Source organism: Cephus cinctus, unplaced genomic scaffold, assembly GCF_000341935.2.
Source record: "Cephus cinctus unplaced genomic scaffold, Ccin1 Ccin1_scaffold0508, whole genome shotgun sequence".
Lineage (NCBI taxonomy): Eukaryota > Metazoa > Arthropoda > Insecta > Hymenoptera > Cephidae > Cephus > Cephus cinctus.
The window spans coordinates 502-72590 of NW_014333173.1; the positions used below are offsets into that span (position 1 = coordinate 502).

Sequence of the window (72089 nt, forward strand, 5' to 3'; positions counted from 1 at the left end):
TACGAGATTTTCATTTAGCCTCAATTTTATATTTTGAATAAATTTTGAAAGTATACCAAGATCCAATAATATTTAGTAAAAGTTGAGGTGCTATACTGGTGTCAAGTTGGCACTGCACTTTCTTAAAAATATTTTTAAAATGTTTCAACAATAGGCTTTTTCAATAGTTCTGGAGAAGTTCTATAGTTCCCAGTCTCCTTCTAAGGGTTGCTTTGGGAACCAGCTGTGAGTAGCGGAGAACTTCTGCCCGCCAAGCTACGCGTTCATGTTCACGTTTAGGTAGGATATGACGGGATTCGCATTGTCGACGGACACTTTTAAAATCCATAAAAAATTTTTAGCATTAAGTTAGGTTAGGTAATTCATAAATCGGTTTAACTGTGCTATTATTGAAGATAAACGGAGTTTATGTATTGAACCGCGTTGAAGAAAACAGGCCTAAGGCCTCGTCTACAACAGAACATGGTTCGAAGACGTTTATCGTACGTCTCTATACTAGAAGCCAATAAGAATTATTCTTTCCGAATTAGAAGTACTATACACGTCTATGGACATCATACAATGCTAGCAGCATTGAGAGTACGTTCCGAAATTCACCACAAGTACTGCAAGCATGAGTGTGTGTTATACTCTAACCTAGTTAATACCATTAATACCAAACTTATTATGGATCACCCCTCTCATTTTATTTCCATAAGACGCAGTCAAGCTAATTGATCTTAATACTTCCCATGTAAACAGAGATACAAGTCGACAGCTTTCAAGGTACGTTCCGAAATACAACATGCAAGGTTGTTGCTTATTCCGCTCAAATCTCGTTTTTAATTAGTTAACTCTATTTCAATCCTATACGGTAGAAACATATGCATACTTGTATATACATATCGGGTTATACCTCGTCCTATTGAATGCAGGTAAAAAAAGATATGATATTCGTAAATACTGAAGGTACGTTCCGAAATTCACTGTCAGTACTACAAGTATCGTGCGGTCACTATTTATCTATACGCAATAAGAGTGGGACAATACTGGCAGTGAATTTTGGAACGTACCTTGAAAGCTGTTGACTTGTATCTCTGTTTACATAGGAAGTATTAAAATCAATTAGCTTGACTGCGTCTTATGGAAATAAAATGAGAGGGGTGATCCATAATAAGTTTGGTATTAATGGTATTAACTAGGTTAGAGAATAACACACACTCATGCTCGCAGTACTTGTGGTGAATTTCGGAACGTACTCTCAATGCTGCTAGCATTGTATGATGTCCATAGACGTGTATAGTACTTCTAATTCGGAAAGAATAATTCTTATTGGCTTCTAGTATAGAGACGTACGACAAACGTCTTCGAACCATGTTCTGTTGTAGACGAGGCCTTAGGCCTGTTTTCTTCAACGCGGTTCAATGCATAAACTCCGTTTATCTTCAATAATAGCACAGTTAAACCGATTTATGAATTACCTAACCTAACTTAATGCTAACAATTTTTTATGGGTTTTAGAAGTAAACCAAAAACCACCAAACGTTCTGAACGGATACCAAATACCACCAAACGACCACCAATCGGTTGGTACAAAGAAAAATGTTAAAAGTCAAAGTTGGGGGTTAACTTTACGGAGATTGCATCTCCCTACTCATCTCTGCTCCAAGTGTAGAATTAATTGATGCTGATTATAACAGCGCCAGCGAAACTTTGACGAACTTAAGAGATGTATATCTACTTCGGTCGATAAAGCAGTTTGAAATACTCGGTAAGACGATATTCCCGTGGAGCATGGTAAAAAAAACATTCTATTAAAGTACTAAAGGAATTCTACGTTATCTACAGATCGTCAGGACTGCTTTATCGTGCTTCCGACTACCGTCGGGAAGTTAGCATCAAAAGATAAAAATTTATGTTTTTAATGCCTAAAAAGTTACTGGTCATTATAATTTCATAATTGCTCCGTTGCTATTACACAATGATTTAAAAAATTCATTAACCCTTAACTATACAGGTGTAACTCTAAAAACATACAAGGCAAGATCTGTGAAACCTCAAACTATGGAGCTCGATTGTAGGGCTATTAAAACGAATAGAATAGTTCAAAAGTAGAGCTTTACGTCGCTCTTCTCTTAGTTTGAACAAATTTAATGATCAATTATCAATTAATAATTGTCTAGTACGTTTTTTTAATTCGTCAAAAATTTACGTAGAAACAAATTCGACAGGAGGGGCTAAATATAAAATTGTTGAGGTCTTTGTAACCGCACGTGTATATTTAAGGGTTAAATCAGAAAAATATCTTTTTTTATTGCTATTCCAATTAACCAAGCAGATTTTAATATGATATTACTATTTTGATATTAATTGCTCTCGATTTGCACCACTTTCCTTCGTAATTTTTTTCATATTAAAGCATCTTTAAATAACAAGTAAAATTTGATTTTCTCTTGTTCCGATTGCAAACGTAAATAATATGGTTCATTTTCGAACACTCCTATGACAAGTGCGTTCGAAGATCGGCCGAGGATGCTCAGAACATTGTTTCTCTATTTATTGAATGCTAAATACTTATTCGGATGCAAGAAGATGCAAACATTCGTACAGAAGTCTGGTAGTGACAGTTTTATTTCTTACTGTGTACGTCTGAACTTTTTCATACTGACAAGCTCTGTCTGAATATACAATACTTATGTCTGTTGACACTGATTGTGAGTAAGTTTACATGCACAGGTTTTACACAGCGTTAACCAATCGTGTGTAAGGTTTAAAAAGAATAGCCCAACGTAATTGGTTGATCCTTTATAAAGAGTCTTTAACTAAGTAATTAAGTAACAGTAACTAAAAAATTCAATCGCTGGAAACAAAGACTTCGCCAAATTAGGCATTTATGCAGGCAGTTACTAAGTTTATACGCATGGATTTTAGAAAAGTTCAACCAATCACGTTGGGTTATGGGCACGTGCGGCACGTGGGCCCTCGCAGCCATGAGGTACCGGGTTCGCGGCCGATATTATTATTATTTTTATTCAGGCCACGCTGCAACCACAAAAATATTGAAAAAAAAATTATCCGAGAAATATATACGGGTCAGTAATACAGAAACGTCCACTCGACGATTGACGCGGCGACATCGAAATAAAATTTGGACCATGAAAATCAGCTCCTTGACAATCTCCCTACTCGTCTCTGCTGCTACTAATCGAACAAATATTCAAACCTTTGCGATACACGAATAGTTGGATAACCCGCAAGAAGGAGCAGGAAGTCACCTTTTGTCGGAGACATTCTGCGCGAAAATAAAATGCTGACGGGCTCCGTCGCCGGCGGCGCACGCGGTCACTTACGCTTGACCCGCTGAGCTTGCTCGGTGGAAAGCGGCGAAGAATCTAGCTTCAAATATCGTCTCTCGGGACGTCCGGCGACGCTCGCAAGGGCACCGTCGGGTGCTACCCCCCCGGTCTTTCGTTGCGGTGAATCTTGACTAGGGGTATCTTTGGCGTTCAGCTTACTACCATACCTTGTGCGTTTTCCTTGTCGCTCGACTCGACTTCTCTCCTTTCCTGAGGTTTTTCTCCTCTAGTTCTATCTGCGATAGCCGCCGGATTCGGGGGTTTTCGTCAATCAAAAACAAGAACAGTCCTCCGTTGGACCTCGGAGGGGTCGTGGCTCCCTGGTGGAGAGGTAGGACCTCACGAAAATGAGCCGGGCAGGGCCCATTTCACAATATCTTTTTCTATACTCTTCATTCGCTTTCCAAGTCTGAAATACCTTTTCTCTATTGTATTATCACTTCCTCGTTTTTCGATCATCATGATTTCTGGCTCTGTCATTGGTCACTTCAATTATCCATAAGCAGCTGTAAATACAATGCATCATAAGGCTGATGCTCTTGACTAGTATCCTTCCTAATGTAAGGATCGGCCAATCCTATTTTACTGACCAGTCCAAGTGTTGTCTGTAATTTGGAGAGTGGACGGATTGCGAACGTGGTACTTTTGGTACCTGAAGTCTTGGAGAACTAACGCTTTCTTAAGAAAGTGATTAAAATTAAAGGGGTGAACTTCAGAGAATTTTTAATTAGACTTACATTCAAATGTGTATGAGGTGTCAAAATACATTTTAAGAGCAATGGGCATATGTATTTCCCAATTTCTTTCTTTATTTCATTATTCTTAATTTTTATACTCCTATTCCTTACTAGCCTACTTTCAAATATTTAAACTTTCTTACTTCTTGACCGCTTTCTTTCTATATCTCTTTTTGCCTTTTTTTAGCTCTTTTTCCCCCTCACTCACTTTGCCGGTCTCATATACTGACCTCTTAGATGCTGTTCTTTCATTCATTTGTATCCTTCCTTTTTTAATATTTATTTCTTCTTCCTTATTTCTTTGTCTTTCTTTATTTTTATACTCCTAATCCTTATTGTCCTACTTCGACATTTCTTCAGTTTCTTATTTCTTGCTTTCTTTCTCAATTACTTTATTTATATCTTTTTGCCTTCTTCTATCGTTCTGTTCCTCCTCGCTCCCCGCTCTGCTTGTCTTACTTTTCCTGTTTCCTAGGACGGACGAGCATAATCACTCGAGTAGTTATATAAGGGTAATCTCCTTATCAGAGCACATATATTTCATGATATCCGGGCTTGACCTTCCGCCTTATACGCTAACGATTGTTAAGCAGGACAGGCCCAAGTTGTTGCTATACTAAATAGCTAGATATACCCCTAGATTTCCCAACGGGAGCCTTGAGCCCCCTCAGGTTAGGCTGTGGCCAAAAAATCCATTTGGGGGCGCGGAACGAGAATTCACCAAATTATCTCAAGAAATCGCATTTTCCTGAGAAACATTTTTGTTAAGTGCAAGAAATTCCGCCAGATGTCGGTGTTAAGCACCAACGATGTTTCCAGAAAGTTCCACTAGGGGACGTGAAAATAGAAATCGATAAATTATCTTCTAAAATTGCATTTTTCTGAGGAGCATTTTTATCCATTTCACAAAATTCCACCAAATTCACTATACAAGAGACCATGGCCCTATCTAACTCTAAGGGGTCGCAAGGCCATCCTCGGGAGACCCAGAAGGTTCCGTTACGGCCGCAACTTGGATTGGGCCCGACCCACTGAACAAGCTCAGTGCATGAGGTCTATACGTGTAGCTACTCTCTCTAACAGATTGACTACCCCTATATGACTATTCGAATAAATATACTCAACCCGACCAAAGAAATAAGAAAAGTGAGACAAGCACAATAGAAAGGGAAAGGAAACAAATTGAAACGAGAAGACAGAAAGGAAGATAGAAATAAAGAAGTCAAGAAGTAGAAAAGTAAGAAATAGAGGTATAAGAATAGAGAAGAAATAAGAAAAAGATAAATAAGAAAGTAAAGAATGAAAGATTAAGAAATAAGGAAGTTAGGAAGAAATACATATATATATATAAAGAAAAAGAAGATGGTTGGAAATGACTCAGAGGGGTGATTCCAAGAGACCCGCATAAGAGACCGGTTCGAGGAAGAATTCGGGCGCTGCCTTGAACGCTGCTCCGGCTCGCCGAGTCCCGCGCGACGAATTTGCGCGCACAAAGTTTTCGGCAACTTCCGGTACTTCTAAATATTCTTGAACAGGATTTCTGATTTCTAAGTGTTATTATCTAATTTTATTGATTTAATTATTTTTATATTTCAAACACTTAATTTATCAATATTTAAATTTGAGCATAATTTATTTTTCGACGGATTACAATTTCAATTCAATTTCTATCTACTCCGTATATTTTGCAATTATATATTTCGAATAAATTTCGAAAGTGAGTCAAGATATTAATATTTCGTAACATTTGAAAAGCTTTATCCAATATTTCGAATTTTCAATATTTTCGTGCAATTGATTTTTACCTTCTTCTTCTCGCGGGTTATTCAGCTCTTCGTGAATCGCAAAAGTTTGAATATTTGTTCGACTAGTAACGGCAGAGATGAGTAGGAAGATTTTCAGTGAGATTTTATTTCGGCGTCGACGCGCCACTTACCTGACCAGTGGACGATTCTGCATTATTGACGTATATATATTTCCCCAATAATTTTTATCAACATATCCACGGTCGCAGCGTAGCCTGATTAAAGAAAAAAAAAATTATACTCGGTGGCAAACCCGGTACCTTATAGCTCCACATGCCCCACGTGTCCACAACCCAACGTGATAAGTCAATCCCTTCTAAAATCCGTGTATATTAACACAGCAGCTGCCTGCATAAATGCCTAATATGGCAGAATCTTTATTTCCGCAAACGATCAATTCGATTATTCAGCTACATGAAACAATGAAGAGAATCAGACTGATTCTTTAGGATAAAAAATATCGAAGTGATTCCCCATAAAATTCCTAAGCGCATAACATTGGAGAATGTGATGAACAGTACACAGAAGATAAATATTTATTAATTCCATCAAATAAAGTGACTAATTTAATTCTTTAATTTGTTTCATTGATAATATTGAAAAAGATGGGTGGCCCATTAGAAGACATTCACGGATAAATATTTAAGCAGCAACGCAAAGAAATTTCTCGTCCAAGATCCCCAAGATCAAATACCCTGCCAAATGCAGAATCTCTCAGCAACGAAGAATTTGTCGACGGACATGTGATTAAACTAAAGAAGAACAGAAAATTATTGCTGAAAAGTAATTGTTAGTACAATTGATTTATTATTTAAATTTAAAACTTATAAAAATTTGTATATCAAATTTTTAGAGAGAGATTGGAAAATTAGGAAGTCAAATAACAGTAACTGACATGCGTTGGGCTTGTGCCGTGTCGAAACCTACATATATACATCGATGACACATGACTGCTGTTAGTCCTAATGCCTCTCGATGTTTTGCTTAGGAGCAACCTGAACGGAGGGGATAGAAAAGATATATGCATTTATGCAGCAGGTTACTAAGTTTACACGCACAGGTTATGGAAAGGATTAACCAATTACGTTGGGCTATTCTTTTAACCTTACACGCGATTGGTTAATTCTGTGTGAAACCTGTGCGTATAAACTTACTCAGTATCATAAGTATTATATATTCAGACAGAGCTTGTGAAATAATTCATTAAGAAAATCATATTTGCTTGGTTATTTGGAAGAGTAATAAAAAGATGTATTTTTCTGTTTTAATGCATATTAAACTTTTGACGTTAACTTCCCGACGGTGATGATGTCAACCAGCAAACCAATTTTACCTATTCAGCAATTTTTACAGCGAGGAACTGAAAAAAGCATGTAAAATTTATCAAAAAAAAGAGGATTTGTGTAAATTGCACATGTCGCAATGCTTAAGCTAATACGAAAATCATATAAGGATTTTATTTAGAATTATAATAATATAAAATACTAGAGCAAAGTTGATTAAAGTGGTCGGGTAATTTGAGACAATTTGGGTTAAAATTTTTTCTTAAAAAAAAGGCAATTTGACAATAAAACAAACGTATCCGCCCTTCATAATATCATTGTAGATGGCAGTGCCTTTTTTTATTATATAGGTAGCTCCATTTTTTTAAAATACAAATTGAAATTCCAAGTAGCACCTGTCACCCGAACAGCCCGCATTTCCTGAGTTTTTCCCCAAAAAAATATGTATATAATATACATATTCTAAATAGATATACCAGCTTACACACAAATTACTATATACATCACCAAAAATTTATAAAGCTATACAAAAAAATCGTAATTCGCAAGCCCAAAATATTGCAGTCATGAACAATCGATATACGAGATGATAATAATAACAATAAAAATAATAATAGCAATATTTCACGTTCTACCTATTTTCGACTTGAGAAAGTCATTATTATTGGCATCTGCTAGGGTGACAGCTGCCGCCATTTTTCCAATTTCAATTTAACGATAAGAATTTTAAGTCGTAAATTATACCGAATCCTCCTGGTCCTGCGACAGAACGTCAGAGATCCTTATAACACATAACAATATCCTGGGTGCGTCCTCAATCGACGAAAATTGAAGGAAAATATTTTTCGTCCCTAAAACTTTGTATTTTCTTCGCAATTCCCTCTATTTATATCTCTCTCCATCTCTCGCTTTTACAATCACCTTCAAAAATACGCGGTAACATTCAAAATCCACTTTTGTACTCATCTGTAACGTAAGAAAAACAAAATGACCAATATTAAATTTTATTTTTCCGTCTAATAATTAATATCACTTAACCTTTCAGTCTGGTGCATTTTTTCCGACGGTATCGTCACTTTTTGGAATTTGTGTTTAATATGTCGTAAGAGGATCGACTGCCCAAAACTATAGTTATACTCTCGAACTATGTAAACTTCAACAGTCTACGATTAGTTTAAAGATTTTTCATAAAATAAAATCATGGCTTTTGGATTCGACTTAATAATCTGTAATAAATGCTATAATTAATATTTTCAGAAATTCGATCTGTCATTTAATTTTGTAACGTTGACCTCAGATTCATAGTCAATCGAAAGCTCTATCATACACTGATTTTCTACACTATTTAGAATTTTGGATTTTTTACTTCACATCGGTAATTGTCGGCCCCAAAGATAATCAGAAGGTGATTTGACTTTTATAATATTGCTGGTAATTTTAAATAAAGTACTTAAGCCTGTGTGCAATATTCAAGCAGTCTGGAAGTTAATTACAGTCAAATATTACATTCAATAAATTATAATACATTTGAAACATCTTTACCAGTATATACTAAATCATCATATCACAAAAACGTAACACGCGTTATATTATCTTTCCTTATTGAGTCTTACATATCCACGAGTTTGGTGTAGTTTTTTTTAGCAGTTCGTAAGCAACGCAGTCCTAACCAAATAACACGTCATTTTCCATAAACTAATATAAATATATGGTAAAATAACAAAATGAGAATATTTTGCTAGAGTACTTCATTGTTTACAATCTGTCCAAAAAAAAAAAAACAAGATTTTACCATAATACTCAAATGGCGCGCTAGCTTGATATGGTGCATTTCTACTAAATAACTCTGTACATAAAAAATATGCCAACTAGCCTAATTCATAGGAATTTATACGACCCGTTGTCATTTGCCAAAGAATCAAGACTTAGAAAATATAAACTTTAACCATAAAATAGATTATTTTTATCTCTTATTCAGGCCAATAAATAAATAAAAATAGTGGATTTCCATAAATGTCGTTAAAAATCATAAAATTCTAACCATAAATCATAATTCATTTCTTTACTGTCATATCTGCCAATTTTTTACTAAAGATGGTAAAACAGTTTAAGAATTAACAGCTGTTTTAAAAAATCTCCGACCATATCTGTAAAGCATGATGCAATACCAAAACGACCTAGCGTTCCTATTTTCCATAGTAATCATAACCGTGCAAAATTTATATTCATAAACTACTCACCCTTTATTATATAGTATTTCGTAATTAGCATAATTAAACAAATTTCCCAAATGGTACGAATAAGAGACTGGAAAGAATTACGCAACCAGTCAATACGTGGTAAGTTGCGTAATAAAAATAACAATACGAATTGCACATAGATGAGAACCTATTATTCCGACTAAACGGGAAAATATGTACTCACAACGACGTATTCGGCTCTGGGTCGATCACAGGGAATGTACTCACCTGAAACAAAAAAAAACAAGTTATACAAAAGTATGTTATAAAATAATAACATATATGTTCGCTAGCGATGAATAACACACGTGCGCTTTGACTAAAGAATTTATGACACAATAAATTATATCATACTGCAAGACGACTTTGTCACATTTTTAAAACATTTCCTCAGATAAATGCAACATTGTAGAAATTGATTATTGAATAAAAAAAAAGAATTAGGACACTCCTAAGAGATCGAGTTAACGTTCTTTCTGATAATGTTTAAAAAAAGACGTGCTAAACGCTTCCTATTGACAGCCTGACCTGAAGCTATTGAAAGAAGCAACGAATCGTGTAGGATATTCTAGTCATCAAGATCATCTCTGAAAGATTCCTTAAGTGGATTTATTCACGTGACTCCACTTACTTCGTGAGCTTGCAGACAAATAATTGTAGGATATTGGACATTTATTAATATGATTATTTATCTTCAAATTGTACGTACATATGTTATTTATTGAAAATACGGACGTGCCGATTTTGCCATAGCAGTGTACATTAAATACAAGTAGTCTTTGAACGTCATTTTTTTCTTGTGAAATGAAGATAATCTGATCTATTTTTTCACATGCCCATTGTTACTGTATATTCAATGTATATCAAATTTAGGTACCCGTCTGATATTAATTCTCATGAAAAGACTGCCTTAAAAATTGGAAATGAAAGTGCAAAAAGAATTTGCAATATCGGTCACACGTGACTTCTTCGTTCATTGGGTTAAAAGAGGCCAATAATTTTACCTCATTCGTACCCTACCTGAGTATACACTAAATTTGAATGGTTTAAGTTCACCTCATAGGGGAATGAAAAAAAATTTATTTCACCTCAAATTTGTTTTTTATTTCCGCCGTACTGTGATAGTTCGGTTAAACACGCATATTTCTATTTCCCGTGTAAAAAATTAAGTGGAGTTCTAACTAGGCTGCATTTAGGTAGACAGATTTCGGACACAAAAAAATAAACTCGACTGCACCATCAATATAGCAGTTGCATAATGCTAACACACATTTATTAAAGTGTCCTATCTAAAAAGTATTATTTTGCCATATACACTAAAAGATTGCTACATTCATTTACTATAAATTTGAATAAGGGTGTAAATTTGAAAATTAATTTTGAATATTTTTTAGCCTCGAGCGATGGTATAAAAAATTCGTGAGCTCTCGGACAATCGATTTCTTGAATATAGAATCACTACGTGCTCGGATCGGTCTGTCTGGGCTAATATGGTTCAGGCTAATTCTGAACATGACGTATATCCTGATTATCGTACAGATCAAAGCTTTCAGTGGTTTGATCCCAATAGATCAGACCTTGCTATAAGCAGAAAATGCAATGGAAACTTGAGGCCATACGGAATTGGTTTACGATGATCGATGGTAATTTAGTAGAACGGATATTCTAATGTATTGATATTCCAATATATTCTAATATATTCTAATGTATTTAATATCGAGAGAAGCCTTTAATTCCCATTGGTATCACGGATTACCGGTGGCGGCGCTATCCTCGGACCGTCATGGCTGGTTTAAAGTTCAGGTTTGAATTTTATAGTTATGTTACCGTGAAATACCGAAATTGGAGATTGTCGACTTTCACTGGTGTAGGTCCGAAATAAGGGTATTTGGCTAATACTTCGAACATACACCAAGCGAGTATGTGAATGTTGACATTCACCGGTGAAAGTCGACATTCTCCAGATTTCGGTCTTTCACGGTAACAGCTACATTGCTCAAAGCTTTGTTACGTAGTAATAAATTTTTAGCCCATTGCGAATAACACAGAAAAATTTATGCCATCTCAGACACGTTTTTCGTAACCATATTATTTAGCAAATTGACAATATTCTCCAACTGCACAATTATTTCAGTCTAAAACGTATCAACGTCTTTCGCGGTTCGACCCCGTTCAGGGGCCATTTCGAATAGTTCAGTGTCGGCCACCAGGGTCGCATGCTTACCTAGTTTCCTGTACTAGGATCTGGTATGAGTGGACGAGGCGCGCCTTATGACGTTGGGACGCTGCGGGAGTTTACATGGTGCTAAGTGCATTTTTTTATCCTGTAACTGTTGTTCTTAATGATACGGGTGTATGAGTTTTGTGATTGCACATTCGAAGAATCTTGCGAAAGCCCACGTACGCACGATATTTCAAAGGAAAGATGTTTTTTCACTTTGTTAAAAATAACGAAAATACGTGGAAATAGTGTGGTTATAAATTTTCTACGAACGGAGATATTGCAATGAGAATTAATTAAATCATGTTTGAATTACAGTGCTATGCTGTTCATTATTTATTCGGATATAATAAAAAATATTGTTTTAAAATTTTTCACTTTGGCATAATGCATTTGGAAATGCTGATTATGATTTATTTTATGATCACTGACATGAGACTCGGTATGATAAATATCTAGACACGGTAGTGGACATTTTGCTTAGTTTTTTTTTCAAAAAATTTTTATTTAAACAGGTTTATCGACAAAAAATATTTTGTTGTCACACACGCGCATGTGTAATTATAGTATGAGCATTAGCAAGGTATTAATTATAAAAAATTATCTCATGAATAATAACCGGTCTGTTGGGTACGCGAATCATCTTCCTTACTGTGTTGCCGGTAATTCTTACTCTTAATGAACAATCAGATTGCGCAAATAAAAAATAAGATAATAGATACGATTTGCAATCTCAAAATGTATTATTATCATAACATTTAAAACGATTTGATTTAAGCCTTTGATATTCTTTTTTTATATCTGTCCTGATAATGTCCACATAAATATTAATCTAGTTGCTGCGCAAGATTCTGATAAATATATTTTTTTTTCGCAACAAGTTTACTCTTTAAAATTTAATATCATTTCTTCGAAAATATTATTTCTGCACCTGGTTCTCGTGATATTTTCAAAATTATTTTATTGGGTCGGCCGAAAAATTGAAGAGAAATATTCTAATACTTATTCTTATCTGCCGAATTAAGATAGTTTAAATAGCCAAGCCTGATTCGTGATATGTCATTAACTTTTTCACGAAAAAGCTATTAAAAAAAAACAAAAAAAAATTATAACTTTTTATAAAAAAAATAATTTCTGAAAAATATTTCATATTTTATGAACGAATAGCTGGATAAGTTTACTTTAAACAGAGACCTCCTTTTTGACTTTAGTATTGTTAACGGTCCTGGAAACGTATCAAATAATTTTGCCGATTTGAGGAAACTTCGCAGAATTTGGTACAGACCTGAACAAATACGGGGAATCCCATTAAAAATTCTAGTTACGAATAGGGTTTTTAGGATAAAGCTTAATTATGATGTAATTAGCATAATACATAATATTGCCCCTTTACATCAATCTAATATAAAAAATAATAAGAAATTGGAATCACCGATATCAAAATATAAATTTTTTTTCATTCATGAAAATTCCTCCGCTTTGTCTTTTACCATCGATTGAATATTTAAAGAGACTGTACAAGGAATATCGTGGACACCTACAAATGGACTTTACCCATTGAAATACTATACAGGGTGTCCCATCGAAAGTGCACACCTTGATTATTTTCCGTTACTATTGAAGACACCAAAAAAAGTTTCAGACAAAAGTTGTATGGTTTCAAAGGTATCTGTTTTTCATCCAAATGATTTTTCTTTATATTTATTTGATTTCGAGATACGGCATGTTACATCGTTTTTTTTAAGGGAACATCATTTTCTGTTGGTATATGAAAATGTAGCGCGTTTCTTTCTTAACATTTTAAGATCTTGCAGACAAAAATCCTTTCAGCCATTTCCAAACTATCGAGAAGTGAATTTATTGAACAATCTTCGGTTGCATCGCCGCCAGCGCATTCAAGGTTCGCGCGCTTTTAATTTCGCAGCCGAAAACTGTTCAATAAATTCACTTCTTGATAACTTGGAAATGGCTGGATGAATTTTAGTCTGCAAGGTCTTAAAATGTTAAGAAAAAAAAAGAGCTACATTTTCTTATACCAACGAAAAATGATATTGCATTTAAAAAAAAAAACATGTAACGTGCTCTATTTTGAAATCAAGTGAATATAAAAAAAAAATAATTTAGATAAAAAGTCGACCCTCTTGAAACCATACAATTTTTGTCTGAAATTTTTCCCCGTATCTTCATTAGTAACGGACATAATCGAGATGTGCACTTTCGATGAGAGACCCTGTATATAGATATATAGGATGGAACGAAAATCATGGTACAACCAAAAAGTAGATAATTCCTTATGGAAGAATAAATCGAAATTGCAGAATAAACGTTCTGAATGAGGCTTCATTTAAAAAAAATAGACTTTAAAAATTATCCGGGTACCGATGCACTTGACTGACGTCCGACTTACGGAGTTTGCTATGGACCACTATTTTCTTTCGTATAATTCTTTCGAATATTCTACACATAAAAATTCCAAGGCACAGAATAGACGGACATGTCTGATCTATTTACATTCAGTCAATAACTTTATATTCTGCATATCCTGCAAAGGATTTCATTCCCCTGTTAATAAAGTAGATTTCTTCATTCTACGTCACCCTAATGGGAACACCAGTGCTTTGTAAATTTTAACGCATCTGCGTGCGACTTCCAAGTTTTCCCAGGAAGCAAACAATTAAAACCTGAAATAAACAGCGTAATAAAAGAAAAAACTTCACAATGAAGATACAATATAAGAAGAGCTATAAAAAAATCGAACATATTTAATAAAGAATTCTAAGCATACTAATCCTAATGAAACATCTGCAACTCTAAGAAGAGTATTGTAACGTAACTAATCGCAGATTGCCCATAATTGACACAAGCAAACATTGATGCAATGCATATAAGGAAAATTCAATTTTCAAATTAATGAATAAAATTGATTCTCTAAATAGAGAAGATAAAATTATCCGCCTACGTCTCCTGGAAAACTATCCCTAACAAAATTTCCCTGTACCGTTAACCCTTCCACAATAGTAAGGTAGGCAAGACATCCTTTAAGACACGTCATAGAATACCTATCTATAATTCTGTATTATCTGAAGTACAGCAAAACTCCATCGTCACTCGATTGATCCAAACAAATTTTTGCCCATCAGTGCCCGATATCCAAAACTAATTACTGATTTTTTACCAGCCAAACTACTCCCAAGCGTCATATCAGTATCATTCGTATCACATAGCTATCATCAAGTTAAATATATCAATGAAGGAAAAAAATGAAAAGACACGCTCGAATCCAATTTTTCAAAAATCGGATCCTAACATCAACATTAATGAGCCGCAGATACAGGGCATATCTTATCATGGGTACCGTCCCAATTAGCCAAATGGCCTCGTCTGAGCAAGCTCAGATAAACGAAAGTCGGCTGTATGACAATGAAATGAACCATGAAAGAGTATTAAAAAACAACAAATATAATTATAATAATTTTAGAAAATAATCCCACCTTTCGTCCATCCTGAAGGAAGATCTAGACAAATCGCTCCAGGCGCTCATGCTGCGACTTCTCCTCCTCGACGGTGCTGCCAAACGCGCGCTACTGCGTCTCCTAGTGGTAGCAAGATTATCCGGTTGAAAGTTGACCCTGGGCGAAGATCCAGGTACCTTCTGTGCGTTATTAGGAGGCGTCGACGATGGCGTCACGACGGTCGACGTATGAAGATCAGGCAAAGCCTCGTATTCCCATCCTCTGGCACCCATCTCGATCACAACCAGAAAATTGTATCTTCGCGGCCGCCGAATAAAATCACCAGACGACTCAGTCGGGAAGTAACTTAGTCAAAACCACCTTGACACCGCTTACGAATATCACCTTTAAACCCACGTGACCAGCCAGGTTTTACCCCGTACGTAGGTTTTCCTCCCATCCAACAATCCTCAGCTCATACAAAACTACGTACGTATCCTGAATATACACGGTTGATATTCGTTTGAATCTCCCCCTGACGTCCGAGTCGATAGCGCAATCCATACGTAAAACCTTAATACCAGGTGCTGCGTACTCCCGTCTCTCTTCTGTGCACCTCTCCTCTCTCTCTTGTCTCTCTGCTTTATATCAGCTCTTCTCACCTGTCCGGAGCGTTCTTTCCTCTCGGTACGTCGAAGGAGCAACAGCCCTTATTTATTTTGATCGCTCGCCAATTTTCCTACCCTTTCAAGGCAGATCCTCACTGCCGCGATTATACCGCGTTCACTTCGACTATTGATTTACAATTCGCTACTACGATCTGCGCGAGGCGATTCGAAATTTAAAAAAACGCGACCTTTTCAAAAAAATAACGTTAGCCAAACTACGAACTTCTAGTGTCAACAACTTTGTGCTTTTTTTTTTTCTTAACAATTTTACTGCAACTGCGCAGATAACACGTGTGAGTTATCACGAAATATATTTATCAACTTCAACAAGGCAACTAGCGGATATTCAACTATTTGTTTTTCGTCCAAACGAATCTCGTGCTCTCATCCTAATACTGCCGATATATTTGTATATCTGCTTTTATACTATATATCACACTAGGAACTGGTGTCAAGCGTAAGCACCGATATACGGATACATATAATTGAAAGATATTTTCATTCGCCATATATTAATGTATCATCGTGAAACGAACAAATTATTTTAATTCAAATTGGCATTACAGTGCGATTAAAGTCATTCGGTGGGATTAAGTGTCAGAAAAATTATCTTCGGTCAATCAACGACTCAGCTAAAGACTTTTACAGGTGAGAACTGAGTAAGCTTCTATCTACATAATTTTAACGATATAACAACCGCATTCTAGTCCTGCTTATTTACGTGTACAATTTTCGTGCTATTTTTTCATCAACATTGTTATTATTATCTATATCGGTCTGGCGCCTTCGAACGTTCCACATATCGAGGACGCTCTCTGCGTCCTTTGAAGCTGCGAGGTTCATTCTTGCGAAAAAAAAAATTTTCTACGTATATTCTACGTTCATAAAATTACCTAGATATTGCTCGTATAACGATACTATGCTTAATAAAGATCTTACTGTTTTTTCTTAACATTGATTTGTGAAAACTTGTCATACGTATATGTATATATATATATATATACAGATCCATCGGAAATTATTTCTATCTGTTATGCGGGTGATCATTCCCAGACAAATTGCCGTCAGACGCACGTGAGAAATCCTTGATCAAATTAAATTATATATACTTGATTTATGAATTCCTGGCGATTAGTATGTTTATCAATTGACTATACAAGTGCGTACTGTAGACTCATACCAGTCATCGTATAATCGCATACCACAAACGATAAACACTGCACGAAGACTCGCTTCGTTAGAGACGAGTCTCGTGTAATTCGTTATGAATTAAAATTGTTACTTCGCACCGACCGTCTTCAACGTTAAGGTTGAATTATTTAATTGCTACGTGTACTCCTGCAGTCATTATTTTCCCAGTTTCATTAATCGCACAGACGCTGCACGAGCATCCTCGCTGTATTTCCATTTCTTGTAAACGCGTCCAATCCCAATAGTCAGAAATGATAATCGTAGAAATTTAAAATGGATGTACAATTTTTTTCATGTATTTATCTCGTTTTGATCACACATCAACGCACTCGCCTGTCACGCTTGTTCGAATATATTCCGCAAATTAAATTAAATTTCGAATATAAATGTTCTCTAGACAATTCGATTCATAATTATAATTTCTCGCATGTGTATGGGATACTGTGATAAATATGACGTATGTTATATAAGAAATTTATATTTGTGTAGGGAATTTGCGAAATTTGCGTAAACATTACAAAGACGTCAGGGTATCTGACAGATCGAAGTTTGTGATTGCGCAAGAACAAAAGTCACAGTTACCAATACTTTATCGGTCACCAGATTCGACTCTGGCAGAGTGCGAGGTCGTTCAAAAATTGACGGAAAAATATTTGTCTTCTAATAATTCCTTATCAGACCCACCTGACACAATAGTCAGAAATGATAATCGTAGAAATTTAAAATGGATGTACATGTTTTTTCATGTATTTATCTAGTTTTGTTACACATGAACGTACTCGCCTGTCACGCTTGTTCGAATATATTCCGAAAATTAAATCAAATTTCGAATATAAATATTCCCTAGACAATTCGATTCGTAATTATAATTTCTCGCATGTGTATGGAATACTGTGATTGTTGATAAATATCACATATGTTATATAAAAAATTTATATTTGTGTAGCGAATTTGCGAAATTTGCGTAAACATTAGAAAGACGTCAGGGTATCTGACAGATCGAAGTTTGTGATTGCGCAACAACAAAAGTCACAGTTACCAGCACTTTATCGGTCACCAGATTCGACTCTGGCAGAGTGCGAGGTCGTTCAAAAATTGACGGAAAATCATTTTTCTTCTAAAACTTCCTTATCAGTCCCACCTGACACTTCGCGATCCTTCGCATCGAAGATCCTGGACCGAGTGTCAGAAATACTCGAGCACGCTGTGCAAAGTTGCTCGCACTGATATCGCAGTCATTTCGATGGGAATAAAACATGTGCACAAGTACTCTTGACAGATCCTTTCACCAGCCTCCCAAAGGATTCGCAAAGCTGCCATTTTCCCAGAGCATCCTCAAACGTCGTCCCGCTGCCATTTTCCACTGTCAGTCGGTCTGTCAATTGGCCACAATGCACTTGACGTCTCCGCTTGTCAAACCCTTTTGCTTCGCCTTTCGAGAGCCCTCTTCACCTGGTCATTTCGGGTCCCTACCTACGGGTACCTACAGCCTGACCTGAACTAACCCCAGGACGTACCGAGAGGTCAGCTGAGACATCAGCACCTCGCGCAAAAGCATCACGACCCGACGGACTGACAACTGGATTAAACGTCAACTGGCTACGCGATGGAAACGCGACTTGCTGACAGCCGAACGCGTTACCGTTTCTCCCGCACTTGGTAACGTGTCAATAGCGCTTTTGCAAGGGAGCAACCAGCCCTGGAGCGAAGCCACCCCTACTGCGGTACATCGTAGCGGCTTTCTCTTGTATTCTAGAGCAGTTGGACCTTCTCCTCTCTCTTTCTCCGCGCTCCCTCTCTATCTCTTACCCTATCTCTCTCGAACTCCCATACCCCATTTCACCTACCCTTATATTCCCTGAATCTCACTTTTTCAAGCCAGCGTCTCTGGCCTGATTCTTTTTCTCTTCCCTTTGATCGTTCTGTCCCCCTCTTTTTATTCTACTCTCTTTTTCTCTCTCAATTACTTTTGCGTCGTCTCTCTCTGTCTCTCTATTACACGGATAAACCCCCTGCCCAACTACCAACGTGTCATACTAACATAACGCACCTACATACGCAAGTGGGATCCGATGATGTCAAAGCGACTGCGCCAGAGGATATTTCGATGTTGCTGTTCCTGTTGTGGCGCAAAGACGATCTGCTAGGCTGATGCGCACCTATGGCTCGTTAGATACTTGTGCCTACACATTAATCGATCTGGTGTACAATTTTACCGATGTTAGATGTTTAATATCTGTATGCGTCATATCATTAGTAACAGACATTTTATTCTTCGATAATTTCTTTGTCTTTGGCCACTTTTTTATCTGTGTCACAATTTATTACTTTTCTTTACCTGTTGATAATTAAAACTAAATGAGTCGTGAAAATTTATTATTTTTAGCGATCTATCTGATAACGATAGTCGTTATCTCTTTGTAGGAATTTTTCGAATTGGCTCACTTCGAGAGAATGAAAGATCTGCTGAAGTATCGGGGCTTCTGGAACTGTAGGGTCTGAGAACGTGCAAGGTCAGGATGAATGGATACCCGGAATAGAGCATCGATTCGTGCTAGAATCAAGCAGTAGGGAGCGCAGACTACGTAGGGAATTGCACGCGTGCGCGTTATTAAAGCGGAAGACTTGAATGTTGGTAACCACGTGGTCATTTGTTCGCTGCATTAAATCTGACTTTTATCATTGGTACACGATTATCCTGTTGTCATCTGAATGTTTATTCGCGAGGTACTCTTTTCAATTATGGCGTATACTTAACTTTCATTATTTGAAATTATCACAATTTTTTATTAAATTTACCGATCACGTTGTGGCGTATAAAAAGAAGGAAGAATTCACTGAAGTAAGAAAATCTTTCCTAGGAAAAATATTTCCTACGTAACGTATCTTTCGAACATTTCGAAAATTTCACGATTTTCGACAAAAAAAAGGGTAATCGTAGTAATGTTCCATGGAAAAACATTGTCCCTGGAAATTTCATCTATTTTCATCATCTGGTGACTGAGATATTCCGAAAAAAATTGCTACTTCAACGAGTAAAATATATCTATATAGTGCATTTTTGGTTACTTCAATTTCGTATATCGCGTAAACTAGACTAGTAAATAATTTTCAAATTTAGCATACACAACCATTCAGTACCTATCGATAACATATACAAAATTCAGAATCCGTATTCTGGTGATGCTCAAAGCGATCGAACCACCTTCAAGAATTTCCATAAAAAGCGCGAAATCAAAAATCAAAAACTGTCGACAGTTTTTGCAAGAACTAAAAACGTCAAAGATAAATTACAACGCGAAGGAATTACAAAGTAAATACTTAAACGTAATTAAGATACACAAATTGTTTTTATTCCACCTAATTCAATATTAAATGAACTTATAAATCTTTCATTGACTTCCAGAATTTCATCGACAATGGTGTCCAAATACATGCCTGTTCGAGGAAACAACGTAGTCCTCTACCTGATAGTGTTGGCAGGTAAATTTTCAACGATAACTTTACATTATAGTAAAACCTCGATTTTCTAAAACTCAATTCACCTACTTACTTCCTATTTCCACACTTCTAATCCATTCTCCCCTTCTCGCTGATAAAAACTTAAAGACACAGCGTTCAGTTCAATACAAAGCCTATTACGGCTGTTACGTCGACAGACTGGTGCCGGTCTGAATACAAACGAATTACGTCTGAATTGACGTTACCGATAACTAACAAAATGTTCAGCTCATTTAGCAATTATAATTTATTCATTGCCAATAGATAAAAGATTAATCGATTTTATTTCATTCCATACCTTGTTTCAACTGTCACCGATCTTACGTACTACCTACTGTTTCAATATTTGGTCCCGTTTTAAATAATTTTTCCATACAATAAATCACACATGGTAAAACCTCAATTATCATCGCAATCTACCCAAAAAAGAAAATTGAATTTCCGCTATACAGAATGAATAGAATCAGAGTAGCAATGCCGAATATGCATAATTAATTAATCATTAATAATTTTAATGATCCAATTCGCGTCTTGCAATTCGAAACGAAAATTGGTCCATCTTGACGTCACGCATCCTCCTTTACTTGCAGCCTGTATAAATATACTGGGAATGGGAACGACGCTCGGATGGGCGATGTCAGCAATTCCCAAACTGCTGGCAGATGATTTTCCAATTAAAGTGACAAAAGGTGAAGCTGCATGGGCTGCCAGTTGTGTTTTCATTGGTTCGATGTTGGGCACTATTGCTGCCACGTTGTTCATATCTAAATTTGGCTGCAAGAGAATTATCCTTATCACCATCATTCCCAGTGTCATAGGATGGCTGATGATAGGATTCGCTTCGACAATTTGGGTAAGTCCAATCGATATTAATCAGACATATTGATTTTATCGTTAAAAGATTTTTAAGTCTGATTCACCTGAATTATCTTATCTCTTTCAAGGAGGTCTATATTGGACGTGTACTGGTCGGTTATCTGGCTGGCAGTGCCTTCTTATCAACGGAAATGTATATATCTGAAATATCCACGTCGGCCATTCGCGGATTCCTATGTGGCTTCTGCAGCATCTTCGTAAATCTCGGTTTCCTTCTGGCCTTCGGGATTGGACCATACCTAACGTTCAAACAGTCTGCATTTCTCAGTTTGATTCTGCCTATCCTCTTTGGATTCGGTTTCATATGTGCGCCTGAGTCTCCCTATTGGTACGCAGGCAAAGATCGTTTTTCTGACGCGAGACGCACTTTGGTCCAGCTCCGAAGAACGGAGGACGTCAACGACGAATTGGCGAACATAAAGTACCTGGTGCAAAAGGCTAACCCAGCTAAAGTCGATTTGAATTCGTGGTCGACTTTCAAATCGATTTTCGCTAAACGCGTCAACAGGTGGTCCTTGTTCATCGCTTTCATAATGCAACTGTGTAAGGAATAGATTGATATACCGTTACCGGGTTTAATGACATTTTCAAGTAACGATTTTAAAATTATGACGCAACCGATCTAATTTCAGCACAACAATTGTCTGGCATTCAGGCAGTGAACGCTTATGCTCAGTTGATATTCAAGGATAGGGATTCATTGGTTTCCGGTGAAACCGTTGGTCTTCTTCTGGGCTGCGTTCAGTTATTCTGCGCCGTAGCAGCCGCCGGTATCGTCGACAGGATCGGTAGAAGACCCATGGTACTCGGGTCTGCCGTTGGGTCTGCAACGTGTCTGGCAGCTATGGGTCTCTATTTCCATGTTCAATCCACCGGTACCGATCTCGAGCACATCAAGCTGTTTCCGGTGATCGGTATTCTGCTCTACGCGACGTTCTTCGGTCTTGGACTCTCACCGATCAGCACGATAATCACTGTGGATTGTGTTCCTGTAGAAATTCGTCATTTAGCTATCCTACTAGTCAATTTCACGTACTCCTTGTCCGGGATTATGGTCACCGTTTTGTGGCAGGTGAGATTATTTTTAGTTATGAAAGTAAATCCGTTATCCGATCATAGAAAATCGTTTACGATACAGCGATTAATTGATCGATATATCGATCTTTTTTTTAGGTCGTTACCGATTCCATTGGTGTCCAATACGCGTTTGCAATATTCGCCTTTGCCACGTTTGCAAACGCCATCGTCATCCACTTCAGTATACCGGAAACGAAGGGGAAGACCTTGGCCGAGGTACAAAGCATGCTAGAGAAAAGTAAAAATCTGAATGGAGGTTGCGTGCCGAAGGAGATGGAAGCAAGGCGTCTCCAAAATGACGTAAGGAGCGATACGAAATCACATATGATATTATAGATAATTAATTAAATTGAAATGAAATCAACGATGCATGAGGCCGTCACGCGATTGCGCCATTCGTTAGAAAAAATATTTGGCTTTCCCACCGATGTCTTATGCAGCTCTAATGCGTCTTAGCTGGAGCTGGAATCGCTGAGCGGTAAACACGATTACGATAGTATCACAAGCGCCAAACTGTGTTTGTAATACAGTTTGACAACTTATTATATTTATAAGGCGTTCGTGACGCGTGTCGTAGATAAGCGTGTAAATGTGAGAAACAGCAAGTTCTGGATTTACTTCAATGACTTAAAGAAGACATTGCGATACTTCGGAGACTGTCTTGAAATCGATCTTACGTCGATCGATTAGTTCCGGGACCATAAAGCGGCGCTCACACCGAACTTTCAAAAACTTTTCAATGAATTTCATTTTTCATTTTGAAATTTAAAAAAATAGTTTTTTTTTTGCTTTTTGATAGAATCCGAGAGAATAGACTTTGAAAAATACTTTGAAAAAGTGAAATCGAAGGACTTTAAAATATAGGAGACGAATAATAAGTTCCTTCTCAAATTTTAATCACGTTTTTCTCAAATCGACTTTTTTCACCTAGCGGAGCTACGAAAACAAAACTGTCCATCCGATCGAACTCGAATTTTTACACAGTACGCTACAGCTCACTGGCGCTGTACCGTAGCAGAATTAAATTATTATCTTAATAATTTCCTATTTTTTGTTATTGAGAATTGATTATAAAAAGGGCAAATTTGGATATTTTTTTACCACTAGTCGCAATTTTGTCATTTTTCAATTTAAATTGTTAATTCTACTAGGGGTGACAATCATACTCGTACTAATCAAGAATTTTCAAATATTAAATTAATCAAGAGTTGAATCACTGCTTTGCGAATGGTCATTTCTTAATACCACTCAACTTTAACCCCTGATTGAATGTACTAAAAAATATTTAAAAAATATAACAAAATCTATCTTTATAATCTAAGATAATATATTTTTTTAGTAAAAAAAAGTTTTTAATGTTGTTATCCAATCACACTGAAAAAAAATCGTGAAAATCAATAAAAATCCCGACCATCAAAGCGCATCCCTTGAGATAGCACAAAATTCCAATGCTCCAAGGCATCATTTTTTTAACAAAAAAATTGTTAGCTTCCACGAATGAATACAGCATTCCAATACCTCGATTATATAAGACATACAAAAAGTCCATAATGTTTCATAAACACAAAGTAACTTTAAAAGAAAAAAAGATTCTTTTGTCTAAATTTATGTGTTTATATTTCTCAAATCTCTATTTCGTTTACGAGGAACACATAATGCATATTATAATTCATATCCATGATTAAACTAGTTAGAAATTGAACAAGTCAATTGATAGGATATATACGTATTTTTGTATAAACTAAATAATTCAAATAACAACTGACTATCCTAAAATTTCAAAAGCAGCGCTTATGAACTGTGGGCAACGACGGAATCGTTGTTCAACGTTTCACTCCTTTGGTTATTATAATCTGTAACCAGCGTACGTAATGGTTTTTCTATATCTCAACTACGTAATTTGTTTGTCGAAAAATATTCTAATGTTGAGCGACGATTTTAGCTTTTAGCACATAATTACTTCTAACTACTTGATTGACACTTGCGCCAATGTCAGTCAGGCAGCATAGACGCGCAATAGCAAGTTTTGACATTGCAATTGGGGCGCTAAGCGTTTAACGCTATAGCACATGTGCCAATAAAGTATTTAATATTTTCACAGTAAAGCAGATGCGAGGAGTATGAAAATATTTAAATGAAATTCGAAAATGCAATAATCAAAACAGTTCCTATATTACAGTCATGATTGACTGTATTGCAATGAAGTTCAGATTTTAATAAACAAAGTCAAATGACGTAATAAAGATAAAGGTATTTTTATAAATAGGTCAGATGTACTATTATTCATCACCTTAGTACCATATGTGGCCACCCAATCCTTATATCCATTTATTGATTACATATAAATTAAGGCAATGGCCAATAATGGGAAAAAGGTGCTTTAATCAAGAGAAATCAATCTTCAAATGATCAAACATTAAAGAGTTTTTTTTTAAATTTTCTTCAGGCGTAATTTTCAACTAACGTTATTGTGTTTCATTGACAAATTTAATACTTTGGTAGTACCAGAAATTAATGAAAGCCTTGACAAGTGTGACCAAAAATGATACGGTTTCCACAAACGGTATTTCTACCCCATAAATATTTTTGGGTTCTTAGCTACATTTAAGTATAGGGACGATAGAGTAACTGTATAACGTATGATCCTTAATGTAGTTTTAAGGTAACATTAAGGTCGCCTTAACGTGGCCACAGATCTTCTATATCTTTTAAATTGAAAGTAGTTAGGAGTTGTCACTCGATATCAATGTGCGAAAAATACATAAACATCTGTCCTTGTTCCCTCCATTAAAATATTAATAGATTTAACAATTTTTTAGGTGCCTATAGTTAATCCACGAGTTCGATGTTTTTTGATATTCCGCAAATAATGCAATCCTGAAAAAAATCGAACATGGCCTTATATCAAATTATGGAAATATATGCTAAAATAGAAACATAAAATATATCTCGGTGCAAAACCATACACATGCGTTCTATGTATGTAGAAGAAATATATATTCACTGCCACCTGTAGCTTGCTAAAAATTTCATTGTTTTCGATCTGTCAAAAAAAAAAAAAAAAAATTCGTGGGCTAAAATAGAAACATAAAATATATCTCGGTGCAAAACCATACACATGCGTTCTATGTATGTAGAAGAAATATATATTCACTGCCACCTGTAGCTTGCTAAAAATTTCATTGTTTTCGATCTGTCAAAAAAAAAAAAAAAACAGAAATTCGTGGAGACTATACTATTGAAAATTTTTATAAATTTTAATAAACGAGATATAACAATAGATTACTGGGTCTAGCAAACAGACTGAAAAAAACGAAAAAAATCCCTTCCCCCCTGCCTTGTGATCTTTCCCACTATTCTTTTTTATTAATGTCACTTTTTATCAGTGTCGTTTACGACGAAAAAAAATGCAAATACAAAATTTGTTAGTTACGTCCATGTATAAGGAATCATGTGGAGCGTTAAATATAAAATTTCAGCTAAGTTGCAAATTTGCGGTTTCCGGTGCACGATTTCGAAAATCTTATCTGTAAATCATTGAATATAGATATATTTTTGAACTCAGTGTGCAAAATTCGATTTCCCATGCCTGTTGGTAGTGTGCGAAATGCCCGGTTCACAAGCACTGTGGCGCACAGTGTGCGAAAGAATTCATTTCGCGCACTGACAGTGAGTATAGTTCGCTGCTTGTGATAAATAAAACGATATTGAGAAATGAATGGCTGCTTATTATAAACAACCATTATCGTAACGGTATAGATAATCCACATCGCACACCAATTAAAAAAACCAAACATGATCAATCGAATTTTCACTGAGTTAAACAAAAGTACCTCGCACACGTGCTTTTTTAAACCTACACTTGTGCGAGAATCACGTGCTTCGTGCACTTGTATATTAATGTTCTATTTGAGCATCGATTACGCATATTATTAATGTTAGTTCATTTTCCATTTGCAAGTAAACAAAATTATCTTTGTCATTTTGAATTATATTTTAAGAAGTTAAATACAAATGTCATAGAACAAGAAAAGAAATAGGTATTAAAACAGTTCATACATATAGCATACATGAGAAGAAAAAAATTTACGTTCAAAATTGGGTTATTTTCTGACTTCGATTTCGTTGGGTTGATGAATTTTCGTACTAAGTAAATTACTTTTAATTTCAACTAGATTAAACATCAATGTTGCACATAGTTGCACGTGATTCAATATGCAAATGTTGAATCATTTATGTTCCTAAAAAATGTATAAAAACTTATTTGACTAACTTTTCAAAATATTAAGATATGTGCATGCTCGTTTTTTGGGAGAATTAAAAAAAATATACTTTCTTTCGACCATCTGTAAGTTTACCTAAAGCCATTTAAACACGTTTCAAAATTTAATCAATTTAGCCAATGGTTAAAAAATTATACCAAATGGAAAAATATCTGGAGCTGAGTCACCTACCTTTATACATAAATATCCATTAGATGCATTAATTCAGACATAATAAATTCACTTTCGATATCGAACGGCCTATACTTTATATTCATTCTAGAGCTCACCCTGCTGGCATTAGTTTCCATCGAAACACGCAAAACATACGTTACTATTTTTAGAAAAAGGAAAAGAGGAAAAAGATAATCGAACTTCACGTGATACTTTGTTTTCATTTGGATGCTAATGTTAAGGACTCATTATTCGTGTGGAAAATTATCAAAGTTTACCAAGATAATTAAGATCACGAATTTTTTCGGCTTCCAGGCTGAATCCCATCAGATGTTCAAAATTCGAATTGGCTAAAAACACGGCGTTAGACGCATTTCCAAAAATACCCGAATGGCATTAGGATCCTCTTGTGCAAATAGGATATCAAATTAATTCATGCTTAAATTAGTTCTATTTTTTAAAAACTAAATTTAAAGTTCTAAAACTATTTTTTTCAAAATAAACGTTTTCTACAATAATTTCATCATTTTCTTATAACCAAGCCGGTTTGCTATATCGAAATGTTATTTACAGAGTGCCAAAGAACTGAGGAGGCTATGGAGCATGGTTAGAGAAAATAAATTCAAATTTGAAAAAGCGGGTACTCTCATTTTTTTCAACGGCTATCAAGTTGTCGCTCGCAGCATTGTGATACGTAAACTTAGCAGAATCTAAAACGTATTATTAACGTATTATATTTTTCCAAAAAGACAAAAAGGTGGTGTTAAATTTGCATTGATTTATCTTATATCCCAAAAACAGTTGCATATATCAATTTGATCTATGCAGCCCAATTTTCTACAGCTATAACACAACCAAGGATGTTTCTTTTTTCAAAAAAAAAAAGTCCTCTCTTAGACAGTATGTTTTTTATGAATATCTTTATCATTCTCCAAGATAAATGTATAGATACGCTTCGTACCAAAATGTATCACAACTATTTTTTATATTTAAAGATAACTGTACCAATTTCACACATGTGATTAACTTTCCCAATTCCCTACGTGCCTGTAGCAACGGTAGTTAGAATATGATTTTGTAATGTAATTACAATTACCGTGAATTTCACGTTATATTTTTATAAAAAATTCTCTGCTGTGTTGATATACCCACACAGATTCTATATGTAAGCATGAATTCCAGTGTTCCAATTTCACAAAGAAATGAAGAGTCTTGCGGTAAAAGCCATTCAGTAAAATTGATGGTGCTGATAGAATACACGCGTATAACAATACATGCTTAGCTATTGGATCTACGTGCCCACGCACATAATCAATAAGTCGCTCAGCCAACCCAATCTGTATTGATTTCACTTGAATTTCAAGAATTTGAACAATTTCGCACGGATCATCGGTCCCATATTTCCTACGAGACAAATAAATTAAATAGTGTAATATTAGGCAATGTGGGAATTTGAAATTTAATATCCAAATTCCAGCAATGGTTAGAATTGTTGTCTATTTAGGTTGAACCTGAATTAGCCTCTACGTCTAAATGCATGTTTTTATAATTTTGGAAAATCCTCATCGCGCAGCCTGCACAGAATACCCGTGTTAAAGAACCATTGGAATGAGCACGAATAACCAGAGACTTGTGACTTTTCTGACTTTGTTCAAAGACTCGGAAGGACAGCGTTCGCTCTAGAATGAACTTTGAAGCGAAGGTTATGGCGATAGAAAAAAAACATTTCGCGAAATACGGTTTTACGAACGAAAATTTCACATTATGGGAATACAAAAAGAACTCTGTTGGATTAACGTATAACGTAGAGAGGGGCACGAGACAAAGGTTCTTTGTACCTTTGAGGGATCCTATGTGTGGGATCTCGTGTATAGTCACCAGTAAAGGAACTTTTTTTTTGAAGAGTAGTCGCATTTTTTATTTGATAAAAATAATTTCAATAATCTCGAATATGTTTTAGGTATATTTAAGATGCTAATAATTATTGGTCCACCCTGCATTATCAAGCTATCGAATAACAGAAACAAGCTGCTGCAGCGAACCGGCCATTATTAAAACTATCTGATGTTCATTGCAATTCAGATGGAAATAATAAATTCATATTAAAATTGCGTGTACTCTTGTGAAAACCCTTTTGTACAAAATTTCGAGAAATAATCTAAAAAAACTTTGTCAATAATGAATTTTTCCGAAAAGATGCCTACCTAAATCCGTTAATTAGAAATTAAATGGCCAAAGTTTATAAAAGTTGAGGTGGTAACGTCAATTAGGACAAATTAATGTATATGATATGTCGGTCATAGACAAAACTCGATTCTTTCACCGGGTCTGCTCCAAAAGAGCGGCCATTAATGAATTAAGTTTTCGTTCAGTTTGTAAAGCGTAGCCTATTAAGATTTAATTGAAATTTATGAGAAAGCGGACGGAGTCAAGAAAATTGGATAAACACGAGCAATTCAGTCCCATTATGTTAAATTACATAGTAGCTTTTTCTCCTTATAGTATCACAATACGTAACCCAATGCTCTCTAGAATAATTAATCAATTCAAGCATATGTACACTCAGCAGCATAAATAACGATCAAAGAGAAGTTAGGGGAAGAGTGGTGAAGCGCGAGAGGGGCGGCAGGCAGCCTAGAAGCAAGCCAGGCCCGAGCGTAGTGGGGGTAGCCTTTTTTCCATGGCTCGGGACACCATTTCTGTCACGAGTCGGAGGAGTCTCGTATAAGAGCGTCTCTAAAATTATCTCGTAGCGAGCTAATGATTTAATAATGACATATATACTGTTGTGAAGGCAGCCTTGTGTTATCGAAAAATTTGGCGTGAACACATTTCTTGACGGAGAACATTTTTTCGATTGTATTGTGTATTGGTGAAGAGCCAGCGCCATCTGTTATGTAATAAGGTAAAGAAGGCAAAGCAGGCAGTGCCATCTGTCGTCAGAAAAAGTAAATGGACATCACGGATATATATTATCAGTGATATACATAAATTCATACAAGAGTTGGCTCGAGTTAGCTGGGAGGGCTATGCCCTGTACAGCCGGTTGCCTGTACCTGACGCGAGACTCAACTGATTGTGAATCTCTTGATCTACGTTAAAGGTTGTATTTTGCCAGAAACGTCCTGTACAATATCCAGACCACTAACCAACTTTCTCTAAGGGATGTTCGTTTTATATATACCTTTTGGGAATGGTGGAAGGTAGGGATTACTGAAACGGAGAAACCAAGTTTGAGATTAACAGGAAGTCCAGAGTGGAAAAATTAGCCAAAGGTATGAGTTTTTTGTGTAGAGTTAAGATGATGAACTTTGAAAAGTAAAAAACGTTCAGAAAAATATTAACGGCATTTTTCTTTTGCAGGATTTAGAATTAACTACAAAGAAGCAGCATACAAGGAAATAACTGTGAATGAATTTTTATTGAGAGCAAGGATTAAGAAATGAGGAACTGGACATAGGAACGTAACGGTCTATGAAAGAGTCAAAATAATCACAACGTAATATAATACCTGTCCACGAAAATAGTACATTATGATACAAGTGCGGAAAGTTGGTGATTCCTACGAGTGTCACTCGAGTCAGAATCGTGTCAAACGTCACACGAGTAGGAATCACCAACCCGCACGCGTATCATATACTATTTTCCGCAACAATGTACGGAAAGTTCGCAGGATATGCACCAAAAAGAAGCACGAAATGGCCGATTCTTGATGATTCCCGCAAACTCTGAACTTATCAAGAATGGACCATTTTGTGTTTGTTTTTTGGTGCACAAACTGTATACTTTCCGTACAGCGTTGCAAAAAAAAAGCTTTTTGCACTATTATCAATAAGACTAATTTAAAGTGAAAAAAAATTCGATTAACGTTCATCATCATGAATAACACAAGAATGAAGAGGTCATTTATTCGCCATAAAGCTGTCGCGTTGACATTCACACTGAATGTATTCAGGGTGGTAAAATCTTCAGAGAATGAGGGACAGCCTTCTATATCTATATATATGTATATATACACATATATATGTATTGTCACAATGAACGGCAAAAATAGAAACGCCGCTCGATACTAATTGTGTCAAGTGCAAGCCTGCCGGGTTCTCCGCGAAATAAAACAATGTAGTCATGCCCGCATGGAGAACACATTTTCGCACGTCTTGTCCGTGACATCGCGCGTTTTTCCAACCTCTTCGTCACGTTTACCGACACGGTCTCCCCCACGCGGCGATAACGCTTCAATATTGCTTTGTTATTATTTTATTTAAAATATTGATCCTCAGAACCGTCATTCATTTATATACATATATTGAAGAGCACTGAACGACATCTGCTAGGGAAGTATCTCGAAAGATAATCCGCCATACGGAACGACACTTAACCTAAATTCGGTTAACGTATATTCATGTAGTTCCGTAAACTGCCAGAGGCGGCGCTGCGGTGACTTGTCCAGTAACGTGAACCGAGAATAATGAAGTTTCGTTGTATATCATGAAATACCATAGTCTGTGATAACGAACGAAAATCATACTAATTTATTAATACATTAATGTATGACGGTATGTGAATTATTGGTATAATAGCAACGCGTCTTTTCGCAAATATGCAATGGGGAGATCCAATACTTAAATCTCAGGCTTTCTATGCCTGAAATTGGAACCTCATTTTTTGTCCGTATGTGTTTAGTCTGATATTTGTATAAAAATTTGTATATCTTTTTTTTAAGAATATTTTGAAATTCCAATTTAATTCTTAACCCTCTTTAACTTCTCTTCCTTCGCTTTAGATGATCTGACTGTACAATAAATGTTTTCCTGAAACAATGTCTTCGCTCATCTTGTACATACCTCTTACTGTGATTTCGGCTGATCCTTAAACTGTATAGTAATAAGAGCTGCTTTTCTCTGTTGCTTCATTGATAATAATGCTTTGTCGACTTGACTAAAAAGTTATCTATGCATTGTACGTAATTGTGTGGAGCGGCGTTGTACGAGAGATGGGGTTCTTTGTTGGCTGTCAGATTTTGTTATATTGACGTATAGAATTTATAGCTGAATTGTGATACGTATGAGTATTCAGACGATTCTTTGACTTTTCTTTCGGCAGACTCTTATTTACCTAGGCTCGTACAATATTTTTCACCAATTCTTTTTAATAACTCTGATACACAAGAACGACTTTGTGTGGACAACGTATATTAGAATATTGTTATTTGCATTATATTAATATTATTATAAATATAAACTGTGTATGATAATACTTTTTTTTCACTGTCATCCTAAACTGTCAAAACTCAAATTGTTTGTTGTCTAGTTTATTCATAGAATATTTTTCGGTGGTGACCGACGCGATTCCCTGCGTTTTCACAATTTTCTTAATTGTAAATTCCGGATATACTGTTAGTGAGTACGTAGATTTTGTCTCCGAAATTCTTACTAACGGCGAGTGACCCGAGAACAATTGAGGGTAAAAGAGAAAAAAAAAGGAGATTTACATCAGACTCGTATATAAATTGAGAAATATTTGCGATGCTACAGAAGCTATAAATTGTGAATAAAAAATGTGGATCGATATATTAGACAATAATTTGAGTGAAGGACCAAGACGAGTTGTTTTCCGTGTCGAGTCTAGAAATGAATTAATTTTTTCTAAACAGTACAATGTCATTCTGTGCTATATTCTCTCAAGGAGGGAAGGTAAGCTTGAGTTACACTGGATGGTCTGTAAAGCAGACTCCAGGACCCTGTGATCCTTTGTCAAATAACCTGTCACGTACATGAAAAGTAAAATTGATAAAGAAAACGAAACAGCTGGTGCTTATGTTATTTGGCGCCGAATGTCTTAAAGACCTGGCCGAGACGTTATTTGAAGAGGGTTCAGAGACTGAGGAAATATTTTATATTAATGAAAAATGAATTCCACGTCTAATGCAAACATGAGTATTTTTCTATATGTACACGTATACTATGGTAATCAACCAGGAACCATGACCGAAACTGAAACCGTAATGGATAACCGATAATAACTGGAAAAATAAGGAATCGAAACGTAACCATTAACTGGAATAAATTGTATAAATCTTATACCTAAAACCGTAACGGAAACCTGAAATTGCTACAGTGGAAAACCGAAACCAAAACTGAAAACCGGAACTTATTTTATTGACAATAGAGTGCTTTTGAGAAAAATTATTGGTTCGCTCGGATGGATCCACCAAAAGCTAAATTGATAAATTCTATTAAAAAAATAATCAACGATAACTGGAGGATTCATTAACACAACTATCGAATTTAGTTCGCAGCGTTTCTACATGTTCGGGTCTCATTTGAAAAACTTTTTCAGATATTTAATAAATAAACGGTAGAATTTTCAATTTACCTAAACTGACTCTACACAACTCGGCGTAAAGCTGCATTATTCGCAATTTCGACAATTTTCCCCTAGAGCCGATATACAAGCTTTTCGTCAAGTCGTGCAATTCAAATTGAATAAAAGTACCTTTCCACGTCAAATGGAACAGTCGCACAAGACTCTAGTCAATTCGACGTAATACGTATCTTAAACGAAAAACCCCCATTGTTCAGCAATGCAAATGTTTCCAACGTGTAGGGCTGAAATAAAGTTATCCAATAAATTTAATTTATTCCGCTCGAATCTCGTTTTTGATTAGTTGACTCTATTTCGACGCTGCACGATGGAAACATAGCAAATTACACAACTCGTCACAAAGCTGAACCATTGGTTGCTAAAAAATATTTCTGCTAGAATAAACCAATCTTTAGACTCCACTTGTGTCATGTCCAACTGTCTCTTTTAATTGGATAGCTCCTAATAGGTAAATATATTCGTTCTAGCGTTTTTAAGTAAGTATGAATTTACCATTGGTCCTTGAGAATTACTTCTCATAGATTATTGAGCCAAGCCTTAGCTTAAGAAGCCAATTCTCGATTCTCCCACTAGATGGAGCTGAAAGCACCATATGATTCAACGTTTACTTGAATTGCAAGACTTCTGTAACGATTTTGGAAATAATTGTCCCATTATTTTACTGAGCGATTCAAAAATATAATTAAATGCGACACCCGTGATTGTTTGCACCCAGTCAAAATACTGAGTAAAAAGTTACCGACCGAGCAGCTTACTTTGTCAGACTTGTACAGTCTTTGGTATACGAGTAAAATGGAAATACGAGAGAAGCAATCTAAATTTGCTTCTACACGGTTGTGCGGAATTGAGAGAAAAAATTATATTAAAAAATTTAGTCTTGCTATCGGTAGTTTTCTTCGATCCAAGATATAAAGTTATGCTCTCAGAGATAGAAATAAACCACACTAGCTCATTTTGAAGATCTACGGCATTATGTATCATATACAAATACCATGAATGACACGAATATTTCAATTATGATGCCTCACAAAAGTCTACATCCACTGATACGTCTGCTGCTGATGCTTTCGAAGTCATTCTTAAACGTAGAAAAATCACAGAAAGAGCAAGCTGTATAAAGGCTAAGCGACAAGTATAAAGTCTATTTTACAGTCGTAGAATCGTCCACAAAAAAGTCTGAGTCGGTAAATAAACGTAATAGAAGTCTGTGAATCGATGAGCCAAACTATGCCAGAATAACGTGCACTTGCTAAAACCGTATTACAGGTTCCTGCAACTCAAGTAAGCGTGGAGAGACTGTTCTCAAGCCTCAAGTTCATTCTGTCGCCACAAAGAGCAAACACGAAGGATTCTATCGTGTAAGACGTTCTTTTAATTGAAGCAAATCGAATGTTTGCTTCAAAAACAAGAAATAGTAACACTCCCATATGCGACGAAAATATAGTTTCTCGTAAAGTTGCATTTGAAACGTTCAATGTTCCTCTCAGCGTCAAAGAGGCGGATTTAGAGAAAAGTAATAAGACACAATGCACACTATGTCAGTTACAAAAGAATGTCTCTGAGGCTACGTCACGAATGAAGCAATCTAAGCTAAACTCGAAAAGAGTAGCGCAAAAAGATGCCTGTGCAAGTAGGAAAAATAAAATTTGAAAATACGTGCAAATAATTAATACGAAAATATAAAGAGGTCTTTGACCTCTGTGAACCTGGAACCCGATTAAAAAATCTCATAATTTTCAAAATGCCATTGGATTTACCCCGTTTGCACCTGTTTGTACCACTTTTTTTTTTCTTGCACCTCAAAGAGTTGGCAATTTCAAAATTAAAAAAACCGCTAGAACCCGACTCTAAGTAAATTTAATTCCGTTTGTAGGGATATATTTAGAATCGTCTGAACCCGTTTGTACCACAGTTCTCTTCATGCGCATTCCAACGAGTACGAAGGTAGAGAATTTTCAAAATTTTTGTAATTCATCAAAAGCGTAACTCCGCTATTTTTTTAGCTAACTCAAATCTGCTTGCTGATACTGATTCCAAATTTTTTCTTACCCGTCTGTACCACCGCCGAAAAAAAAGAGCAACTGATCGAGAACGTATCAGATCAAGCCGGAGCTATATAATCAAATTCCCTTCGACAATTAATAAATTGGAAGTCTCACCGGAGCTGGTTTTCTATTCCGTGAAGGCCGGAAACTGCATTCAGGGGACACTCATTGTCAGGTGGTCACTATATCACAGCACTGCATGTCCGAAATACATTACGAAATATTCGATATTACAAGAGCCACGCAAGAACTACACAAGTGAGAACTTTTTATACCGTATAGGAAACACAGCTAGAAAAACTATCAACAGATAGCACGAGAGCGCGAGGCAGCTCGAGGCACTTCGATCGGTGTCCCAAGACATACTGCTTTGACAATAGTCAAATTCGAGAACTAATCATTCTGATTGGTCGAGATCCTTATAGCCGGTAACTCTCATCATTTCCCTCGAGTCGTCCCTTTAAACTAAATCGAGAGCGTTCCTTAACGAATCGGTACGTAACTCTTGGAGATCCTCCACGGTCGCTTCCCCAGGGCATCGGGTGACAGCTGGGCACCACATCCTTAACTAGGGTCAGGGGGTACCTTCCCTCCGCTTAACCGTAACAAAACTATCTCCACGCGCTCTACAGTCCTTTGCTTCTCTCCAGCAGGGCGCCGGCATCTCATCCGGACCTCTGCCGGTCCGGGGAGACGTCTCTGTCGAGTACTCTCCTCTGCCGGGCAACCCGGTACGTCGAAACCAAAAAACGTCGCAACGAAGAACCCGAAAACAAAAACTAAAACCGAAATTCAAGCTTTTAACATTGTGAACATTGTAACCGAATTGATATCTCTTTCGGTTGAAGTCCCTGCTCACTACTCCACTGCAAGGTACGATAAATATGGAACTTTTTTGAAATTTTTGAAAATTCTTAATTTTTGTGTAAGGGACCCGAGCATAAAAATGAACACTCGATAGAAAACGATATATAAGGAATTACGACGTTGTAAAGAATTTATTTGACACAATTATTTTTGAGGCAAAATTAGTGTATTGTATTAAATTTATATATTCATACCTTTCGCAAAACTTGTAAGTAAAATGGATACGTACATTTGTAAAAAATGTGACATTTTCGCTTTATAAGAATGACGCAAGCATTACCGGATACCATTACGTAGTCTTGCCAACATTATGAACAGCTGAGCTCCGTTTACTATACTATTCCAACCCACGTATACTGTCAACATCATAATGAAGGGTAAAATCGGAAAGTAAATAATAGCAACTTTCTCATTTATATAGTGACCTATCATACTTACAAGAAATAAAAAATTCTAAAAAATTTGTGATTCTCGAAAGATTTTCAAATTTTATACAATATCAAGAAAATTATATTTAATAAGATTTTCATTTATATCTTAAGCGATATATCGATTTCGATCAATCGAGAAATTTTTTAAGCGAATATTTGCTTTACTCGTATCATTTCCAAAAACTTAGAGAAAGCTCAGTGTTGATTTTTTATTCCTGCCAGAAAGCCCCTGTGCAAAATGCTTAATTGAGACTTAAATAAAAGCCATTGATTTGAATTTGTAAATTCCTTCAGCTATACTATACACATACATGTGATTACGAAAACCCATAAAAACGAAATTACACAAGATTTAAAGCTTTTACGGGCAACATGAAAACCAACTGGATATAACTGAACGATTCAACGAGCTTACTTTAAGTAAAGATCGATCACAATTTTATTTCGCAGTCTCCTTTTCTGTATCATACACGCAGAGGAAAAAATATATCACGATTACCCCTGACAGGTAAACAAAAATATGAATCATATACAATCACTGTATGACTATACATATATTAATTTAATACTGATTGTATAAAAATCGCAACTGAAATTAATCACTGATAAGGATGTGCATGACGTTTATCGCAACACATAAAAAAAATAAAAATAAAAGAAATTATTTATACTAAATATATTAACACATTAAAGGCGGTAGTCGTATTAGTACGGTTTGTAACCACATTGCGCAATTCATGCGCCACTTTACATTTGTATTTAGTATGTTTTGTGGTTTGAAGCTGTTCGGTTGTTCAAAAACGAGGCGGGGCGGTCGCCGCATTACCTAGCATACTTTCGTCAAGATCCCCCGCCTTTAATGTGTTAATTGGCCAATAAAAATATCATGTTTACAATATAATTGTTGTCATTCTTTGTTAAGAATTTTATATTTCTTTTATATTATCCTTATTCATTTTCGTTTACGTCTTCGTCAATCATTATCCTCAGGTACCATTCATATCAATATTATAGGATGGCATTTTTAGTAATGGTCACCTGAAAAATATCTGCAGTAAATTTTATTAAATTTGTTCTCCTTACAGTTCGAATCAGACTGGCTGCTCCTCCTCGTCCATGCTTTATTTCGCCCATCCATCCATACAACAGACACACTTTCACGCACAATATACACCCAACATATGATCTCCCACTCAGCCTCATTCGCTACAATATAAAATAGATTTTATGATTGATTTTACTTTATTCAATGTTACAGCGAAGAATATTGTGGTATTTGCCAATTGAATTTTCATCACAATTCGAGAATCCTGCTGTATTGATTTAAATTTTGGTTCTCAATTAAGACATCATTACTGGGACTTCTTGTCCTACATACGGTAGACTATAAGGAAAATACGATAAATATTTATGTGAATGCAGATATATGGATTTATCCGCAAATAATTTCTTAAATATTAAAAAGCAGCATTGTTAAGAAAATATAGGGAGAACGAGAGTCTTTCCAGTAAATGCTATAATATGAGGGAAAGACAAGCATATTCCAAGTACTGGCTGTGAATTTGAACACGTACTAAAAAGACATTCAAGACATTTCTTAAAAAAGACATTCAAGATAAAGAAAAGAAGATTGGCCATATTATCTCATTAAAACTTCACGACCAGTCCCAGATATTATTAGCATCGAAGGATTATTATTAGCTGTAGGGATGAAATCCGAGGACAGGCGGCGTTAGGCGTTAGGTCACATGCTGCCATCGAGATAAAGCCGACTCGATAGGGGAATACGAGGTCAGGAGCCCTTCAGAATAATTGTAGAGTCTATCAATGGCACTTACAATTTTTTGACCAATATATCGGCACAGCTAAACAAATCAACGACTTCCGGCGAGAGGTACGTCAAAGTCACTTATCACGCGGACACAACGTTACAATTTTCTTATTCGTTTAAATTTATCCGACGGCCAAAAGCAGATATCGGTCAATTTATTTTCATGAATAAATTTTACGAGCTTACGTATTATGGCGTATCGATCCGTCAAAGCTGGTTGGAGCTTCTTATAGCTGCTCCTTCTTATAGTCACTTCCGGTGTTCACAAGCGTCGTTATTGGACTTGTCCGAAATGGTTACTAATAAAATTTTTGAATTTTTGAACGATATTTTTTTTTACCTGATTTTCTATTATTTTTACCTCTTTCTTTTATTTCATTCTACTATTAACTTACTGTAGCGTCCCAAGGCTACGTGTCACGTAGGTAAATTATATTGGAATAGCAACCAAATGTCAATTTGAAGAAATGGGGACAAGGGGATTTTTCATCTAAGGATTTAAAGGATGCTTTAATTATAATATACTTGAGAATGGAAATTTCTTGAATCCTTAGCGTGTGGGAAGAATGATTCAACGTTTTTAAGTAATCTAGTTAATGGATCGAGATAAAATAGCGTGTATACCTGTGTGTAATCTGGCACGGCTGTGTAATATCTCAGAGTAAGGAAACGATGACCATTTCCTGGTTATTGAGGTTCAATTTCTTCAATTCCATTTACCCTTATACCGGCGTAACTCAATATCCCTTAAACTCTAACAGGCTCCGTTTTCGATATCTTTTTCGTGTGTGGGATCTAGTCGATTACTTTCTGAATGCCACATGTACGAATCAAGCTATTTACTTGCTAGTGAACGATGAAACCTTTCACGTGGGTATCTTTTTTTCAAGGAAAAAGTACTGGAGTTGATATTTAGATTTTGGGTTTCTCAGGATTGTATTTCCGTTCGGAAGTCATCGATTGTGTATTAAGCTGGAGCTTGTAATATCCGATCTACTCCCTAGATGGAGACACTGACAATGTCTTACTAGAGGTACTGTAAATTCCAATAAAAAAAAAACTGTACTAGGGTAGTACGAGGTCTGTAATGATAATACATTAGAATATTACAACCCGAATGCTATAGAATATTACCTGATTAGTGAAGCGATTTGCTCAGAATTTTAGATACAAACATAGGACACTAAATATTTGGATTTCTTCGCATCAGAAACCGAAAATTCTGGATACCTGCAAATTAGACTTTATCGTCCATACTTGAAAACTGTTTTGTCTTGTGAATTTAATTTGGAATATTGGATTCAGGCATTTATGAAAATGCATACGAGTGATGTCCAGTTGGACACAGGTTTTGAACCCAAATGCGAATTTGTGCCTCTCGAGCGATCTTCCTTCGGTCATTTAAAGATAATACCTATAAGCTATCTTTATGTGACAGGATTTTCAAAAATTCAATGCTCTGCTCAGTCGTGTGTACACTTATCCAGTAATACAATCCTCGAAGATTGAACATTTCGCCCTAACCTAACCTTACCCAACCAAACGTAACCTAAACTAACGTAAAATCACACATAATATATTATATAATTCGTACCTCTTTTCCATCTATTTAAAACTGGACAGAATTTTCAGTGAAAGTCATTTGAGTATAAAAGTCCCATTGAGTCTGTGCCTACAAATATATAGTACGCGAGGGACGATCCACTATCCCAAGTGAACACGCATCCCCATGAGAACATCCGTAGAACTTGATATGTTAGCGAACCGTTCCGAACGTGTCCCAAGGCGATATTAGATTTAAACAAGACAGTGAACTGTCACAAGATCATGGCGAGGTTTCCCCTGTGTGCCAAGCTTAAGGGAAAATGGAACTGACTTTTTTGTTTTAGAGCTGAACGCGAAGAAACTTTTCACCCACAAATGTAACTGTAAAAAAATGTTACTAAATTGATTATACCGACTTGAAGCCGTCCGACAAAAATAATTTCCCTGCGGAGCTGGATTTTTGAAACATTCCCGAGAAAAAATATGAAACAGAAGTGAATATCGACAGTGACAGCCTAGAGACGTGTCATGGCGCCAGGGCAATACCATTGTCGTTTCCTACCCAACACTCATCACACTGTTGCAAGGAATCAAAATCGAAAAAAGGAGCACGCAGAGAAAGTTTAACGCGTATCAAATTTACACTTTAGCACTGGGACTTGCACCCGTAAAGCGAATTTCGAGATTTTTGGATGCGAATATAGGGAGCTGTCAATGCGCCGACTTGGCCCGTCTAAAACTTCAGTCTTTCACCACGGCGATCGCTAGTAGTAGCACGGGGGCTCTCAAGCTATCTTCAGTTAGATTCTCCTGATACCAATCTATCGATTGCAAATTTTTATATTAATAGATATGCCACTACGATTTTAAGTACAGTAGGAAAAAGGGTATAGGGAGTATTTTCATTTCCACGTAGCCAACTGTTGAGCATCAATAGAGGCGCAACGTCACACAGCGTGCAAAAGTGTAGTCGCGTGTTTCCACAACTTGCCACAACGCACGGCAGCACCGTCGATTCGAACTTCGGCAACCAGTTCCATTCCCCTTAACCTAATGGACGGTGGCGATTTCGAAAATGGGGATCAAAATTTGATCAATCACGAATCGATACCAATTAATTTTCTAAACAAGATCAAAAAGACATTTCTAGACCAAACTATCCAAAAATTGTTAGCGTCCGGTGTCTAATCTCTATAAATTCATCTCATGATGGTCATATTTGAAAAATTCGATATAAACCACTTATACTCAATTGTCCACTAATTAACTAAGGATCAATTATTATTAAAAACTGAAAAATACGATGTCAAGTTTCTCATCACGTCTCAATTATCCATGCAGTATGCCTTATTGTCAGGGCAAACAAGCAGTTCAATAGGCGTCGGGACGCCTCGAATGATCCAGGTCCTCATTACGTGCTTCCATTGGTGCCAGATTGGAATTACAATAAGACCTTCATATAGGTCGCTGCTTTAAAGGTAAAACTTTTCAACCCTGTTATCAGGCACTATCCCTATTTTACCACATACCCGACCCTGCCAATGCACATTTTAAACGTACCTTCTTAATCCATTAATTAACCCTGAACCACACATGTGCTGTCTCACAAACTTCACCATTTTTATGTCTAGCCGTCGAATTTGTTTCTACAAGTTTCCATGAACTAAAACAAAATCTATTAAATAATTGTTATTTGATACCTAGTAATTGAAATAATTCAAACTAAAACGAGAACTATGCAAAACTCAACTTTTTAAATATTCTATTCATCCTAAATAGTCTTACAACCCAGCTTCGCAGATTGAAATCTCAGAGACCTGGCTCTCTGAGATATGTTCCTAAAGTCGGACCTGTGTAGCTAAAGGTCAACGGGGTCATTTTTGGTTATACATTTTTTTGTTAAGCCTATTGATATTGATTTAAGATCACCAAAATTTGTTTAACCTGTAAGTCATGATGGTTCACTCAGCGAGATCCAAAATTGAGTGGAAACTCAACCGTATTATTTTGAAACTTGTTTGCCAGATATTTTGTTAAGAGCTGAATCCGAATCTGCAGTGAAAATTGTCCAACTTTGAAAATCTAAGATAGTTACAAAGTAACAAAATTTATTACCCAGATAGAAATTTCCATTTATTATCAATACTATTTATTGTTAACATATTGGACAAGTATTAGTTTCCAAGCCTGTATGTCCTATCTTGACTCAATATTGACGGAATGATTGGTAGAATCCAGGTCACAGGTAGCCAGGACATATATTTTGTATGTATGACAAATAAATAGACAACGATCCGATATTTGGCTAATTAAAGGGACACGATTGCTCCGGTCATTGAACAAACGCTATTACATTACAAATCTTTACCATGGTTCAATCTTCAAGAGGAAGCATCGTTAGCCCAACCGTATAAAGAAAACAGTTAGCACAGCTAAAACTTGGTTAATTTCTTCATTAAACTAAATAGCGAGACCTGAATCCAAAAGTTTAACGCAAGTCGAATATAAATTGAAAAAAGAATATTTTCCCTCGACTTATCCCTTCTGAGACGGAATATTAAATATTCAATGTGTTTGAGTTTCGGGCATTAGCATCTGCTATTAAGCCGAGTTCTTATAGTAACAAAAATCCAAGTGTGGAGTTACTCTGTGCCTTAGACCCCTATTCACAGTCTGCGCTTGAAACATAATACAATGTTAAGACCCTAAATACGTAGGTTTAATACACGGTAGAAAATGACTTCAGATCATGCTCAAGACCAAGTACAGACTATGAACACGTCTTAAAATTAATTTTACGTCATTTTTGTACCGTATCCGTTGTCCTCGCTTAGATTAATTATTTTGACAGTAAGAAAAGCCACCACTAACGCTCAACACTAATTGTAAGATCGATTCCTCTGGTTTATACGAAAATAACAGAGTGAAATAGGAAAATAGGAAACTCTGAAATTGAACACACCCAGCACGAAAAAAAAATATGAATTAACAAATAGTAACTATTAAATTCCAATTATTCGATAAATTTGTGACAATCAAATAAATATATTTATTTCATGTTACTTTATGTCACTTGAATTAGGAGTAATTCTGTTATTCTAATTTTTAATGAAAATTTTATAAGACAGGCTTCGATTGGTGCCTTCGATTTGAATAACCCTGTAGAATAGACTATCTAAAGATAACTTCATTATCCTTTCTATACTTCAATTATTATTCTCTACTCCCTAGTGACAGTAACTCGTTGAATTGGTTGGAGCAAAATTGTCAGTAGGAGATATTGAGTCTTTTCATGAATATAAATATAATATTCTGAGATCTGCAATGTATATTTCGTTTTATTCTTCTGCTTGTTTGTTCAAGTAATATCGAAGTTATTATATGAAAATATTTTTTGGAAAAATTATTTTGAAAAAAAATCCTTAGTCGAATTCACACATTTCTTATCCGTATCACAATTAGGATCAAAATTCATTTGCAATATTTTTAGTCTTAAATTTGTACGTATTGAAAAAAAATGACAAGTTGTAAAAGTTTTTATGAAGTGAGCTATATTCCTGCGTAATCCGAAAAAAAATACTCACCGTTCACCGTCATCGTTGAAAGCGTAATCCCCTAAGATGAGATCCCGAAGACGATATCTCGCTGGCAAAACAGGAGGCAAACATGGTTCCTGCTCGTTCATGCTGCAGCGCGAATCTTCCGTGCTGGACGAGCCCTTAATGGTCGCCTTTGTGTAGCCGCCACCGGCCTCGGTGGCGTTGCGTAAAAGTGCACTTACGAATGCCAGCGTAAAGACCGTTTAATCCCGGAGGCAAGTGCACTGATAACAGATAAGCAGCAGCAACCAAAAGTAAATCCACTCGTCAATCGGATGCTCCTAGCTTTTCCGATGCTTTTCGTTTTCCGATTCTACTTTCGGCAAAACAACCGACGACGAACTTTGTCAGATATTCGTCAACTTTCATCAAATTTACTACTGTAATCCTGCAAGGGGACTTCCAGCTGCGATTTCACTGATCACGACGCGAATAATTTTGGCAATAGATTCTATTTTTAATATCCATTTGCATCACGACGTTTACGCACCATTAATTAGATTATTATTATTATTATTATGGTTTTTAAAACTAAAACCCATCATTGTGTCACTGGTGTTCGGCGAAATTTACAAGTATTTAGGATTACGAAAAAATCCGAGAATATTAGCGAGTTTAGTTTCAACCTTCTACTTAATAAATCAATCGATAGTTTATAAAAAAAAAATGTGTATAAGTTTTATCATTTTTTCATGCAGAAATGAGGTAGAAGAGGCGGAAGAGTTTGAAAATTAGTAGTTTATTGAAAAATGGATTCAAAAAATAAAGTACAGTTTTTTATAGTTTAAAGAACGCTCTTTCCTGGTAAAAATATTCTTATCGTCGCGAAAAAATTTAAAAAATTTGATAAAACTGCCAAAAGATAATACAAAGAACGAAAATGTATAGCGTATATATCTACGTATCCACCATCAATGAGTCACCAGTGTCCGAGAACAATTTCGATTAATTGACTGACAAAATGCGTCATCCGTCTGCCCTAAGCTTAGTCCTCAACAAAATTTTTTTTTCAGCTTCGGTCTACCAGTTATTGTAGGTCTTAGATTATAGCCGGACAAAAATGGCCCATCGATGGCGTTAAAAGTTTAATACCCGACTGTCCTGCCCATCAACATACAAGGTGGACTACGCGATCTCTAGTTCTAATCCTATGAAAGTGACCATTCAAATAAAACAAAGAGGAAATGAAGTAGCGGCAAAACTCTCTCCTTTTCTAATCCTCCTATTGGCTAATTTTGTCCGTACTGCGACTACTGATAGGAAAGAGACAGGGCTTAAATGGCAGCCACCAGCCGCTATCTTTTTCCGTCAGCCGACCATTTTTCCTATGTGCATAGTCCATACTGGACATCGATGGTACTGCCTAAAATTTGGCACAAATAGCAAGATATGCGTTTCGATCTGTAAACTTTGGCAGTATTTCGCGAAACTGCAAAATTATATGAAATAAAAATACTTTATATGTACCTGAACAATTTTGAAAATACGTATTTTCAAAAAGAACAGTTTATCTTTTCTTTTGGACTCTTCGTGTGCAAAATTTATTTCACGAGAAATACTTTGACGTTTATGACGACACGCAGCATCCACACAGCCTGAGAATAAAGGTAGATTCAAAAAAAAATTTCGGAAATTAGGTTATAGCGTATAAATGATTGAATGTATTGTAAAAAAACAATAATTGAGAATGAAAATTTTTGACAAAATATTCATGTCCTTATTTGTTATCGTTACGAAGACTCGTTATTCACGCCGATTACTACCTGCTCAATATCGACCTAATGGAATAAATCGTATTTGCTGCACTCATGCCTTTTTGCCCGCTTTTTTCAAATTTTGAAAACTTCTTCGATAGAGATAGTAACGCACGACCGACTGACCCTCGTTGGTTCCGGTGAACCGCAACGCACTATAGTCGAACCTCTAGTAAAAACACATGTTACTCGTCCAGTATGTAGAAATGATAAACTGCCAGGAAATTAGTCAACTGGATTTATGACGTTAACTTAAGTCTCGTCTGCTAAAAACACGTGTAGACACTATGTTATCATATGGATTGACGTATAACAATAATTAGACAAAAATAATTACTGTTACATCAAAATGAAAAATCAGATCCCAAATTTACAGAGCATAATTATACATAAAATTAAGAGTTTCGAAATATGTTTTCATTATATTAGCATTTTTAATAACGGATATCTCGCATATGGTCACAAGATTTATAAGATGACGAGATGAATTTTCCAGAAATACAAAAAATGATTTGAACGACATATATTAAATTTTCAACATTGAAAAATACCACTGGAATGCTCACACGTGTATACTGTTCCAAAATATTTTCAAAATTCTTTAATTTATTTATTTCAACCCCATCACCTATCAACGCAGACTCTATTAACGTATATGGAATAATTCATTTTCATTTTCGTGTGAACTTAAGAGACTCAAATGTACTTCAACTCATTGTATTTCGACTTTGACTGAATTCACTTTTTAACTAAAGATGAATTTCTAAAATGTAATAATGAAGTATCAGACACTGTCCACTTTAATCTCCCAGTGAAGGTAAGAAAATTTCATATATAATTTCACTCGGGATCAACTTCAGTCAAATTTGAATAATCAGGATTAAATTCACTTCACAAAAATCTGTTTAAATTTTCCTAGAATTAACGTAACTCAATTTTGAAAAATGTCCAAAAACATTGACTCAAAACAGAACACAATTCGACAAAGGTACCAGAGTACAGATAGATTTAACCCATAATACGGATACTTAATCAAATAATTCGTACTTTTTTATCTGTCAATTTAAAATATTTTTTTCGGACCAATTTTCAAAAAAACAGACAAAAAGAACTATTAAAAAGATTTGGTCTTTAATAAAAATTGTTATCGCGCAAAATAATTTTCCAATACACTTGGTTAATCAATACTTATTGTGCTTAACAAGGACCCATGTAGTACAAATCCACAAGCTCAAAGCTTTGTCTTATTCGGAGCATAAAAAATTCAATCTAACGTCCGCCGATGAAATTAATAATTATTAAATTCAGAGTACGAGAAATTAGGGCATATTTCGCTGTTCCGTCATTAAAAAAGGACTTTATCGTCAATTTTTTTTTAATTTCCCACGTTCCACAAATATTTCCTATAAAATCCTCACGATAGCCCCATCGTAAATACACGCTATACGTGTTACGTAACGCATACCATACCTCTGTACGTAAACCTTCCTTTCCTACCCAAAGCACAACGACACTACTTGATCATTAGCAAATGAGTTCCGTCACGTAATGAAGTATTTAAAAAGTCTACCCAATGCGTATCAATAAAGTATTCAACCGCTGCACTATTAAAATTAACAAAGCACACCAAAGCTTGCGGCTTTCGTATCGAATAAGCGCGTAGATCAATATCTTGAGGAACTCTTATCGAGCAAAACATAATAAACTGCCTATTTTTCATATTTTATGATTAAGTTAAATTTTTTGAAAAATTTCATTTTTTACTAATTTAATATCGCGCGTCATAGAAACGCGAAAAAGTCGTGTTTTTTCACGTTTTTTAATAAAAATTTGTTAGTCGTTTTCATTTCTTTTTATTTCAAAAAAAAGCGGAAACAAAATTTTGCTAAAACTTTACACACACCGGACGACACGTGCCCGAGTGATTGCGCGTCGTTACGTCACGAAGCTAACCCAACGGAGTCTCGCGTTTCTATGACGGTTCGGCTTGACGCCCCCGAGACTACGACGCCCCCACCGTCACGACGCCGAGAAACACCTGATAGAAAGCACGAATACTTGAAAAGCCGAAAGCCCAAGGTAGTTTTTATCGATATCGACGTCTTTTTCATAAAAGTCAAGCGTCTTTGGGCAATCGTTAATATTGCGTGAACTTTGACGTCGCAATGACGACGTCTTTATAGACTGGCTTACCAAACCCGCGTCTTAGGCGACATAAACGGAATGAGGCGAATAGAAATTAGGAGAATTTAAATGTAGAGAAAATTTTATTTTTTTGTTAATCAATTCAATTAATTAATTTAATAAGCTCTGAATGCCATAAAATTTATATTTTTTATGATTAGTTTGAATAAACTTGACACTTTAAATTAATTATTAACTCCGATAATGGTTAACGATTCTAAAGTTGCGTTTGAGGGAATTGTCACTTTTTCAACGTTTGACACATAAAGGAAATTTTACGAATCAGACTAAATGGACATTTGACCTAATTTAGGCTTAAAATAAATAATAATACATTTTTAATGTTATTTATTCAAATAGAATAAAACGATTATATTGTTATGCACAATTTGCAAAATATTTTGACGTAACAGAAAATTCTGTTCAATTGTAATATAATTATAAATATATGTATTCGCATTAAGGAGAAAGTGTGCAGATTTTTCTTAGCAGATTTTTTTTCTTACAATGAAGCGTGGGACTTAACTTGTATTCGTGTAAATAATTTTTTAGTGAAATCACAAAATCCTACTTTTGCCGTTATGTTATTAAATTATTGCCAGTGATAAGTAAAATGTTTAGAAAACTTACATGAGAACAACGTGTTGTCTGATCACAATTTGGAATCAGTGTAGACATATTGTCATGATTGAAATATCGATTTAGTACGAATTTAGATCACAATTCACACTTTCACGAATCAGACAAATTAAGTTTGAAATCTAATTACTACTCCTAATTTTTTTCTTATAACCAGGGATCGCAACCGTAACCGAAACCGGAAACGAAAACCGATAAAAACCGAAAAAAGTTAGGAACCGAAACCATAACATTTAACCAAAATTTCGAAATTGTTATATCCCACACCGTAATCGATGTTCGAAATAATTGAAATGAAAAACCAAAACCAAAACTGTTAACCGAAATGTAATGTTTCGAGAAAAAAAATAATTTAAAAAAGTTCCATATTCAATATATAATATAATATATAAATTTAACTAATATATAAAGTATATTCCAGAAGAAAATTAGTGTATTTTTCTCAAATGTTATACACGATTGGCTAATCCTTTCTAAATTCTGTACGACGGAACGCAGTGAATGAGTCGTAGTTCGTTGTAAGTCGTTTCTAAAAGACAACCAAAATTAATTTCTCCGTTTTTTTCGCTGTTCCGATTACTCGTTTTTGCATTTCACTTCCTTGCCGTGTGTAGCAGAGATGAGTAGGTTAGGTTAGGATTGGTGGATCTCGAGGAACACACGAATTCATTCGACCAATCAAAAACGTGAAACTAGTCCGAGAGTCTCGTTCAGGCGGCGCGTCGACGCGCCGCCTGAACGAGACTCTCGAACTAGTTCCACGTTTTTGATTGGTCGAGTATATATAGTATTACTACGCGTGAGAATCTGGAGCTCTGTTTTGGCAGAGATGAGTAGGTTAGGTTAGGATTGGTGGATCTCGAGGAACACACGAATTCATTCGACCAATCAAAAACGTGAAACTAGTCCGAGAGTCTCGTTCAGGCGGCGCGTCGACGCGCCAAAACCAGAGATGAGTAGGGAGATTGCCAATGAGCCTGTTTTTGGTGAAGGAACAGAGCTCCAGATTCTCACGCGTAGTAATACTATATATACTCGACCAATCAAAAACGTGGAACTGCTTCGAGGGCCCTCCGCTAAGGTGGCGCGCCGAAACCAGAGAAAAATTGCCTTCACCAAAAACAGGCTCATTGGCAATCTCCCTACTCATCTCTGGTTTTGGCGCGTCGACGCGCCGCCTGAACGAGACTCTCGGACTAGTTTCTAAAATTGCGACCACCAAAAACAGGCTCATTGGCAATCTCCCTACTCATCTCTGTGTGTAGTGGCACGATCTAGGAGTATTTTCTTTTGAGTGGAGCTTGTTTACTTCAGAGGACGTAACCTTTGTCTTCCGTTTGCATTTGTGATGTAACGACCTCGATCACTGTTTTGCTGCAAAACAGTGACCAATAAACGAAGAGGATTGAGCTCGTGACGTCACAAATGACTTCCGAAGCATCTTTCCCATTGGTTGCTGCCCGCTGCCTTAGTCTCAATGAGCCTTTTTTTAAAGCATGGGTATGGCTAAACCTTTCGATCCTGTGCCACTCGCTTTATAAATGAGGCTGATTCCCCATGCGTAGTCAATTGCGAACCCGCAATTCCGTTCTATTATCTATCAGAAAATTAACGGCGATCCGTGATTTGCTAGCACAAGTTTTGCGATACGCAAAGTATGCTCCATGTGACGGCAGCCTGAGCCTTCATGCAATTAGTTTCATGGTAGAAAAACAACCAACCCGAAAACCGAAAACCGAAAACCGAAAACCGAAAACTATCTCTCGTTAAAACCGAAACCGAAATATATTAAGTTTAAAAACCGAAACTGAAAACCGTAAACAAAAAATGATGAATTAGAAACCTAAAACCAAAAACTAAAACCGAAATTCAAGCATCTTACCATTCCGAACACCGTAACCGAACCGCTATTTCTTTCAGTTGCAGTCCCTGCTTATAACGATAAATTTGTATCCACATTACGTCGCGGAAAAATGATTTACCACGTGATCAGGAGTTTTCGTAAAACTTTTAGTTCGTCGATTACTCGCTAGATGGCGCCAAAGTCGAATATATTTGCCAGTGACACTCGCAATAATATTTATAAACAATAATGTGCACGTTGCACATGTTTAATTCGTACCTAGAAATGTTTCTATTCCTGTAAAATGCGCCACGCTTCGGTTGGCATTAATTAGCTAATTTCCAGAAACCATAAATCATGTCTTACGCACCATTACGGTAGTGAGTACGTCGTAAAACGTATGAAACATCATGTTCGCCTATTAGTTACCTAATTGAATACGAATGCATATAATAAATTGTATTCTTTTATAATAATCTAAGCCATTGCATTTATCTCATTTACGAAGCACAGCCATGGAACGGCCATGGAATGTTGTCTGTAATCAAGTTGTTATTTTATATATGTTTTCCGTCTCATATAATTTCCAACATTAATTACACACTAAATTATCATATATATATTTCTCCCCCTTCTAACACGTAATAAAACATGGGATATGATTAAACTGCTTATGGATAACGGAAGAAACAAAATATATATTTCAAAAAGCTCATTTTAGCAATACCGCATTTATCGTTAACACGTATAATGAATTCGATTCGCATTATGCATAGCGAAAATACTATAAACCTAATCTCGAATGCTTATATGAGATTAAAAATTAATATCCTTTTGACGTAGAGCTTTTACGGGCTTTTCGCTACTTTCTTTTCCCTTTACCTAAAAGGAAGCACATACATATGTAATATCACGCCTCACTTAACAATTGTAATAGCTTGTAACGCGATCAAAAAACACGCCAACCAACATTCGTCGAGGTGTTGTTGAAAAAGTTATATCGAGTTTTTATTTCGAAAAGTGTCACTAGGAGGAATCGAATTCGATTATATCGGAAACTTATGGATAGATTGATGGATTCTTGCGTAACGTAGGTCGACTAACTCAAGTAAGCGTTGTTGTTATACTCACGTAACCTCTAGTCCACAAGTCGAGCATTCTTCTTACGCAGCACATTGAATTAAGAAAATCTGTTTATCATAAATGTAAAACACATTGTACTAGGGAAACAGGAAAATCCTAAACAGTTCTGTTGTTTTCGTTTGACGTAGAGGCACAAAGGCTTCAGACAAATGGAAAATATATCACAAATAGCCTCTTCCATTAGGTAATCATTCCAAACAATCGTGCAACTTAAAATCGATTCTGTCATAGAAATCAAATGAACAGACTAACTTGGCTTGTCACGTTTACCTCGAGCAATCTGTATAATATACATCAACGTTCATAAAGCCAAAAAGTGACAGATACTTTAATTGCCGACTACAAAATTAAACACTGACAATCGAAACTCGTGCTTCCATCTAGCGGTATTTTTGGAGTGTCGCGCCCGTATCGTAATCTAAAAATATACTTCTCACTTGCAATAATAACAAATACATGAAACTTTAATGAACTACAAGAAAGATAATACTAACCGTAGACCCATAATGGATAACTCAGTCACCGCGCTCTCGTTCGAATTTACCGACCGTCACCAGCCCATGCGAAGTATGTAGTTGAATTTTCCAGCCTATAAACTGCAGAAGCGATGCCAACAGTCCTGAAGCTTCTCTCGCCATCCAACAGATGGCGCTGTACGAATCACAAAGAACAACTAACGACGCGGTTCTACGTATTTTATTAGTCAAGTGTTGTTACGCGTACTCACGGACTTACGCGGGCTTTCGTTCGCCCATTCTTCCAGCCGGGGAGGTCTGATTCGCGGGTAATGCTTCGCGTTACATAAACGTCAAACGTTGTACGCCCGGTGCGCTTACATAATTCGAGGTTTGAGGCAGCGCACCATGCCACGGTACACCAAGGCGCAACATAACATAAAGGTTCGGCGTAAGCGAAATATTTACACGCTCATATAACCAAGCTCTTACGCGCGATGCTTATGTGACCCTCTCGTACCAGACTCGTCCGGTTACAAGGTAAGAAGAGCCGTTTGCGTAACGTGCTGGACGTACGTTGACGTTCAAAGTCGTGTCCGAATTTATAAGAACGTCACAAAGATGCGTTTACCCGATATCGTTAAAAAGAGTGTAAATTTTTCAACCATTTTAGAAAAGAATTGTTTTACAGATATTAGTTGCAAGATTTTTCACACTTTAACAGCTGCTGCCTTGTTGCAGATTTTTCGTGTTTCAACGAATTTTCAGATCTCTCGTTTTCTCTTTTTGGACATTGGAGATTAATAACAAATAGGCCTCGTCAGCAGTATCATTCTTTCTTTTTTTTTTCTTCTCATAATCTATCTTACATAACGGCAGTAATGTAACCAAATGTATGTAACGCTTGCATAAGGCAATTCTCCTACCAGTCCTACGTGGCGCGCCAGCATAATCTATTGTTTGGCAATAGTTATAGTTCGTTGTGTAACCAACTAATGGAAGACCATTGATACATGCTGCAGGTTTTGGCGATACGACTTTACCCGGTTCGCGCATCTGGCACTGTCCTCTTTATCATTGCTCGGATAGCTTATGACTACGGTAGTCAAGTTGCGACCTAATCCACCTTGGACACAGCTTATATACCTATTACATAAAAAATTATATTGCCTTACATCACATGATATTTACTAGTGTACTCAACAACATTGTAGAAACTAGCTAATCGCTTCTCGAGTAATTCCATATTTAAAATTTTCGTATCGTTTTCTTTTAAATTACATCTTTTTAGTGAAAGGTGAATATGACGAACTAATTTTGTGGGTTGTTATTGATGGTTGGAGATTGGTAAATATTTTGACAGTCTGATATCGTATGGAAAATTTACATTCTTATTTACTTCTCTGGTACTGTTGCTGATTTTTCATTGTTTGTATTCGATGTAATCTATTACTCGTGGTTGACACTCGTTATTCGCAAATGATATCAAGATTTTCGGATAAACGCTTTTTTTTCTTCTTAATATTGTCTGATTTTATTTTTACTCCTTTCGCGCTTTTTTTATATTTCTGAGAAATTTTAGTATAACCAAAGACACGTTATACGAATATTTTCAAACTTGGATTTCTCATAATTTTCATGCGTATAATTAGGCTGAAATTTTAATTCTAAATTAACGGGACTCCTTTACACTGTACGCCATAAGATGATGGCCCTTCAAAATGGAATCGATGTCGCCCGGTTGTAGAAGGTATTCAAAATTTTCTGAAAGTATCAAACATTTTTGTCAGCCAAACTTCAATCTTACGTAAACAAGATTCAGCACTATACATATTTATATAAATATATAACAAACTATTTATTAGTTATTAACACTGGATATACTGAAGATTTTTGTTAATGGCAAATTTAAGTTAACCCTCTATGGGCCGAATTTTTCTTTTAACTCCAAAAATCAAAAATTATAAACCTATATATGCAAATGAAAACAAATTTTTGCGTTTAAACAATTTTATTGCGATATATTCACTATGTGACTTTCAAGTCACACCGGCTTATAAAGTTATAATTATTTTGTAAAATGTCGATAAATTAAGATGTGACCTGAAAGTTACACGGGCCCATAGAGGTTTAAAAACAGTGAAATTGACTGATGATCGTAGCTCTGGTGTTAAATAGACTTTCAAGGATTTCAATTTATTGTTTAATATCCATTATCATTTTATTTCGATTAATTGCCTTGTAGATATTTATATTCTTAGAGTTTCTATAGTCTTTCGCTGACAGTCACAAACAGCCGTCAACGTTATAATTAACATTCAATGACTTTTGACATTAAATTGAATAATTACGAAACACGTTCGAGTTATAATTTACGAAAATTATACTAAAACACAAGTCCAATCAAGGGTTTTATAACCACAGGTATACTAACAGTTATATAAAATACACCCTATAATATATATTATTACTGTTACATTACGTTCTATTTCTGTTATAGATGTAGCGAATATATAACCATTATATAAAAATGTTACGTATATGTAAGATACAACATACAGATACTGTGGAATACAACACTTATGATTATTTGTTATGTTTCAGGCCACTTTAGATCCCTGCATAACGACCAAGTCAGTTAATGAAAATCCCATGATAATTGTTACCAATAAGAAACAATATGTATGGAGATACGTAACATTATCTATATGAGGTTAATTCAATAATAACCCATAGCATTATTAAAATTTGATGCTCGTGGTCGATTCCTGCGATTTACACAAAGTAACACTTAAAAAACCACGTGACGTATTTTTATTTAATTACCCTTTAAAAATTATCATAAACGTTATAACGCAAACGCATCACGTTAAATTAAACTATTTGATTTTTATGGCAGAATCAAATTCAGTTGGTACGATTATTCTGTATAACCTTATATAGATTTATCCAAAACTATTACACCAACTGAAATTGGGTGCACTGACTGACTTCAGTGTGATATTGTAGTCTGAATAACCAGGTACACCTCTTTTTTTATATTGTTCATCTATTTGATTTAGACTTTACAATCAGTTGAGTTCAAGTTCTAGAAACCCTATAGTGGGATTAGTCGGAATAACCCTATAAACCTATAGAGCCTTTCAGAAATATTGGACCAACTGAAGGTTGTCACTTCATTTGATTGCATCTGTGCTGAATGACCCAGTAGACAACTTATAATTCACCTATGTTAAATATCGCGAAGTTGTAACAGCATGGATTAATATTTTTAATTTATATTTCAAAACTACTAGGTATTTTTCATGAGGTAGCGGAACTTCAATAAGGTCTAGTCGCAAAACGGCATTCTTCTTCTTTTCTTATAAAATCCTAATAAACGGTGTTGGGTGCCAGGTATCCTCTAGCGGGATACCGCGAGTGGGTGGCACTTTCTTTTACTTTGGTTCTAGGTCCCGGATAGTCAGCCAAAAGAAATCAATCCTAATCGATACGCAATTCACTAAACCTAACTGGAAGACACTATCAAGCAAAAATCCTGTTTCTCAACTTAGCCTGCTTGATACTCGGACGCAAACACTGTCAGGTCAGGTAGCGTCCTGTACCAACTGAATCAAAATCCGAATGAGGCATAAATTCCAAAAATTGTAACTATGATAATTACTCTAGAGGCGGGATCACGAACCCACAAAATAAGAAGAAGGATTAACTCGTTGAAACCAAAACGATAAAGCTGGTTCGATTACTGGTTCAGCTCGAAGAGCGTTGAAACGTACATGAGGACAGATTAGGTGGAAGATGGAAGCGAAAAGTAAAGATAAAGCAAAAGAAGATAATAGAAACGCACGGAAACTGTATTATGTCCTAAGAAAAGTCATCCTATAGAAATCAGGAATTCCATAATCCGTGGGATAGGTGTAAATTTATAATGCGAAAAATATTACAAAAAAAAAAACATTTACAAAATAAAAATAAGAGTAGAAGCCATCCAAAGTAAAGATTTAATATTACAAGAAAGAGGCAAGTAAAATATTAAGGAATGTGAGGCGAAGGGAACAGGCGGGTAAATCATGAAAAGACAAATTGAAAGAAAAATAAGATTTATTAAAAAAAGTTTCTATGGGTAAGTTTCACAGCAGATAAGGTGAAGGAAATGGTTCGTATTAGGGTTGATGAGAGAAGCTGGCAGGATTTTATGTGAAACAAGTATAAGAATATGTTTTAAAATAAGTGTAAGTGTCTGTGCAACGTATGGCAGACCGCAGTAGTACAGTAAGATACCATACATATGTCAAGCGAGATGAGGCAGGAGCTGATCCCTAAAGCATCCGATGGAAGGAGCATCTTGGACCTCAGCTGGAAAAGCGTTCCAAAAGTACGGAGCAGGCACGCGAAAGGATTGCCTGTATAGCTCACTGTGATTCTTATCACATCCTTGTCATTCGTACGTAAGAAGGTACGAATGATAAGGATGGGAACAGGCGTGGACATCGCTTAATAATGCCGAATAAAAATTTTTCAATCGAAAATATGCAAAGAGTGTAATCAGGAAGCTAAATTTTGAATAGCAAATAAATTTTCGAAAATGTCGATTACGGAAGAATTTTTAAATCTTTAACTTTTCAAGTACCAATGCCGTGAATATACGTCGCTCTGTTTTTGCCTCATCAGTTCAGTGACGGATATTTACGGCAGGATTCAACGCAAGAACATTATCAACAAATACAAAATATATCACTGGCTGGGCTGCCGTGACCGATTCCTGTTCCAGGTACTCCTGTGCCAGGGTCGAATTAAGTGACTACGTAGCAACTTGCTGTGCGACATGCTGAAATCTTCATTTTCATCGGATTCCCCAGGATACGTACCCGGTTCACTGTGGCAAGGTCGGTCCTCCGGCGATATTCATTGCTGGCCAAATGATCAGTAGAGGTGTAGCTGGATGGTAGGGTGCATGAAAAAGATGTAAAGTGAAAAAAAAAGCAATTAATAGCTGTGACATGACAAAATTCCGAAATTATCTTGATCAATTCTAGTAGTACCCACGTGTACCAGTCCTGATTAATCCTTCCTTGACCCCATTTTTCTTGCCGTAAGAAATGAATACCTATCCTGTCGCTTAGACCAGGCGCAACCACAGATTAAGCAAAATTCCTAATGTATACCAAGATTTTCAAATCACAAAATGTACTAAAAAGTAAAAAATTTCAATTATCAAAATTCTCACGCATATAACAACCCGTACAAAAAAAACGTCATCGCAAATTCCCCAAAAAATCCTGATCAAATTCAAAATATTACCTCTAACATTGTCCCAAGCCTCTACACATTCTCAAACAACTAACCGGTCTGAAGTATCTAGACTTTCAGTATAATTAAGGCGACACACGCGCCACTGATGTCACCACGTTTCTTTTAGGTATAACGCAAAAGAACTATAATCGGATGTAGGTCAGTAGGTCATTTACTAGGAATAAGTCAGTCATAAGTCGATCCTGCCTATTTTTAAAAATTTAATTTCCTTTATTATTACAATTCAAGAATCGTGAACAACAAAATACTCAAAAATAATCCACGATTTAAAAAAAGTAGAGCAGCAGATTCGCACAGCCGGTACCAAATATCCAAATTATTAAAAATTCAAAAGAACAAGGCGAATTACAACGATCAGATTCCTTCGTCCCGCCTAAGTCTGCCCACGCGTTCTACCCAGGTACAATGTTCTACCAAGCTACAATGTTCAAAAAGATTACTCCCACTTGTATATTACATAAGATCCCTAAGTAGACTTGAGGTACTTTCACGTACGATTTTTGCCGTCATTGTAATAAGCCGGTAACCGTATTACACCACTTTACTCAGTCAACCGACCATATGGAACAAACATTGGCCGCGTGTGAATGCGCTTTGTTGTCCTCGCCTGTGCGAATGGAGTCACGTCATAGGTGGACTTTTGAGCTGGTGTGTACTTCGTGTATCTGTGTATCTTACGAAAGCATGAGATATGAAAAATATTTGAAAAAAAAATATATTCACGATACCTCTTAGATAATTCATAAATGGCGTCGATTTTATTCTGAATCATATATTAGTACAGGTCTGATATCATGCAGAGATTGATGGGTAATTATTAATATTATCTATCGATCTGTAAAAAGCCATATGCATTTATGATAACGTAATCTTTTCCTCTACACTCTGTAATTACTCGGTTCTCTCCTTTTTCCTTACTCCATGTGTCGCGCTGCGTTAATAATTCTATTGATAATTGATAATCACGTAAAATAGTCGATATGATTTTCATGATTTATTTTCAATCCTTTTATACTGATACTGTGGTATTGCGTTTTTACGGCGAATAAATATATATGCATATACACATATGTGTATGGCTTCTCACTGATTTTCACTTTTTTATTTCTGACGTTGCGACGATTATTCAAAACAACACCGATTACGTGATTCGGCGTTCTACATCTGCATCAAGTTGTCCTTACGTATCTACGTCCCAACGTGACCAGCTGGAAGCCATTGCTACGATTGATCTTGGAGGATTTTAAGAATTTAACCTTTCTTCAAAAAAATATACGTACCATAATACCACGTAACGATAAAACGTAATGAAGGACCGGTTCTCAAAAGTTACGCAAGTCTACGTATAGTTGTTTTGATGTATTTGAATATCCCGCCCTTAGCTGCCACTCGGTACGTCAATCGAGTAAGACCAGTTCGCTGGTACTCTTTAGATAATTTAAATGAATTTCAACGTGTTCAAAGGGGCGAGACGTCCGTTTGTAACTTGGAAGGACGCAACTTTATTGTGCTAACCTAATCACAATGGATATTGTAATTAACGAGTTTTAATGAATGTTACGAGCCGTTGCCGGTTTCGACATAAAAACAGGATACGAGATAGGGCGTTTTTGTTGTTGTTGGCAGGATGCATTTCTTAACCGCCGAAATTAGATAGCGCGATAATATATGAAATGATAAATATAATGGGCAAGAGGGGGGTCGATGGTTTCGTAATACCGATTTTACAAGATAACGTATATATAAATATATATATTTATACACGTTTACTAAGGAGATACTTTGGGGACACGAAAAATCAAGGGACGTTCACAATAGCAAGCTAATGTTTTTTTTTTTAAAAAAAAAAGAAAAGGACTACCTTGGGACGTCACAGCATTGGAGTTCTGACCTAACCTAACCTATCGAAACATTTCTAATATCACAAATACTGGATGAATAACATTGAAAAAATATAAATATATTTGGTGTGACAGTCTACTTTATGGTCCTCCAAGCAGTCGTTACGCTGGAAATCGTTTGAGGACGGTCCCCAAATCCTTAAACTATACGTTGTATAATGCAAATTGTCCCCAAAGTATACTTTTAATATAAATATATATATATATATATATATATTGTATCTAGTAATTTTCTTTCGGCCTGCATTTGATAGTCTGATTTACATGGTGTTTATTTAGTTGTCGTAACATATTAGCGAAACGCTTAAACAACTGAAAATTTGCATTAGTTGTATAATCCAAATGGATTTTGTATGAAGTTCATCGATTACCTCGTATATTGTATCTAGTAATTTTCTTTCGGCCTGCCCAAATCCTTAAACTATACGTTGTATAATGCAAATTGTCCCCAAAGTATACTTTTAATATAAATATATATATATATATATATATATTGTATCTAGTAATTTTCTTTCGGCCTGCATTTGATAGTCTGATTTACATGGTGTTTATTTAGTTGTCGTAACATATTAGCGAAACGCTTAAACAACTGAAAATTTGCATTAGTTGTATAATCCAAATGGATTTTGTATGAAGTTCATCGATTACCTCGTATTCTGAAAATATAACGGGTATCGAAAAAAGTATTAACGACGCCGATTGACTTGTAAATTATTTATTCGTTTTCACGTTCATTAAGAACAGAAATTTTGTACAGCATTAAATTCAATTTTACTCAATACTTTTATCGGAGAGTCGTTCGATGCCTGTTATTATTTTAAAAAATTCTCTTGCCAATAATATCTTGTCTGACGGACGTATAGGTTTTGATATTTTGCTTTTTCCTTCTGTCGTCTATCTCCGTGCAATTTTTGCTGCCCCATTGCCTGTACTTAAATTTTGCAACGATATCGCAAGACTGAACTCGGCAAAGTTAACGGGACGCAAATTTGAAACCGGTTGCCTTTGAAACAGACTATACTCGCGAAATCATCGTCTTCGTGTTTACTTAATACACCTATTTTTTTAACTTTTTCAAACTGATACTCGATAACGAAGTAAGATGCAAAAAAAGTATAAATAATGTATGAAGATTTAAATATTTTAAAAAAGTTCATTCAACAATTTGGAATATCACTGTTCAACGATCGAACGAATTCAAAGATCTATAGATCAACTGTGGTATGAGGATGTGTTAATTTTCTAATTTTTTTTATCGATTTGCCAGCATTGACATGCGACTTATTGTTTATATCGATATTTTCCTAATAGAATTTTAAAGGGTCACCGTATATGTATATTATCATAGAGACCATTCATAATTAATTGGACCACGCCTTCCAGATGAGTATCTGTCAAGAAATAGCTATATGAAACTGGCTGCTGTCCATAGCAACGACATACTTATCTTGCTGGTTACCGATATTCATAGATGCGTAAATCCTCATATATATCTATATATATTAGAATGCTACTTGAGAATTATGCGTATGCAGCTATGCGTGCCTGCCGCGCGTTCAACATAGCTGAACGTAGCCGAAGGCAATTTTACTGAAATAACGGAATCCCAAGTAGCAGATATGTAACTGACAATAAGTATTTACTTGATTTCTTGGAAAAATCATTATTATACATTTGCATGCTTCACGATCTTTTACCTTGAAACATTAGGTGCGCATGCGTTACGTATATAAAGATAATTACGATCTTCATATTTTCCGCTTCAAGTGCAAATCAATAGCTGCATTTAAATTGTTTTTAATATTCCAGCTGGAATTTTGATTTGACAAAGACAATTGATATCCATTGTCCTCAATTTATATATATAGATATATCGCTACTAGAGGAGAATAGCAATTATATTTCAATATGATAATATAAACTGCGAGACAAAAATATTCTATGGTTTTCTTCTTTATTAATATACAAATTGATGCAATGATAACGAAGGCTGATAATGCTAATTTCGTTATCGTTATATTTTTGGTAAGTACCTACGGGAATTTTTTTCGTTGAAAAAAATGTCATATTTTTTGTATTGGATTGTAAATTTTTTCAATTATCTAATTAATAATGTGACATATATCTTTTGTACGGAATAATAAACATTTTTCAATTATTTAATTAATAATGTCTTTTGATCGATTTCTGTCATTTCATACTTGTAGATTTGTATTAACACAGCATTGTGCTAAGATCGCTAGTCTTCAGTGTATCATTTCAAAGGGATACGTTCTTTAAAAAGATTTAAGTCAGATAATGCTAATGTTGTTATCATTATATTTGTATTAAAAAAATATCACATATATTTGTTGTACGGAATTATGAATTTTTTTCAATTACCTAATTAATAACGTCATTTGATCGATTTCTGTAGTTTCATATTTGTAAATTTATATTAATACAGCATTGTGCTAAGATCGCTAGTCTTCAGTGTATCATTTCAAAGGGACACATTCTTTAAAAAGATTTAAGTCAGATAATGCTAATATTGTTATCATTATATTTGTGAAAAGTGCCGTTAAAAAATGTCATATATTTTTTGTACGGAATTATACATTTTTTTTCAAGTATCTAATTAATAAAATCTTTTGATCGATTTTGGTGGTTTCATACCTGTAGATGCATATTAACACAACATTGTGCTAAGATCGCTTATCATTAGTATAGATTTCAAAATGACATGTTTAACGAGATTAAGTCGATAATTTATTCGATTAGACGAAAGACATAATTAATACGTAGTACATATTCCATTCATATTTTCTATACATTTGATTTGTAGGAATGTCGTTATTGGTTCGACGATAAATAACTAATAACTATACGTATACAAATACATGCAAACCGTAATACTAGATACTGACAGCCCATAGGTTAATTTATTAACTAAGCCTCTCAGATCAACACGCATCCACTAATCATATCACTTGCGTATCAAACTTGAATAATTTGGAAAAAAAATCAGACCGTCATATCCTACGTAGCAAATTAGCGTTCTCATATATTTTTATAAATATTCTTCAAATTAACCACCATTGAGCAATAATTCTAAATCTACATAAATATAATATATACATATAAGAGAGTGGTTTTAAGAACCCTTAATACATGCATCGCCTATATTGAGACCGTTCGATTATTTTGAGAACTGTCCTTAATGATTTTTTTTATTTTCTAGATCATAGACTCCCACAACATTTTTTTTTCTACTATGCACCCAGAATAACCATGAATTTGGCAATAGTAACGTTAGGTTAGGATCTCGAAACTCCAATATCAGATATCCGAAGGTTTGGTTAAAATAATATATATTTTGTTGTGTATTTATATAAAATTAGTATAAAATTATATATACGTAATACGGAACTTATTTCTTATTAACGTCAATTCCGACGAATTTTACCATGAATGTTATTAATTATGAGGACTCTTGTGGTTTATCAGGACAGTCCTGAGCCGGACAGTATTTTCATACATAACCTGTACTGCAACGTGTGCCATAAATCGACTGTCGCAACAAACTTTTCAAAATTTTTAAAATTCGTAATCAGCCGTTTCCCCGCAACTAATAACAAATAATAGTGAAAACCGCTGCCACGTGCTACGTGCGTTCGCAACCAAATCCAACATCTAAGCAAGTGTCAATGCGCGCGTGCAATTAATCAGCGCCACCTGCCATTTCGCTGGACAACATTTTCCGCTGAACTTTTTATTTACACGTTCGTTTCAATATATGCTCTGATATATATTCCGCCTGAGTAGACACTTTACTAAATAATTGCACCACAGCCTGGATTCTGCAACTTTGTCTAAGCAGTTCATAACTAAAGCTAAGAATTTTTAAAATCAAAGACTGGCAACACTTGCCGGCAAAACATTCAAATGCCACGTTCTACTGCCATTCGTATACAGGGCTATTCAGTTGAAACGCACCACCTGAAGTTAGCGCGCCCATTTGAGTCCTATGGTAAAACCATATTCAAATGGTGCGTTGGGCTGAATAACCTAGTACGTACATATGTATATCATAAACATGTATAAATACGAAGTAGCATTTATTAATCTCGTATAAATATGGATATCGGAATTAAAACTGTATTATAATTTTTCAGAATTCATCGTTATTCCGCATTCCTCCAGATTTCGCAATACGCTGCTACAGAAAGTAACCTACTGAAGTGTTACCGTATAATCCGACGAGTACGTATGTAGATCAGTAACCCTCTAACAGACAAATCGTACACTTATCGCATCACTGTACACAGCATCCATTGAAAGTAAGTTTGACGCAATCAAATGCCGATCGAATCGAAACGTATTAGGCGTTACGTATAGCGTTAAAATTTTGCCATCTGTCCACTGCACTTTAAGGGTTGTTCTTTGAAAGGGGTGATTATTCAATTGACGCATCATATCCATGCGAATTAATCAAATTTACGTGGGACTTCGTTGGCTGCTCTTGTCGTTTATTACATTCACAGTATGTACCTATACATGTTCCCTATATGGTATACACGGTTATTCAGAATTACCGCACCACCTATGATTCAACGTGATTATCATTACGTAGAACCATTTTCGGATGGTCTTGAATAACGTTGTATAATAATAATAATCAATAATCTATAATCGATTTATAATAACTCAGAGTACAGGGGACTCTTTTACATTGAAAATACACTGTCAGATGGCCTCGCGAAAATAATTTTATTTTTCGTCATGTTATTACTTTTCATTGTTCTCCTTATCGGGCGATCAATGATTAGGCTGTGTGATTTCTAATTTCTAATCGTCAATCGCCAGTCTACGATAGCCTTAATCATCTTCAAGATTATTATTGAAACGTTTTCGAATCGACTTGTTTCACTATCGAATCTTCAGATATAAAATGTGATACCGAAGTCTATTGGGTTTTGAGGCTTTTGCGGAATATGCTAATGTTCAATGCGCGTATTAGCATTGCAGTTACATAATTTCTACACGAGAGTGCGAGACATCGCGTTATGAACTAGTCGCGTATCGAAAGCCGACTACCATTATGCAACAGAGTGTATGCATATATGTAGGTTTCTATGCTTTGGTTTAAAAGACGCTCAACTCTGAGACAGACGAGTTGGATGAATTTGTCATTAAATTATGAAAGCTCACACGTGATCTACGTATAGAGTTGGATTAAGATTTAGAAATTTTTTGGAAATTTTTTTTCAATATGATAATTATTTGCTAATTGGGTAAACTGCGCTTTAGGCGGGTTCACTTAATATGCGAAATGACATCAATGCTGCACCATCACAATATATATGTATACTGTTTACGTTGTTGGCTGTTTTTGAGTTTTTTGAATTTTAAAAAATTCTACTTGTAAATCGCGAAGACTTGGAAATTTGTCTTTTCTGGTCAAACTTGGTGAAATGCGTGTCCAGTCTGCGATTGGTAATTTCAAAATCATATACGGCACCTTGCTTCACGTGTTACGTAATATTTCGCAATTTTTTTTTTTTTCCTGAAATTTGTAATCGCACCGAACGTTTCAAAGTTACATGTAATCTCGTAATGCGTTACAGTCTCTCGAGAAATTTTTAAGTATCGCATACGCGCATATTTTTCTGTTTAGGTATAATCGAATCAGCATACAATCATCTAATTAAGCTACTATGCATGATAATTTATTATGTAAAATAGTGAACCGAGAACTGTTGTAGACTGAGACAGAAAATGGGCGATTGTAGTTCTACTGTATAATTAGAGTGAATTTCCTTATTTTTCTAATTACAATTACTCGTAACGTCTAAAACACATTGCTGCAGGTACAGGCGTAATATGCTAAAGAATCGAATAACAATCTTAAGTCTGGAAGTAGTTTGAGACAAGTCTAGTACAAAACTCACAAGTTTGGCTTCAGTATAGAGACGGATTATCCTACGGGACACGTAAAGACAATTGTAATAGATATAAAATACAGTAACGATATAAGAAGGATTTTGTAAAACCTGACTTCTACTGATAATTTTATTCCTGTATAGAACAGGTCTGACTGAGCTAGACTTTAGGAATTATTTAAGTGTAGTAAGGATCTGGACCAGAAACCGACTTCCATAAATTTTTAACTGATTTAAATAATTTAACTTTTTTCTAATTACGTGTCCAATGTAAATTTCCTGTTTCAGACTCGATCTGTACTTGTGAAATATTTGATACAGACTTTGCTCGAAAATCTATAAGTTCAAAATAGACTTATGTAAAGTATTGAACAGTAATAAAATTTTGGACAAACTTCAACTTGACTTTCAAATATATCTGAATTCAATTAATTAAGACTTTTTTAAGACTTTTTCTCTGGACCGTTTTACGCAAAACATTTAATTTTAAAATATAGCCAACGACTAATTCATACTAAAGACACAGAGTCTCTATTGCGAACAAAGAAGATATATCCATTTAAGCAACAGTACCTTACCATAACTCTTACTGGGCCATATATGATCACTATACCGTAATCTCTTAGTAAAATCATCTATACGTAATAATTACACAGCAAGAAGTCCATATTAAACTATAGTTACATATGCAACTGATATTTAATAAAATAATGATAACAATTTCTGTATACGTATAATATATATCAAAATTTATAAAGTCAATTCAATATACGACAAACACAAATATGAACCAAATAATAATGACGTATGTAGACGGTCGATCGGAGGTTAAAGAAATCTCGTCGTAATACAAATTCAAACGATTGCCGCACTCCAGGTAAATTGGCACGTAAATGCCCGCATATAATGCATGCCGATTTCGTCACTGGTTCGTTCGAACGCTCGACAATAGAAACGCGCATGAAAGGTTACGTGTTTCCAACGGCACTTCGTTATGAAATAGAGGGCAGGGCTCCCCGGCGTCGTTCTCCAACGTCCGCACTTCGCTCGATACCTGTGTATACCTATATACATATACCGTAGACTGTACAGTATCTTGAAACTTTGCCTAGTTTACAGTATTATTGGTGGCTAACAAATTATGGAATGACCTCAACTTAACTACCCAAACCTCAATTGTGTAACATGATATATATACAATATATATTTACCAAGCGTATACTTTGGGGACACGAGTACAATGCAAAGCAAACTCGAAGGACATTAGATATTTTGAAAATGGACCCAAAATAATTTGGTGTTTAAGGCATACTTTTAGTACCGAAAAGCAGCGTTCACACCGAATTTTTTGTAATTTTACTGGTTAAGGCGGCTTAAAATTCCAATATTAAATTTTCCAAAAATTTAGTTTTTTTTTTCAAGTTATCTGTGTAATGGCCCCATAATTCGGCAGGTCCCTGAACAATACGTTTTATCAATATACAAGCATGTAATTCGCATTTTTCAGAGACCTGAAAAGTTATAATAAATTCATATGGGGAAACTGAAAATTAATAAAAGCATATATCTACATACGCATAAATACAATATATAAAACCCCATAAATCACATTAAAATGTGAAACCCTTGAAATCTCGATCGTTTCACGTAACTACGTTTGACGCAATCACTCTTCGACGAAGACAACGAGACATTTCGCCAGTTACGAAACAAGAAGCGAGCACCGATCCTCGCGAACATCTGTTTCGATTAAGGAAGGTTGAGCGCGAAAGCGTATCCGGGTAGTTTTATAACGAAGAGTACGCGGTATATATAATAATCAGCCTTATCACTTATCAATTCCTCCTATGGTATCTATTATTGCATACCGTCTTTGACGGTCGAAACCAGTATCTGTTCACGCGCAGTTACTTTTTTGAAAATTAAAAATTTTTCATATTTACTTTTAACGTTGACCAACAAGATCCATACCTTTCGTCATAGACGTCTGGGCCCTGTCGCAATATTCGGGGCCTTAAGTTAACTTTTCGCAACCCGTCTTGCACATCGAACAACCAATTTTTACTCGTCGATGACGTATGTAGATTTTTTTTAAACTTGTAATTTTTTTTATTACGGATTTATCGTATATGATCTCAGCTGCCTCCTACTTCCGTTGTCTTCACGGACTTTCGACTAGCATCGGGCCAATCTTCAGATTAACGCGCACCTGCTGTTTTATATTATTTTTATTCGGGCCCAAATGTATTCGAGAGAATCCGTTTCTGTATATATAGCTAGAACTTTGGTTACCTACGTATCTATAGATACACTTGAATCTCATTCGCCATCCCGCACTGTTATACGACGAACGTCGTCTCTAAATTTAACAGCGGACCCAATGGTTTATATAAACTATTTACTTGCCGTAAATCTTGTTCTTTGTGAGCTCATACGAGAATAATTGGTACCCGCTTCTGTGCCCGCGTTCCAGGCCTCTTGCCGTGGCGGTACGAAACTCGCCTACGGTAGCGCGGAACGTGATTCATTTGAAAAGTAATCCGGTTGCAACGATCTCGCAACGTTGTACTTTGTACCATTAACGTAACCGTTGAATCAAATGAATTAAAATTTACTATGCGTTAAATAATGCACTACAGTCTACTGCTGCGGGTACAATGAGAAATGTGTATAGCTGCGACTACAAAAATTCTCGGAGCAACAAAAAATCGGACAACAACAAAAGTTCCAGTAAGATTTACAAAGTTAACTTAAAATCCAGGGAGACTTGTTTGCTTACTTGGGACTTAGAATCGCAGTGGAAAATTTTGAAAAAATTCTTATCATTTTTTTTTTCGCCAATCATTGCCTTAGTGATTTGTAGGCGTATAAAATTATAATTGTGAAAATGAATTATTGTGAAACAATCGATATTGAATATTGACGATAACTTATTTAATTTGTAATTTTTTTTTGTATTTTGTATAATTAACTAATGTAATTAGGTCAAATGAGATTCTGCCTGGACGATTTCATCGTATGTATACAACCTTTGTGTACGTGCAGTTTGGTGCACCTGCCTTGTCTTAATGGCAGGATGCAAGTGCTGGTATCAATGCAATCTTGGAGGTAAAGAAAGGAACGTTTGAGAATGTCTTTTTTTTTCTGACAGCTGCAATTTCGAAAGTCGTGAAAGTCAAAGCACAGATGCTAATCGGGTAGGGCTCGACTTGCTTGCAATTTCGTGAAGAGAAATGGAAGCGACCGGCAGGCGGTGTCTTTGACGGTCGAAATACGGTGGATAGAAGGAGACACGTGAGGCAGTTTTTTAGGCTGGCCGTGACCCGCTTCGAATTACATAAGCATCGCAGTCCGAGTTGCCGAGATTCTGCAAGTATCGGCATCGAGCCATTATACAGAAACGGGGTGAACACCCAGACAAGGTCAGAACGAAATGGCTCTGGTTTCATCGCAGGGAAAAATTGCCTATAGGACTTGAATCATGCGGATCCAGTAGCTATATAAACGTATGAAGGGCCCTAATATGAATTTAATTGTCAACTAAATATCATTGAACGAGATACGGCATACCGTATTTATTAATATATTTGTATTCATTTATATATACAAAAATTTATTTTATATATTTATACGATAGCTGAAAAGGCAACAATTGAATTATACATGAGAAATTGATGATAGACGTGGTTACAAAAATCTTATGTATTATGATCGAAATGAATTTTGGTAATAGCGAGACCTTCAAATATACGTAACATTCAAATGACTGGAACGGTTCTCGTTTGCGTAATTCCAAACTCAAGGATCACAGGCCAAAACAGCAGGAAACTCATTTGCCATTAAATTTAAAATGTAGCCGTAACGTAGATTTTATCCTGATATTCTTGAATTCGTTCCGTTACGCAATCATCGACGTCTCTTAACTCCCGCTTTCCCTCCATCCCTCTCCTCTTCACTCCTCTCTCTCTCTCTCTCTCTCTCTCTCCCTCTCGTTACCCTGATTCTCTTCGTATACAGGACTCCCAAGACTCCTGGTTCACTTGGACGTCCAACGATCCACGCTGAAACCACATTCACTGGTAACGTTTTTTGCCCCAGCCTAATCATTAAAGGAATCGATCGAATTCGTGAGCGGAATAACATTTTCTTCTACGCGAGATCCACGTTCCGCTAATAGCCAAACTATGCACTGAGAATCTCGTGCTGTAATAATGGACCAGCATCTTCGTAGTCGTATGCACTTTTAAGATGAAAATGATCTTATTGACATGAAATAAATTTGATATCGTTTATCTCGATAAAAGATAAAAATTGGTAGGAAAGCTCATTAAAAAATTATAGATTTATATAACATGTATATTATGTATATATCTCCAATAGATGCTATACAGGTTGATTCAGTACTGTTTGATTGAACGAAAGTTGGTCCATTTGGTTTCTACAGTAAATTCAATTTCAGATGCTGCACTTATGCTGATTACCATGCTATGGTATTCTATGGTACAGTTTGTTTCAGATATTACCTTTGCATAATCACAATCCCTTATATACATATAGAGCGATTCAAAAGTTGTACTATATGAAATTAGTCGATATCTTTGGTACTTAAAGCCAACTTCAAGTTGGTACAATTTTCACAAAGGCAATCTAGTGGTAGAACTTGTATTCTAAATTTTTGTTAATTACCCTATATATCGTACTAACTAAAATTAATTACTCCATTTCATTTCCATCACAGACTCGACTTCAGTTCGTCCAATAGTTCTTAAATAAGCCGTTACACGCAGTGGCCATAAGACGCCCGGACTCATTTCCGTCGAACGTAAATTTATTTTTAGACCATCGTTCATGCGAGTTTCAATGAAAACGGCAGGACACCGATATCACTGGTTCGAAGATTTTCGTTCGTCTAATTACAGAATTACGACGTCTGACTATTTATAAAACTGCCGTATGAATCGATAACGATTACAGGGAATCATGGGTAACGCGTAAAACGTACTTCGTCAGGCAGTAATAATACCCGTGTTATTGTATAAATACGTCGCGATAAAAAGAAAAAAAAATCGTTTATAGTCCATTGAGAAAATTTCCAAGTAATGAGTCACGTAATTTTTTTTTATTATCTAAATCTATCGAATTATGAAACGAAAGTATTCACACGTGACTTCTTTTAAGCACATATGCCACTCGGGTATAAAGCGATATGGCTGCTCTTGTTGCTCTCTATTTTCCTATCTCAGTGCATACGGTATATACTTAAGACTAAGTAATTCCACTTGACTAGGTAAAGGCGAGTTTCTATCACCGCGGGGCGTCCTGGCTAAAAATTTTGATGAACGACAGGTCGATGTCCGCATATATATATATTTATACGTAGAAAAAAAATGTGTAGATTTCTATCGGTTACGTGTGTCACGAGACTGTAAGATCGCTACAATTATTTCCTAAGGTTTATTTGATAATTGCAATTTAATTGGTTTCTAGGTATAATTTTTGGTATACGGTATACCGTGTCCCAATTATTATTGAATTAAAGTGACATAAATAATTTATTAAATGATAATATATAATTGTGATTCTAGAAAGGTAATATCTGAGTCAAGCTTCATTATAGAATAACATTGCAGAGTATTATTATATATATATATTTATTAATATTTATATTAATATATTTTTAATGTGACGTCATTGAGTGTTGAATATATCTAAAACTTAGGACACTGTAAGAAAAAAAAATTCTTGACTGCTACAACTTTTTTTTTTTTTTTAGTATCTTCAAGGAAAAATTCAGTCAGTACGAAATACCTTTAAAAGTCACGAAGCATGCGAGTATTACCTACCTACGCACAATTTCGAATTGAAATCGCTCATTAAGGTTACTGAAATACAGAGGTCTTAATAAATAGCGGTACCTCCTATCCAATTAATCGGTTGAACGTCGAGATATCTAAGAAATGACTTTGTAACGTATATAATCATGCAAAACGAAAAGATTAACGAGTGTAACGAGCCGCGATAAAATGAATGTGATATTATAAGAAAAATAATAGAAAAAAAAATGGGACAGATATTATAATAAAAAAAAGAGCAAATCAGTCTTATCGGGTCTACAGTCGTTCCACAAGCAAAGTAGCTCAAAGTGACATACGGAAAAATACGAAGTAAAATTGGCAATTGCCAATAATATTTCGCCAAAATTAATTCGTGAAAAAATAATGGCAATTAATAAAATCCTATTGATTACCATTGTCAAAATATCGATAGCAATGTCGAAAATTTTACTACGGAATTCCCCAGCACGAAGCACGTGTCATCTGTCACTTTGAGCTATTTGACACGTGGGACGATAATAAGATATGATATCTCGAATGACAGCCGACTTTTCAAAATTGAATACCTTGTCGATTTTTTGTAAATAAAAATATTTTGAATTTATAAAAAAGTCCCCTCCCCAAAAAATCTTTACTCCACGTCAATCGAATTACATGCCGGGCATTTACCAATCGTCAGTTCGCGTCAATGGTATATCGTAATCCCGATTAACCGTGGGAATTGCGCAAAATGAATTTCCACCGGGCGCCTATCTAGGCCCGATTGCATGGCGCGGGCATTTATTAAAAGAAAATAAGGTAATCCACGTAATGGACCAGACAAGGCAATACTGAAAGCGTTTGAGGAGGCGTAATCGTGCCATTTTCGTAATTGCATTATTACGAAGACGAGTTGTGCAAGTTGCCCGGGGATACTCGTTACGTTACCAACCGAGACAAACACGTGTAGAAAGATGTACGTAAAAGTGGCACGAGCTTCGATTCCCGCGACGCGACAAAACCATAAATTGTCGTGACAATAATTTTTTTTTGCAAAAAAAATAAGATCCGCCTAAAGAGTGTAACCGATCAGCATAGTGCATCGTTAGAAATCAGACAGTTTATAAATGGTAAAAAAAAAAACGAAAGAAAATCAATAAAACAAACTCCTCAACGTATTACATATAGTCCCTATTAACTACTGTGACATAACTTGTTGTTCGCCAATGCCGGTCATTCGAAGACGAGAGATCGCGATATATAAGCGTTTAGCGTGCTGCGCCGCTGTGCGCAACACGGGACCAAGGCAGAACGACTCATTTAACACAATCTCTGATTACATAAACCGTGCTCCGATTCTCGGGCTCTAGAAATACGTCGGCTTACGGGCACGCGAAGTCGCGGAGGCGTAAAGCGACGCACGTACTCATCTAGTAGGCAAAGCCTACTAGATCGGACCCAGAGTCAGTCAGGTCGAGCGTCTAGCGAATCGTACGACGCTCGGGAGCCGTTGTTATATAAACATAATCCAAAGCAGTCTGCGACTACTCGTGATCAAGGAATGCTGATCCTGATAACGAGGGATCACCTGCTAAATCA

The 72089-nt window shown here is 35.8% G+C and overlaps 2 protein-coding genes across 15 annotated transcripts; one reads left to right on the forward strand and one right to left on the reverse strand.

The window, feature by feature from the left end:
* The first annotated feature begins 6503 nt into the window (after positions 1-6503).
* On the forward strand, positions 6504-55529 carry LOC107268284 (facilitated trehalose transporter Tret1). 13 transcript variants are annotated; one of them, XR_003059833.1, is made up of 9 exons: positions 6504-6620; positions 20339-20415; positions 21024-21286; positions 21378-21852; positions 21942-22381; positions 22483-22686; positions 54147-54345; positions 54442-54564; positions 54995-55529. XR_003059833.1 is itself a non-coding variant. In XM_025085583.1 (8 exons), exons 1-7 carry the CDS (start codon positions 6580-6582, stop codon positions 54252-54254), a joined length of 1608 nt encoding a protein of 535 aa, XP_024941351.1. In that variant the 5' UTR covers positions 6504-6579; the 3' UTR covers position 54255; positions 54995-55529. The 13 variants fall into 13 exon arrangements, 6 of the variants coding, with proteins under 6 accessions (XP_024941351.1, XP_024941352.1, XP_015596398.1 ...); XR_001537783.2 differs by having other exon boundaries at positions 54147-55133; positions 55212-55529; XR_001537781.2 differs by having other exon boundaries at positions 54147-55128; positions 55212-55529.
* LOC107268285 lies at positions 8344-15393 on the reverse strand. 2 transcript variants are annotated; one of them, XM_015740914.2, is made up of 2 exons: positions 15113-15393; positions 8344-8386 (listed from the first exon to the last, which is right to left on the reverse strand). In XM_015740914.2, the coding sequence occupies exons 1-2, from the start codon at positions 15364-15366 to the stop codon at positions 8359-8361; spliced, it is 282 nt and encodes a 93-aa protein (XP_015596400.1). In that variant the 5' UTR covers positions 15367-15393; the 3' UTR covers positions 8344-8358. The 2 variants fall into 2 exon arrangements, with proteins under 2 accessions (XP_015596400.1, XP_024941358.1); XM_025085590.1 differs by lacking the exon at positions 8344-8386 and adding an exon at positions 9610-9628.
* Positions 55530-72089: the final 16560 nt, after the last annotated feature.

Coding starts and splice junctions, on each gene's coding strand:
- LOC107268284 (XM_015740912.2), top strand. CDS start 6,580: ATGCAGAATCTCTCAGCAACGAAGAATTTGTCGACGGACAT. Junction 21,287..21,377: donor GATTCGCTTCGACAATTTGG/GTAAGTCCAATC, acceptor ATCTCTTTCAAG/GAGGTCTATATTGGACGTGT. Junction 22,382..22,482: donor TGGTCACCGTTTTGTGGCAG/GTGAGATTATTT, acceptor TCTTTTTTTTAG/GTCGTTACCGATTCCATTGG.
- LOC107268285 (XM_015740914.2), bottom strand. CDS start 15,366: ATGGGTGCCAGAGGATGGGAATACGAGGCTTTGCCTGATCTTCATACG. Junction 8,387..15,112: donor TCCTTCAGGATGGACGAAAG/GTGGGATTATTT, acceptor CATTTATTACAG/ATTATTAAGTCGAATCCAAA.